The sequence below is a fragment of the Eubalaena glacialis genome, chromosome 2, assembly GCF_028564815.1.
Source record: "Eubalaena glacialis isolate mEubGla1 chromosome 2, mEubGla1.1.hap2.+ XY, whole genome shotgun sequence".
Lineage (NCBI taxonomy): Eukaryota > Metazoa > Chordata > Mammalia > Artiodactyla > Balaenidae > Eubalaena > Eubalaena glacialis.
The window spans coordinates 39,739,201-39,793,515 of record NC_083717.1 but is presented as its reverse complement, the minus strand read 5'-3'; the positions used below and the strand labels follow the sequence as shown (position 1 = coordinate 39,793,515).

General features: G+C 45.6%; 2 protein-coding genes across 2 annotated transcripts; one reads left to right on the top strand and one right to left on the bottom strand.

Moving 5' to 3' along the window:
* Window positions 1-26,116: 26,116 nt before the first annotated feature.
* On the bottom strand, window positions 26,117-47,200 carry DET1 (DET1 partner of COP1 E3 ubiquitin ligase). Its single transcript, XM_061181777.1, has 5 exons — window positions 47,066-47,200; window positions 39,521-40,613; window positions 36,555-36,742; window positions 29,770-29,961; window positions 26,117-26,737 (listed from the first exon to the last, which is right to left on the bottom strand). The coding sequence occupies exons 2-5, from the start codon at window positions 40,601-40,603 to the stop codon at window positions 26,548-26,550; spliced, it is 1,653 nt and encodes a 550-aa protein (XP_061037760.1). The 5' UTR covers window positions 40,604-40,613; window positions 47,066-47,200; the 3' UTR covers window positions 26,117-26,547.
* LOC133084964 (cilia- and flagella-associated protein 251-like) lies at window positions 46,953-48,684 on the top strand. Its single transcript, XM_061181778.1, has 2 exons — window positions 46,953-47,268; window positions 48,310-48,684. The coding sequence occupies exons 1-2, from the start codon at window positions 46,970-46,972 to the stop codon at window positions 48,509-48,511; spliced, it is 501 nt and encodes a 166-aa protein (XP_061037761.1). The 5' UTR covers window positions 46,953-46,969; the 3' UTR covers window positions 48,512-48,684.
* The last annotated feature ends 5,631 nt before the right edge of the window (window positions 48,685-54,315 follow it).

The window sequence follows — 54,315 nt, the reverse complement described above, 5'->3', positions numbered from 1 at the left end:
CGGGTGGTGCTGACACAGCGGGCTCAGCCGGGCTCCCAGGCAGCACTGACTGCTCAGTCGGGACTCTGGGGTCCCTGGATGCCAGAAGCCAAAGGTGGGGCCTCTGGGGACCCAGCAGGAGAGACCCCCTCTTCCTTGGACAGAGAGGACCAAGGATGAGAGCTTACCAGGAGATGAAAAGGTGCACATCTGTCGGAGGGGAGTCTGCAGGAAGGGCCTGCCGACCACTGAGGGGCTCCACGCCTGCACAGCCAGCCAAGCATTGCGATTTGCTTGAACCCCGTGTAGTAAATGCACGAATGCCCTCTTACGTAGGAAAGCCGCTGCGTTACACAGGTTAGAGAAGGGGAAAGGACCAAGACCTGAATGTGAATTTAGAAGGAAAATATCTTCCTACTGCCTTCTCTTCCATCCTTAGCAGGACCTATGAAGGTTAACTTGTGACCAATGACTAAAGGAACCCAACTGGAGGCTTCTTGTTTTGAAACCACTGACGGAAGGAGTTAGTTAGTTACACTTTAAAACTATATATAAACAGGATGCATAAAAAACATGGGGCTCATGAGAACCGCTCTGTGGTGTGATATGGTTTGGCCTTTATTCGGGTGGACAGAGGGCCTGGAGCAATTAGTTTAACAGAGCAAGAAACAGGCGGTTCAAAAGAGAAGCTTAAAGAAAGTCCTTTACAGAGGTGTGGGCAGGGTCAGGGGATAAACACGCTGGAGTGCTCAAAGGCTAGCAGGAGCAGGGGAAGGAACAGTCCCCAGAACCTGGCCGGAGCTATAGTCACAGGAATGCGGCCTCTGCCAAAGCCACGGCCTGGCAGAGGGAGAGGAAAGAAACACCCTGACGGCTCCAGCCTCTGACCACCTGACGTCCCCCGTGGCTGAACCCAACAAGAACCAGAAGGCAGGGGATCAGGGTGGTGCCGTCCTTGGAGGGCCAGCCTCCCAGGCAGCAGAACAGATCTGGAGGGGCACGTGGAGAAGAGGAAGCTCAGGCGGTCTCCATCATTCCAGAAGTGAAATCCTCTGTACGCTGTGGTTTTAGAAAGTGTTATTTTATTCCCAAGAGGGCATTGAAAAGGAAGGTACTGCCTGAGAGTGCCTACAAGTAGACAGGACACAGGGGACCCTAAAGGATCAATGGTCTCAGGGCCAGAAATGGAAGCCTGGTACCACCGCCGGGAGCCAGGTGGGGGGAGCACCGTCAACAGGGCGCCCGGGGGAACGCACACAGCTTTGCTGCTGGGAGCCTCAGTGCCCTGCTGGGTCCAGGCTCTAAGAGGCCAGTGAACTTGTGCTCTCTTAGACTCTATCACCTCTTAATCGTGGGGTCTTGGCCTCAGACACCGGCCCCTCCTCAGGGGAGGACCTTCACTGACCACTTAAGGCAGTTATTGTTCACCCAAAATGCCAGGCTGCCCTTTCCCCTGCTGCCGCAAGCCCTTCTCCGAAGCCAGCCTCTCGGTCCTGAAACACAGGTGACCGTGTGCTTGCACTTCCCCCTGGCAGAGAAGATGCAGAGCCTGGCACTGGGTCCTGAGTATTTGCACAAGCAGAGTGTTGGCATCAACTTGTGTGACAGCACACTTCCTTGTTTCCTGGCAGCAGGGCCTTGGGTTATTGCTATGAGTGCATCAAAGCGCAAAGCTGGTGGCCCAGGACTAGCTGCATAAGGAAAGCCTCTCCTCCCCTCTCCCCTCTCTTCTCTCGTCTGCAGGCAAAAAGGCAAACATAATTTTTTCCTTTCAGCATAGATGCAATGTTTTCCCTTCTTTTGGCCAAGGTCATCACCCGACACCAAGCTGCTGTACCTTCACCACCAAAATAAACCTGTTTAACGGTAGAGTACCTGGATGCTGGCAGAATATAACTCGGCAGTTTAGGAGAAACCATTTTGCAATCGCCTCTACCTGCAACCTGACTCTCATATGTCCATTTTTTTTAATGCATATTAAATTAAAAGGCATTTAATGCATATATGGCTTCCCCCGGACTCCTTTATTCTTCCTCTCCAGTCATTTTTTCCTACCCTGGATAGATACCTTGCTTTTTAAATCTGGGTATTATCAGCCCACAGTGATGGAGTGGTCACTGCCAAAGCAGAAAACGTCTATTCAACCAAAGTGAACAAACATGGGCTATTGCACAAACACAGGTTGAGCACAGGGAGAACAGATATGGCACTGTCATTCCTGTCCTGGAGCCCACAGACCAAGAAAGCGGGACAGACACATGGCTGAATTAGTCAGAAGGAAGTTCCATACGAGGCACGAATGTTATTGGTGTTTGAGTGAGAGGATGATCCCCTCAGTTCATCCCAGCGGGATCACCAGGTATCTTTAGGATTGGAAACTGGCAAAGCAGCATGGCCCCAGGTTACCGGATATGGCTTAGTTGGCGTGGTGGGTCATGATAGGAAGACAAATGGGGGTAAAATCTTACCAAAGGATTGGGAGAAAAGGAAGGAGGCAAAAAACCTGTGGCCACACAAGATGTGATGGAGAAAGGGAGGTGGGCGTGTAGAAGGCTGCAGTCAAGCTCATTTGCAGGCGATGAAGGTAGGTGTGTAGGCATCTAAAATAGAGTAGAAAGAGTCACTGAGGTTTAAGTCAAGAAACTATGAGATGTGGACAAAGAAAGCTGTCAATCTTGATGCTGAAGCCCCAAAGAGGGCATCAGGGCAGGGGACAGAAAAGTCAGGGAGAATCAAATCAAAGTCCCCAGACAACACAGAGCGGCCAGAGGACAGGAAGGAGTATATGGGTTTAGGAAGAGGGGAGTAACAGCATGAACTTCAAAAGAGAAGGACTGTTGGGAGGAGGTGGCAGAACAATGTCCCAGAAGGGAGATGAGGCACTGGCCACATGCTGGACCCCCATCCCTGGGCACTGGGGTGAGATGTGCAGAGTTGGGGAGGAATGGGGAGGCGTGTGGTGATGAGAGACTGTCTCTTCTCAGTGGACTCAAGCTCTGGGGACCACAGAAGAAGGAGCGGGGTGATGAGAGTCCTGGAGAAGAATGCAGGCTGTGGGCTGGGTTGGGGGTATCCGGCGTGGTGACTTTGCAGATGCTGAGAGGGTGTGGAGAGAGATGAGGCTGGGGAGGGCCTGGAGGGGGTGAGGACAGGGACCTGCCATGGTTGTGGTCTGGACTGGAACCTGTGTCCAGTGTCTTCTCTGCTTCTAAGCTGCTGTCATAAAGAATACAGACGGCCGGAAGCCATGAAAAGATGACCCGTCTTACAAGTAATCAAGGAAATGGGAATTAAAATGCATGACCATCACTCCCCAAATGATGCTAATCCAAGCCACAGTGGGGATGAGCTCTCCCAGGAACAAAGCAGAGAATGAGGAAAATAAGACGACCCAGTGTTAAATGCTGCAAGGAGGGCAAGGCTGCAAAGAGGCAGGGATGCAGCGATCAGAGAGACAGCAGGTGTGGCGTCTCAGAAGCCAAAGGGCCGAGCACTTCAGAAGAAGGGAACAGTCAGGGTGCACGGTGCGGCTGAGAGGTCAGCTGGCAGCTCAAGCAAGGTGAGGACTGGGCAATGGCCATGGATTTGGCAACATGGAGATCCCCATTCACCGAAGGGAAGGAGAGTAGAAGAGAGTCAGGATGCCGAGTCTTCTGTAGAGGCTGTGTCATGGCAACAGGGGTGGATGAGGAGATGGGCTGTCTCCCTTGAGACATGGCAGCTGTGAGTCGGGGTGTGGAGGAGCCCTGGACCTGAGGGAGCGGGGAGGGAAGAGGCCTCGAGCTGGGGAGAAGCAGACCTCAGCAAGGCAGCAGGAGGCCAGGCCTCAGGGGGAGACAGCCAGAGTGGGGCTCCAGTGACAGGCGGGAACAGCAGCGTCCAACTCCAGCAACGTGGCACTGACAACGGAAACAGAACGTCCTTGCAATTGGTACACAGGGAACCTTTCTTTCTTTTTTTCCCAATATTCCATAAATTGTTCTGAAATAAAAGTGCTCTCAAATGTAAATAGCTAGAGCCTCTTCAGAGGGAGATCTGGCAATATCGTTCACCACTTACGATGTACAGACCTTCACAGTTCCCTTCTAGGAAGTTCCCACATGGAGCAGCGCTGTCCCTGCTCATGGACGTGCCCTGGAGCTGCGTGGTCAGCACAGCAGCCACCAGCCCCGCGGGACTCTCCAGCACTGGCGATGTGGCGAGCAGGACCATGACTGAGGAATTGGCAGTTCGGTTTTATCCAGTTCAAATTCATTGAAATGTAAGTACAGCATGTGGCTGGTGGCTACTGTATCGGACAGTGCAGCGGAGACAGGCTCTCACGTGGGTGGGAGTAGGCAGAGGTATATACCCACTGAGGCACTGCGAGTAACGGAAGAAGATTGGAACCTAAATGTCCATCAACCGGTTGCTAGCTAAGGAAATTACAGCCCATCCGGATAACGGAATGTTAGCCCTGAAACAAGCCAAGATGTATTGCTAAGTGAAAAACAAGGGGGTTGGGAGGCGGGACAGGCAAGACAGTGCAGAGTACAGTTGCAAACTGCTGTAGAAAAGGACAGGATATGTGTACATAAATGTGGATGCACTGACTATCTGGAAAGACATACCCCAAATGGGAGCATTCCCTCCAGGGAGAGAAACTCAGTGACTGGGTAACAGGCAGAAAGAAGATTTTTTACCTTTTCCACCTTCAGAAGAGGGTGCCATGTACAGCTGACCCTTGAACAACGCCGGGGTTAGGGGCGCCCACCCTGCGTGCAGTGCAAATCCACGTATAACTTCACAGTGACCCTCCGTATCCATGGTTCCGCATCCACAGATTCAACCTTGGGTGTCGTAGTACTGAACGGATTTAGTGAAAAAAATCCACATAGAAGTGGACCCTTGCAAATCAAGCCTGTGTTGTTCAAGGGTCAGTTGTCCATGTTGTTGCTTATTCGGGTTAATTAATGAATCAATTAAAATAAAATAAAAATAGAAATAAACTGGTTTATAAGAAATGCGTAGAAGCTGCAGAGTCAGGCACTATGTAAATTATCTCAAGCGGGCAGATCACATTTTTTCAATAGACATTTTGACACACACAGATCTGTAACATCCCCCCACCCTGCAGCTGGCCTAGTATTTGGGGGAGGACTTCTGACTTGGCTCTGAAATTTGTTCTGGTAATCAATCTGGCTTCTCCCCTCTGCCCACCCAGGTTCAAATTAAATTGTACACATGCTCTGCGATTCAGCCTAACAAGTCTGGCCAGAAAAGTTGGCCTCAGTGTCATTGTTGCTTGGCTGGAAGGAAGGGGCAGACAGAGCACAGCGCCCCGTTTCCATAGTGCCCTGTGGCAGCTTAACCACCTTGGATTTGCGTAATCCCCTTGAACGGAAAGGAAATGTCAACTGAGGGGCAGTGTGGTGTCACAGGGGACCCTGGCTGGCAGGACACCTGTTGTCTCAACCCAGCTTGAGTACAGACGCAGCAGGCTGTCAGCCACACCCCCTTCCCCAAATGGACCTCAGTTTCCCCCTCAGGACCAAGAGGCGGTTGAGTGGGCTATAGCTCCGGCACCTAGGAACCCACAGCTCCTTTGTGGCTGGGAGGACAGCCCGGGTTCGGATGCACTAGCCCACACTGGGGGAGACCCTCAGGGCTGCGACACAGGCCTGACTGGATGCCGCGGAAATGCCCTTCGCTCTTCTCCCCGTGTGCTCTCCCCAGGGCTCCATTCCCCCTGCCTGCTTGCAGTGGGGAGGGCCGGGGCTTCGGAGACACCCAGCCCAGGTTGGGACCCCGGCTCGGCATCAGTCTGACGCTCAGCTACTCCACCTCCACGGGACTGTTAGGAGCATTCGCCCAGACAGCTGTGTACCCGCTTGTACACAGCTGGTGCTCATGAAGGATGCCTCTGCGCTCTCCCCACACTGCTCCCTTGGGCTCCAGTCTGTGGGGTTCTGGCTGAGAACAGTGGTGGATGCAGATGCAAGCCCATCTTGCTGCCGTTATTATTATTACTATTCCCAAAGCTTTCTTTCCTGTGATTTTAATCAGAGAAGGTTCTGGTGGAGCCAACCACCCATCCTCCTACTCCCTTAAACCCACTCAATTGTAGATTAAGCCAGATTGTTACAAATTTGCAGCCAAAAATTAAATTAAATTTAAAAGCCAAATGATTCTAGAATCTATCCTTCAAGAGCCTTTCTTCCATCCCTCCTTCCTCGAAAATCTATCCATACTCAGATAAAATATGTCTAGAACCTGGTAGCTGCCCTCAGCAGCTTTGAGGCTGGTGGGGGAGACAAATTCAGAAAAAATCCATTGTAATCCTGCAGGTGCTACCACAGAACAGGGGTGTGTGTGATGAGAAGAGGTATCAAGGAACACTTCCTGGAGGAGGTGACACCTGAACTCAAAATAAGAGTAAGCATTAGGAGGCAAATGCGGGGGATGAGGGGTGAGGGGGGTAGTTTCCAGCAGAGAGGATGCATGCATGGACAAAGGGCAGGGGGCAGAAATGACAGTCTGCAGTAAACTACCAGCAGTTTAGAACATAATGTGAGGGAGGAAGGGAGGCTATAGCAGGCTGAATAACAGCCCCCAGAGATAACAGATCCTAACCCTGGAATCTGTATGTGTCACTTTATTTGGAAACGGGGTCTTTGCAGATGTGATCAAGTTAAGGATATAAAAATGGGGAGATTATCCTGGATTACCTGGGTGGACCCTAAATGAGATCACATGTACCCTTAAGAAATGGAGGCAGCAGGAGATGTAACTGCACAGAGGAGAAGGCCATGTGACCATGTAGGCAGAGACGAGTGATGCAGCCACAAGCCAAGGACCTACCGGAGCCACCAGAAGCTGGTAGAGGCAAGGAACAGGTTCTCCCCTGGAGATGAGATGAGAGATGGGAGTCTGACCGAGAACAGACAGTCAGGACTGCTGCGCAGGGCCCATTCAAGAGAGGTTTACGAGGCAAAATTGCTCTCTGGGTTGAAGGGGGCCAAGAAGCACCAGAGCTGCCACAGGGCATGTCTAACAAAAGGGACTGGTAGGGCTGCGGCAGCTCCCACTTCACACGGACACCCTGGGCCGGTGGCCCTGCCTCTGAGGGACCGACAGGGCTCCCTTCCTGGGCCTTGCACCCGGGCCTCTGAAGGGAGGGATGAGCCTCAGCCATCGCTAGGACCCCTCTCTAGCCCCTCAGCTGTGCAAGCGGAGCGCAAGCTGCCTCTGGGAGAGGACAGTCGGGATCCTGACGACACATCCCTGGGAGCCGGCATAGCACAGGTTTTTGTCCTGTTGGGACCGGGATAATTGGGGCATTAATGGAAATGCATTTCTTACCTATTTTCTGTCTGATTGAAAAGTACTTTGCAGTCATTTAGGGCCCTCACACCCCTATACTCAGAGCACATGTCGCTCAGACAAGGCAGCAAACTGGGTCACCACACAGGCTCCAGAGCCTCTCGGATGCAATAAGCAAAGAGTGCAGGCCCACCCCCCTCCTGTGCCCCACCAAGGACATCGCCAGCTCTGTGCAGCCCCTCAGTGATGGCCAAATTCAGCAAACAGGCTGAATTTGGACTATCAGGGTACAACTTTATTTTTCTCCCATCTCTGCCTCGCATCAACTATGTCAGAGCTCCTTTTCTGTACCCCTGAACCCCCATCTCAGGAAGGGTCCATGGCCTTCTTTTAGTTGTAAGAATAAGTTCCATTTTGATAGTTCAACTCTCTTCCAGGGATCTAAAAGTCCAGTCAAATCTATTAGAAAACTCTGATTTCGGACCTTTCACAGCTTCTCCCCTCGCCCCTCTGTAGACCCCATCTTCACTCCTCCAGGAACGGGATGAGGGAGGATGGAATGAGGGGGGAAGTGCAAAGTCGTCCTGCTCTCTGTGGGGCTCTCTTGGCCAACACCGGCCATCACACCTTCGTCTTGACAGGCTGGCTCTCGTGTGGGCCCATGGTGGGTTCTCTGGAACCAGTCCCCAGCCCGCCACCCACGCAGAGACCTCTGCCCTGGGCCTTCTGTGGTGGACATGGAGATGGCTGCCCAGACACCCCCCCAAAGGAAGGGCCTGTTGCCCAGCTGCTGTCAGCCCCAGGGACAGTCACAGAGAGCTGTCACCCTTCCAGCAGCAGGTCCACCGATGGCTGATGGAGGCCCGGGCATAGGGCCTGGCCAGCTCTGACAGGCACCTTCGGGTCGGTTTAGGCCTGCAGCACAGCTCGGCTTCCCTCTGCCCACCCTGCCTCCTCCCCTCCCTTCCACAGGGCCGCTCCTGGGCCACTCCCTAATAAACATCCCCACACAAGTGTCTCAAGTCTGCTCCCCGGAGAACCCACACGTGACCCCTTTAGCAAGAAGCACATGCACTCGGGCTGACCCCTCCCCACCCATCTCAGCTCCTGGCCCTGTGGCCCACCCCACCCAGGGTGCTGCTACGGGGAGCCCTGAGCCCCATTAGGTGAGTGGGGTACCGGCAATGCTGGCTCAAGCCCAGCTCCCCCCACAGTCCCCACTGAGCCACAGGGACCTTGGGGACGCCCCACTTATCCCTGCCCCACCAAACGCCAGTAGCATGGCCTACCCAGCTGCTGCCCCATCTCCCTTTGCCCCGCTCTGCCAGCCTCCCCGCTCCAGGCTTCTCCCGGCTGGAAGCAGGCACCACCCTCCGTCTTCATGTATATGCCCTCCCCACTACCTGTGAGATACCATCAATGTTTTGCTCCCAAGAACTCTCTTGAACCCTGCCTTAGCGGTGGCATGGAGCAGGTTCTGGTTTTCTGCAGCTCAGTGTGCTCCCGGCCAGGGCATGAGACACCACCCTCCCCTTCTGGTAGGTGCCCCAAACTCTGCAAGCTCTTCCCCCATCACTTGACTTCAAAGCAGGGGAGAGCAGTCCTGGCTGTATAAAGCAGTCCTGCGAATTAGTTGTGCTTGCACTAGATTTGGAAGGAAGAAGAGAGGCAGAGACCATGGCCTCCCCGCTGCTTTGGCTGGAGAGATGTTGGGTTTTTCGTCAGTGTGGAGAGGCAGTTGCGGCAGTGGCCGCGGCGGCGTCCCCAGCTCTGGGTCAAAGAGAGGCAGTGGTCTGGGGTCGCCCACACCCTCAATCACTCCTGAAGCCCTGCCTTCCTGATGGGGCAGAGGCAGCAGCTCTCTAGAGGGTCTGCAGGGGTGTTCTGGGCCCTTCCAACAGTGTTGTAAACACTGAATTTCCAGTAACAAATCCTCTTCTACCTAAAACAGCCAAAGTGGTTTCTGTTTCCTGCAACTGTGAACCTGACTGGCACCGGACACCTTTTCAAGTTCCGAATCTCTTCCCTCGCCTGGATGGGGTGGCGATTGTTGGATTCGTCTTGCCATCTTATAAGTCCTGCATGGATATGACTAGCCCTTCTCTTTATCAGCCCTTCTCATCCTCGACTGAGCACGTGAAATCCTTGGGGACCCTTGTTAAAATACAGGTTCTGATTCGGTGGGTCTTGGGTGAGGCCTGAGAGTCTGCATTTCTGACAAGTTCCAGGTAATGCCTTTGCAGTATCCCCACCCCAGACATGCTCAAGAGCACAGCTTTAGTTTGTGAGGGTACTGAGCATCTGTGCTCCTCAGCTGGGCCGTTAGCGGAAGTTCCAAGGCAGCAGGAAGAAGCCCCTTTACCATCCTGCATAAGCGGGGCCTGGGCCAGGTGCGTGGGAGGTGCAAAGAGGAGTCAGACACCCTCAGGGCCTCCAGGATCAGTGAGCCATCTCCTACTGGGCACAGAGCCCGGTAGGCCATGGGGACACAGCCTCCCGCCTTCTCCATGCCTGGTGACTAAAGGATTTGTCCCGCTCCCCAGGCACAAGCCAGCGGTGCTTCCTGGTTGGACAGGGGTTTCCATTCCTCAATGGACGAGCACTTTAGGAGCACGGTGGGGCTAGGCGCTCACCCCAGCAGTGGACTAAGGAAGGAAGGCGCAGGGGGCTGCAGCTGCCGAGCTGGGCCTCTGCCCCAGTGACAGGGTGAGGGCATCATGGGTGGGCGAGGAGCAGCGGAACCACTGCTGGAAGGCCAGGCTGGGCGTCACGCTCTGTAAACAGCCCTCCTGAGCCATGCGAGGGTCAGGATGGGCACAGTGGGGGCAGGGTCGGGCTTGGAATGCTGAGGGAAAGGACTGACAAGGGGCTGAGGCCAGACTGGGAAGGCCCTGCAAGGGAATTTGGGGTGCCCCTAAGGATCCTGAGCAGGGCTCTAATCAGAGGCATGACAGCATCGGGAGGAGATGGAGGTGGTGGCCCAAGGAGCAGAGACACAGGATAAAAGGGTTCCAAGTTCACATGTCCTCCCACCAGCCCCAGATTATAGAAGCCCAGCTCCGTGGGCCTTATTAACTATCTTTTATAAACAGACCCATTCACTCGGCTGGCTTTCATGTTTCTTCAGAAGCAGAACACTAAATGGAACACCAGAAAACAACGTGTTGTCCATTTAGATCACACCAAAAGCATGTGTTTTTGAGGGGCAAATGGAAAACAGCCAGTATAGCACTCAGTAAATATGTGTTGAATGTGTCACATGCATGAATGAATGTATACGCCTAGAACAAGCTGCCTTGGGCGGGGGCGGGGGGGTTCCAGGGGAGTCCAGGGCTGCCCTGATCACAGGCAGTGCGGCACTGGGCAGCCTGCTCCTTGGGACCATCCCTCTGCTCCGGCACACCCGGTCCGGATTCGCTGAAGTGCTGACTGATCACTAGAAGTTTACAGATCTCTTTACTGACATGACATCTTGACTCAGTATGGCCAAAATAAAACTCTTGATTCTCATCCCCTCCCCAGAAACCCTTTCCCTCTCCCAGTCTAACGTAAGGTAGCTAATGAAACCACTTACCCAGTTCCGGCCAAAAAACTTTGGATGCGTCCTGGATGCCTTTGCCTTACCTCTATGGGGAACTCATTAGCTGGTCCAGCTGGCCCTACCTCCAAAATATGTCCCCGTCTGACCACTTCTCACCATGTCTACTGCTACACATGTCTACTGTCTTGTCTGGCCTGTTGCCTTGGCCTCCTAAGTGACCTCCCTGTTTCCTACCACCCCTTCCCCTGAGCACAACCCATTTTCCACGCAGCAGCCAGAGGGATCTTTTCAAAACATAAACCAGATGATGTCACTTGTTTATCAGTTTCCTAGTTTATGTTCTGTCTTGTCTGCTAGAATGGAACTCCATGAAGGCAGGGACTTGTGGATTTGCAGTGCCCAGGGCCTAAGAAAGTGCTCAGTAAACACCTGTAAATCTCACCGAATGAAGGAGCCTGAGCCAGTGGCTGGAGTGAGGGCCTCACCTCCAACATCAGTCACCCAGGCTGCCCTGACTGCCCCATACTGCAGGGAAGCCGATACCCAGCTGCAAACTCAGCCATATTCCAGATAACGCCATGAGAATGTTGGCCAGCATTAGAAAATGTGATTTTTTAAAATGGTTTTCTAGAACATTTCTGGAGAAATGGTCCAAAACGATAAGGAGAAGACTCTGGATTACCAACAAGATGAACAACTAAAATGATACATAGGAGTGGATTCTGGAGTGTTACCTAGAATTCAAAACATTAGCCAGTGTCTGATTCTGAAAGGACACCATACTGATGTCCCCAAAATGTGACAAAAGAATTTAGAAATGAAAACAGTGGGGATGTTTTTCTTCTTCTTTTTTTAAATAGGTACTTAATAAATATTTATTGAATGAATCAACTGCCTATGTAATATGAAAAAGAAAATATTCCCAAAATATCATTCTAAGTTTTAAAGTATGAGACAGATTAGAATGGTTCCAGAAGCCATATTCTGGAAAGGGGTCCCTAAGGAATCGCGGCATTCCATACACTCCTCCAGTGGCTTACCCATATAGTCCTCTGGCCCCAAGCTACTCAAATATATATTTCATTGTCCTGTTACTTTCAATGTATTTTTGAGAGCTGCTTCAAATCCTTTGTGAAATGAGGCAAGAAACAGACAGAAGGGCAGACAAAACCAATGAAACCAGCAGCCCCAAATCAAAGCAGATACAGAGGACGTGGACAAGAGGGGGACTGAGTAGGACAGGAGAGAGACCATTCACCACAGTTACAGACAGACACTGGGCCCATCATCTTAGCTTTACATCTCACTTTCTAGAAGGGAGGAGGTTCTCTGATCCTTTGGAAAAGCTCCCTGGCCATCAAGAGGTGGAAGATTCCACGGCCTTAGCGATGGCCCTGTCACCTCCTGCTGCCATGGGGACAGAGATTAGCAAGCACTAAGCTCCCCGGGCTTGGAGGTGCTGGAAGGGGCAGCCAGAAGGGCCCACTGTGCATCTCCACCCGGTGGTCACTGAGGTTGCTGGGCACACCTAATCCAGCTGTCACCACGCTCTTGCCCTCCTCTGCAAACAACAGCTGGTCGGGGCTGGGCTCCACGGCTGCCCATCTGCCACCCGCCCTCCCTGGCCAGAGATGCTCAGGTGTCCTCAAGATGGCCCTTATCCCTCACAGCACCACCCCTCCCATCCCCGTGGCTTGGTTCTGTGGCTCGGATAGGGATTTTCCACCCTTCCCACGAGGCCGGCTGCCAGCAGTGAGTCCCAGATATGCCATCTGCCCTCAACTATCCCACGCCCTTCCCCAGGGCCCCTTACCACATGCGGGGGGTGCAGGGGGCTGAGCTGCAAACTCTGAAGTCCATTTGAATTCTGGCTCCAGCTTTGTGACCTTTGGCAAGTTACTTAGTCTCTCTGTGCCTGAATCCTTATCTATAAGATGGGGACAAAGCATTTCAGAGAGCTGAGCTGAGTCAATTAGTCAACATACATAAAGAATTTTACACAGTGCCTGACTCAGGTGCCCGAGAAATGCTAGCTCTTTTTATTTTTTTTTTATTTTTTGTATTTATTTACTTATTTATTTATTTGGTTGTGCTGGGTCTTAGTTGCGGCAGACGGGCTCCTTAGTTGCGGCATGCATGTGGGATCTAGTTCCCTGACCAGGGATCGAACCCAGGCCCCTTGCATTGGGAGCTCGGAGTCTTAACCACTGCGCCACCAGGGAAGTCCCAACTAGCTCTTTTTAGACCCCTGCATTCCCTCGGACCCTCCAGAAGGCACCCCGACAGCAGACCTCCCCTTTAACTCAAACAGAGCCTTCAACTCCATCTGTCTGCACTCGATAAGGAAAGCTAAAGAAGCACCTTTATAACCCTCTTCGGAAAGGGTCCTGAAATCTATGAGGACCTTCAGAATCTAGTGGAAAGGCCTGCACGCTAATTTTGGCTCTGTCAGTGACTCCCTTATTCTTGTTCTCTAGTTGGTTTCCTAGTCCATAACCTGGGAATCATGCTGCCTAATCCTCATTACTCCAGCAGCAGAATCCCACTAATTGTATGCTGTTTCCAGATGTGAACTGGATTTAGAAAACACAGTTTTATACTAAAATATCAGTATTTGGGGGCCACTGCCCTAGGAAAGGGTCTCCCCATGTACCCCTCCTGTCCAGCGGAGTAGGAAGTCTGCCACGGGTGGGCCGACTGGCAGAGCCTCAGCTGTGAGGCCCCTGTACGGGGAGCTGGTCTTTGCTCCCTATTAGAACTCAGAAAATATAGAATCCCACAAACCCAGAAAGAGGTTCCAATGCTGGGGGAAGCAAACAAATGACAGTGGCACTCAATGGTCTGAAAAGCAGAACTGCGGGGGAGAGCCCACTAAAGGCAACGTAAGGGTGAATGGAGGCCTCGAACCTGAAACTGTCGGGCGTTTCTGAATTGCACGGCCTCTGACTCGGTGATGCCTCACCGCAGTGATGCTGCAGCGCACGACTGCCTTCCGTCCTGGGATCCTTGCAGCACCAGGTGGCCCGAGCCCAGTCTCTCTGTTCTCTTTTCTAGAGAAGGTGTGCAGAGGACATGCTCTTCCCCAGCCTTCCTCCACACCCACCCCTGAGCAGGCGTCCTGTTGTGTTGTGCCTCGCACAAAAGAAAACACATACCTGGTAGGTGTCTGCAGGCTGAGACAGCTGGCCTTTGCCTGCGCAGTGGGGGAACTGGGAGGGGGTGGCTTCCTATTTTCACTTCCTCCATAAGCAGCAGCTGGAAGGGAAGCCAGAACCGAGGGTTGCCATCCCCCACGGCCTCTCTAGAAACGGAAAAGCTAGTCCTTTCTCACCACGGGTAGAATGACTTGAAAATGCCAGATTAACCCTTCAAACACTCACTTGCGCCCACCCAAGCCTGGGGAGAGGGTGTGTGCTTCCTGGGAGAAGGGCTGCCTAGCCTGGCACTTGACGAGCGCTTTCTGCCATGGGTACTGGGCACCAACTACACAGCAAAGGGGGCCCACATGTGCAGTCTCTAATTTCATCCTCACAACAACCCTCGAAAGTCAGTATTATCATGCCTTTTTATATGTGAGAAAACGGGCTCAGAGGGGCGACGCTCTAGCGTCAGAGGCTGAGAAGGTGTGGAATGAGAATTCTAGAGACCAAAGTCCCAGCCACTCACTGGACTCCCTCCCACAGGGAGTGGTCAATGCCTCTGGCTGGGGTCCGCTTCTCTTCCATTTCCCCTCCTCTCCCCTTTTCTCACCAGGCTAACCCCTCTCATCCTTCAGAATTCAGCTCAGGCCACAGCTCTGCCAGAAGCCTTCCTGGACCCCACCAGCCTAGGTCAGGTGCCCAGGTGTCTGCTCCCCTGGCTCCTATGCACCCATCTCTCACCTGTTCTCAGTGAATCCTCACCTGCTCTCAGAGCTTCTTTCTCTGCCTCCCCATCTGGTCTGTCGACTCAGGTCTGCAAAGACCATGGCTTACTGTCCTTTCAGCCCAGTGCCTAGCTCAGGCTGCGATGCTCGGAAGCTCAAAAAATGTTTGTGAAAAGAATTAATGAGTAAACACAAGAGGACCCCTGCAGAAGCAGCCTCCCTCACACTTCCGAGGATACAGAAGGGTGCAGGGGTCACACAGCAAACAGGCCAATGGATCGGTGAGGTGGGTTATGCAAGCCGGAGGCACACACGCCCAGTCTAAGACGGCCCCAACCGTGGGACTGCGGGCCTCCTGACGGCAACGTGAAAATGCAGGATATTTTATACACCTTCAAATCTGTAAAAACACCACATACACCAAAAAGGCATGTCACTGAGCAGCATCTCATCTCAAAGCGTCCAGTTTGCAGCCTCTGCAGAAGCATTTGGGAAGAACTGGGGCCCAGAGTCTGGTTCCTGAGCAGCCGTCTCTCACACCCCTTGAGGAGTGGCAAGTTCAGATTCGGGGCTGGGGCTGCTGCTGACATCTCCGTCCCCGTGCCCCTTTCCAAAGCCCCTGGAAACCTAGAGCAGTTGGAGCCACCAGGAACGAGGCTTTCCTTTTCCCCTTGCCTGGGACAGGGTGCCCCCAGGGCCTCCAACACCCCCCAAGTCCTTCCTGAAAGGTAGGCTCCGCCTACTGTGGGGCAAATCTCTCTCTTCCCCCAAAGTCTCCCAGCTGCACTTCACAATCCCAGCAGACTTTTTTGGACCATGTTGCTCTGTCTGTATTATAGCTGGTGACATTCTTTCTGCTCTAATCATGAACTTGAAGGAGCGGGGTGGAGTAGGCAGGTCAGGAGTTTTAGCACCATATCTGGCTTTGCAGGAGTAACAGGTTCAGATCACTCACTTCCCCTGGAGAGCCAGCCCTAGATGCAGGGACCACCCCCCGTCACCCCCACCCCAGGCTGTGACAGCAGGTGGGCCGGCCACCCACCTTGTCTGGAGAGAAGCAATCAGATGTGAGTGCTGCATGTTGCTAGGGAGCAACTGGTAACAGCTGGCTGAGAAATAAGTCGTGTCCCTCGGAAAGCATGTTCTTGGCCTCTAATTAAATGCTGCTGCAGCGTCTCTTCCTTCAGGGAGCTATAGAAATGTGCCGAATCAATGCAGGCAGGAGCAGGCAGGGAGCAGCAGGTTCACAAGCCTGTTAAGGCCCCTCCTGTCTGTGCAGAGGAAAGGCTCAGGGGACAGGAGTGAAATTGCTAAACCTCCAGGAGGTTGGTAAAGTAAAGAAAATCCTGGCCTCAGACTACTCAGCTCAACTAAGCCCACAGAGTGGCTACCTAATACCACTTCTGCTGTTACAGGAGAATTCATTGGTTAAACACTTTTTCAAAAGCTCATTAAATCCTACTTCTGGGTATATATCCAAAAGGATTGAAAGCAAGATCTCAAAGAGATATTTGCGCACTTATTCATAGAAGCATGATTCACAATAGCCAAGAGGTGGGAGCAACCCAAGTGTCCAGCAATGATGGATGAATGGAAAAACAAAATGTATAATACTATATACATATAATGGAATATTATCCAGCCTTTATAAAGGAAGGAAATTCTGACACATGCTACAGCATGGATGAACCTTGAGGACATTGTGCTAAGTGAAATAAGCCAGACACAAGAAGACAAATACTGTATAATTCTACTTATATGAGGTAACTAAAGTAATCAAATTCATAGAGACAGAAGGTAGAATGGTGGTTACCAGGAGCTGGGGTGAGGGGGAAATGGGGAATTATTGTTTAATGGGTATAGAAGTTTCAGTTTTGCAAGCTGAAAAAGTTGCAGAGTTTCAGTTTTGCAAAATGAAAATGTGTAGTGGGCTTCCCTGGTGGCGCAGTGGTTAAGAATCTGCCTGCCAATGCAGGGGACACGGGTTTGAGCCCTGGTCCGCAGAGATCCCACATGCCGCGGAGCAACTAAGCCCGTGCGCCACAACTACTGAGCCTGCACTCTAGAGCCTGCGAGCCACAACAACTGAGCCCGTGTGCTGCAACTACTGAAGCCCACACGCCTAGAGCCCATGCTCCGCAACAAGAGAAGCCACCGCAATGAGAAGCCCGCACACCACAATGAAGAGTAGCTCCCGCTCGCCACAACTAGAGAAATCCCATGCACAGCAACAAAGACCCAGTGCAGCCAAAAATAAATAATAAATAAATAAATTTTAAAAAATGTTGTAGAGATAGGCTGTACAACGATGTGAATGTACTTAACACTACTCGACTGTACACTCAGAAATAGGATGGTAAATTTCATGTCACATGTTTTTTTACCAGTTACAAATTAGGAAAAAACTCATTAAAAAATTTTAAGTAATACATGTTTACAGTAAAATAATCACAAAGATAAAGGGGATAAGCTAAAAATTAAATATCACCTTCCCTCACCCCCAGGCCCACTCTTCACAGAGAACCATCATTAACAGCATCTTCTGTGGGCCTTCAAAAATGTTTTATGTCTCTAAGAGCATGTATGTATTTGTCTTTATTGATTTCAATTTCATTTCAGATTTTAGTTGTTTTTCTTTTTTTATAAAAAATAGCATCACACTAAACACACTTGTTCTATTAATATGTCTCAGAGAGCTTTCCAAATCAATATGTATGGATCTGTTTCATTATTTTTGACAGGTGTATCGGACCCCATTTTAGGGACATTTCATAATTTATTTAGTCTATCTCTACTGATGCACATTTAGTAGTTTCCACTTTTTCATAATAAAAAAGTTGCAATGAAAAGCCTTATGCATATAACTTGGTCACATATGCACACGTTTTGGCTTAATAACACAGAATTTAACTGGGCTAAAAGATATGCACATTTACTAAGACACTACTCTTTGTCTTTCAAGAAATCTGAATCAACTTTCTCTCCCACTAACAGTGGGTGAGAGCACCCTACCTTCTTGACAATACTGGGTTATCAAACATCTTTAACCTTTGCTAATCTGATGGGTGAAAAATAAATATTATAAGCATTTTTCATACAGTTGTTGACTATGTGTATTTATTTTTTCTGTGAACACCCTGATAATAATATTCTGTGCCCATCTTTTCTTTGGGATTGTTCATCTTTTTATTATATATTTTTTAAATGTTTTAAGCTAAGGAAATCAATCCTTTGATAAATGGGTTGTCATCTGCCATTTGATTTTGTTTTGATATTTTTTGCCAAGTTTTCATTTGTATGTATTCAATTTTATGGAGGGTTTTTTTTCCCCCTTCTTAAAAGGGGCTTACTCACTGCAAAATTATAAACAGAAATCTAGAAGACAATGGCACCTCAGCAATTATAGGTCCATTTTGTGTCCCTTATCTTTCTCCGACCTTGGCACTTGCTGCCTGCCCCTCCCTGAGTCTTCTCTTCAGGAGACTCATAGAAATGTTCCTTCTCCAACTTTCTCCATTCAGTCTTTTTTATGAAACTCGCCAACTTTCTAACAAAATGTTTTCCAGTCTTCCAAAAGTCATCTCCCTACTTGATGACCAGGAAAATCCCCTCTCCCTCTAGGATTTTGAGGGGATGTGTTCCGGTTATGAATCCCTGTGTCTTCTGCTTAACCTCATCAGATAAGGTTTTTTTTTTTCAATGTCTCCGCAGTTTGTAATGTGAAAACGTATGCATGTTTTCATTTTCTCAATAAAAATGATACAGACTTGTTTTCTCAAAAGGAATCTCCATCAAGATTCTAGCATGCCCACTACTTCAATCTTAACCCTAACTTACACTGAGTTGAGAACCACTTTTCAGATAAACTTTATTTTTAAAAAAATATAAATAGAATGACATTTAAAGTTTAAAAACATTGACTTGGAAAAACAATCCAGAAGCAATTTATTTTGAGCAACACATTCCTCCATAAGGACATATTTCAAACCTCATAACGCCCAACAAAAGCTGCTGGGGGAAGCCTGGAAATTACCTTTTACTTCTTTGTTCCTCTGTTCAGAATATATCCATTCTTCCGTCCTTTTTTTTTTTCTTTTCTTTCAGTAGAAATATAGACCCCTCTCTATTCTTTCAACAATTTACTAAGGATAAGAGACAGCCTCTTCTTCTAATCTTGGAAAGTTAAGTACTAAGCTTGGAAGAGAAAGGGTAGTTGAAGACCAGGCAATCTCCAGTCTCAGGAAGCCGAATGGGACCAGCCCAGAAGCCCGCTTCTGCTATTAGAGTTCCCGTGTACTACTTACTGCCAGGCAGCAGTTTCAAACAGCTCTCCTGGGGCACTGTAACGCTGCCTGCAGGGGACAGAACTTCATCATCAGGGAGTTAACGAAACAAGGAGAAACAGTGGACTCCCACAAAAAAGCAGTCCACCACTCAGCTTTTCCTTCCTAACTCCACACACTCAAAGACTGGTTACCTGGTCGCTTTACTGATGGTGGGATGGGTGAGCCAGGGAGAGGGCAAGACACCTTTTTCTTTCAAAGAGAAGGAGATCGGTATCCGGAGACATTACCAGACTAGAAACTCAAAGGTTGGGACTATGACTTACACAACGTTATATTCCTAGTTCCTGGCATTTAGTAGGTCCTCCATAAGTGTTTAATAAAGGAATGAAATAAGCCAACCAGGGTTTTTCATGACGCTGCAGTCACCTGTAGGCTTGACTGGGGTTGGAGGATCTGCTTCTAAAAAGTCACACACACATTTTGAGTGAGGAAGAAGCCTCATTTCCTTGCCAAGTGGGCCTCTCCAGGAGGTTACCTGCGTGTCCTCATGATATGGCAGCTGGTTCCCCCAGAGCGAGTGATTCAAGAGGGGCGAGGTAGATGCAAAAGCCAGGCCTTGAAATGTCTTTTATAACAGAGCCTTGAAAGTGACACACCACCACTTCTGCTGTGTTTACTGCTCACACAGACCAACCCAAATACAATGTTGGGAGGGGACTACACACGAGCATGAATCTAGGAGGTGAGATCACTGTGGGCCATCTTGGAGGCTGGTTACCACAATGTATCACTAACAAAAAGAACCCAGATAATTCAACCACGGCAATGCTTTTTATTACTTGCAATTACTATTTTGTACAGTATTAACCATGCCTTTTATTTTCTGATGTTTTGACACCTTGGGGCCTTGCTGACCCTGTAGGGAATGCCCCTCCCAGGGTTAGCTAATTCCTAGGGTTAGCAAACAACCTGCCTGGGAGTGTGCCTTTCATTACACACCAATCCAAAGTCGGTACCTAACCAGCTCCTTTATGGCACTATCCAGCTGCCCTAATTACCCAGGGCCTGATATGAGACAACTAGTGACAGCCCTTTGTCCCAGAGCCCACCAAAATTATTCAAATTAGCCAATCCCAAGCCTATTCACTCTGACTTGCCTGTTCCTTCTTATAAAAACCACCCTAGAGGCTCTGGCACACATTTTCCCCTCGCTCTCTCTGACTCCTGATTGACCCGGGTGCTTCCCTATGCCATGCTTCCTATTTCTAGTGACCTCTGAGTATAACAAACTTCCCTCATGACAGTCATCTCCATGTCTGTGTGTCTTACCATACTGATTAAAACAAATCTCGAAACTCTTAAAATGTACACCTATTCAAAGAGCATTTTAGGCCTTTTTTAGATTGGAGGCATCCGAGCCATGATGAAGAATAGCTAGCTTCATCAGCGTTTCCTATTTGACTTCAACTCTAATTTCATTTTCTTCCTATATTGAATCACATATCCCTAGAAGCTAATCAGCTTCTGCTCAAAGTCAGCATGAAGTTTCTGACAAATTGGTTCACACCTTAATGATTAGCCCTGTGATCTGCATGAAATGGTCGCACTAGACCTCTCACTACATTAAGAAATTCTTCCATTTATTCCAAAGGATGGAACGGTTTCCCCTTCATTCATTTACCTTGCTTGGTGTTTGATAGGCAAACCTTTCACACCAATCTCAGCATGTCAGTAAAATTTCAATTACTAGTGTGTATCTTTCTTTCTTTAGTTCTAAGCAGCACGTAGTTGCTGCTTTGCAAAAAATATGGCCTCATGTTCATTCCTCCAATGGCAAACCTTTGCTTCACTAATACCGAAATGAACCCCACTGCTCTGCTTCTGTACCTGAGTACAAAATAACCTTTCATTGTAATATCAAATCACAGTGCAGTCTTTTGGAAGACATCTTACACAGCACATACATTTAACATATGTGGCATCAATAACGCATATCACTTGACAGAAATGATGACAATATGAAGAGCTTGCTCAACGCGCACATGCACAGGTGGTGACAGCAGTGACGTCACAACTGCTGCCTGGCTGACACTCACAAGATGCCAATTAGATACACTCCGATTTTGAAAAATGCATCCCAGAACTGATGCAGTGAGGTAAATACCTTCCCGTGTAAGGTGCTTAGCAGAGCTTCTGGTCCATGGTAAGCCCTTACTAAATGCGAACGATCAAAAACAACAAACTCACGGCAAATGAAGCTCCCTTTGTCCAACGTGTCTGGCTGCAAAGAGGGTTAGGGATGTTCTGATCTTCTCAGACCTGGGTAAGTGGGGACAGAGGTGATGCCACCAGTCTCCTGTGGGTGATCAGGGCTGGACCTGGAGAAGGGCAAGCTCATGTTGCTTGGTCACCAAGGAAAGGAGGAGTGTTTAGTTAATGCTCATTTAGTGCTCGCATCAACCCTGCAAATGAGAAATTATCCCCATTTTAGAGGAGGATAAACTGAGACTTTGGTCAAGTTCTTATTATCAACCCCAGGGCTACAAAGCCAGTAGCACAGACCTCATTTGCAAGCCCGAGCTGTTCTCATAATTCTATCAGAGCATGCTCTGTAAAGAATCTGAGTCCGGGACTTCCCTGGCGGTCTAGTGGTTAAGACTTCGCCTTCCAACACAGGGGGTGCAGGTTCAATCCCTGGTCTGGGAACTAAGATTCCCACATGCCCCACGGCCAAAAACCCAAAACATAAAACAGAGGCAATATTGTAACAAATTCAATAAAGACTTTAAAAATGGTCCACATCAAAAAAATCTTAAAAAAAAAATAAGAATCTGAGTCCTACTATGCATCTCTCTGCTTCCTACATTGTTTCTGCCTCTGATAATCAAATGCTGTATGATGGAGAGAGCCTTCAGAATGTTTTCTTTTTAAACAACAGAGGGTTATGGCTATAAAGGGTATACACTGAGCAGATTAATGTTGTAAACAAAATTACCCCCAGAACATCAAAACCACTTAATACGCTCCATTGCTTTGGAAGCACGCACTGCAGAGAACCATTATGCTGATTACCAATAATTATAATCTACTCATTAAGGAAAGTCCCTAAGGGCGTCTACAAAGGAACACTTCATGGCTGACATGGAGTTACTCTGTGTACTTGAAAATAATGAAGCTACCGTTCTTTTAAAAATTATCTAATTTAGGCTTTTCACAGATTTATGTGCTTCTCTGTAAGGACTCTAATTGAAAGAGGTTCTGCTAAATTTAAATGGAAGCTTTCTCTCAAAGGTCCAGAGCAGCTTCAAACTGATTGCTGACATGCCAGCTCCCTGCCGAGTAGGGCTGAGAGGACAGAGGTATTTAATCTGAAAGGTATATCCCCTGAAGTCTCTGCTTTTCTTAAACATTTTGGTTTCAAAGAACTTGTTTCTCCAAAGATTCTCGAGATGTATTGGATGGACATTTGTGGAGAGAAGACACTAGGATTTACTTAAAGCAGCTTTAAATCCTTTAGAAACAAAGTTAATGTAAACACATAGGGGTTGAGAACTAATTATGGGTCAAGTACTCAATGGGCTGAGTGCTTTACCTCCCATTTTAACTATAATCCTTTTAGGTACAAGAAACAGCCAGGCCAGCTCAGGGATGTCTGCACAGGAGAGCCAGAAATCTTACAGAAATACAAGACTAGGAATCATAATTGGGCCTCATGGACACTGGAACTGAATCTAAGAAGGTCCCCAGACAGCAGGAATTTCATGACTCTTTCCACAGGCGACCTGCCTTTCTCTTTGCATCTATTAATTTGCTTTCAACTGCAAGAAACAGAAAATCCAATTCAAAGTGGCCTAAATAGTAAGGAAATTTACTGCCTCACCGAACTGGAAATCCAGATGTAGGGTGGGTTTCAGGGTTGGGTCTGAATCAGCCAACTGTGTCATCTATGATTCAGGTTCTTTCCTCTTCATTTTCCCATCCAGAAGGCCAGCTTCATCCTAAGGCTGATTCTTACTGAATATGATCACAGGGTGTTGCATGGTGGGAATATGAGCTACATGTTTCGTCACTAACATATTCTAAGGAGAAATGTTTCCCCAGAAGCCCCAGAAACCTTTATCTCATGGTATCATTGACCTGAACTAAGTCACATGACATTCCTAAACTAACCCCTTATGCTGACTGGTCTTAGTCTAGTTCTAGTCACTAGCAAGGGGTATGGGACTACCATGATTGGTTTAGACTGCTCAGGGCACACCCCTAGAGTGAAGTCAGATATGTGGGGGATGGAAAAAAGAGAAACTGAGAATAATTCCTAAGTTTTTGCCTCAAGTAAATGGGTAGACACTGAAGTCATTTGGGAAATCTTGGAGGAAAAACAGGCTGGAGGTGGAGGTGAGAATCAAGAGCATTGCTCTGAATATGGTAGTTCTGAAACGCCTGTTACATCTCCAAACGAAGAGGCCACGTAAGCCATGGGATATACGAATTTGGCGCTCAAGGAAGGGGTCAGGGCCAGAATTATCATTTCGAGAATCATCAGCTTACACCTAGAACTTAAAACCATGGAATGGATGAAATCAACTAAAGAAAGAATATATAGAGAAAAAGAGGTGAGGATCCAAAGCCAAGGGCTGGGCACTCCAACATCTAAAGATAGAGCAGAGAAGCAGCCAGCAAGCAGGACCAAGAAGCAACAAGTAGTAAGACAGGAAGAAAACCAAAATTACGTACTATCCTAGAAACCAAGTGTTTCTTGATATACAGAGAAATCAATTATGCCTAATGTCAGGAGGCTTCCTAAGAGAGGGACAAGAGGTGAGCACTGTATTAGCAACATGGAATCACTGGTGACTCAGACAAGTGCAGCTTCAGTGGAGTGATGGGGACAGAAATCTATCAGAGTGGGTTGAGGAAAAAAGTGGGGAAGTGAAAACATGTACAACTCTTTTGAGAAGTTTTTCTGTGAAGGTCCCAGCGAAATGAGCAGTAACTAAAGGGGGAAATGGGGCCAAAGCAGGAGTTTTTAAAGAAGAAAGATCCTCGAACATATCTTTATGTTAATGGGAATGACCTAACAAGAGAAAGATGGAGGAGACAGAAAATAACTGCAAGAGCAAAGACCTTGAGAAGTCAAAAGGAGACAGGATTCAGTGAACAGGGGGAGGGGTTGGCCTTTTATAGTAGCAGGGCTATTTCATTCAGGAGGAAAGGCAGAGAATGGGCATAGAGGCAAGTCACATGGTTGACATGGTAAAGGTAAGATAAGGAATCCCCACCTGATCGTTTCTATTTCTGCCATGAAGTAGGTGGCAAGGTGATCAGTGAGAAATCAAAGGAGGGGCTTTAAAGAGAAATGAAGACGTGAAACGAAGAAATGAAAACAGCAATTTCAGGGAGTGGGAAATTAGACAAGAAAAGTATATGAGGATTGCTCAGCAGTTAGAGGTGATGAAAAGATCTAAGATATGACCAAGGGAATGCATGACTAAGGTGGAGGGAAGTGTAAATTAGGCCTCAGAAAGGCTAGGAAATTGGCCCACTGGTCACACAGCTAATGAGCAGAAGAGCCAGGATTCACAGTGAAGCCCGAGTAACTCCACACCCTGTGTTCTTTCTGCTCTGCCAAGTCTTCAGGTACAATCACGCAACCTGGTACAAAGAAAAAGCTACAGGTAAAGGGCTTCTACCAAGAAAGGTTCATTCAGCTCCACAAACATGTGACAGCTTTGGGACCCTGATTTCCTCATGACCTACACAGAATCTGGGAGAATGCTTCAGTATTTCATCCATCCAGATGGCCAGTGATAGTGTTCAAGCTCTCCCTTTGGATTACCACTGACTTGTCTGGCCTACCTCTACTCCCTCCAAGCAACTTTCCGGACCACTGAAAATTATCTTTGTGAAATTCATACTACGCCTTCCACTGCGTAACACCCTAGCACCGTGCACAAGGCTTCTCTTCGTGACTCAGTCCTGTTCCCCTGGGCCCCCCACACATCTTGTGCTGTAGCCATTAGATTATTCACCATTTCACAACCGTGACAGCCCTACTGATGCTTCCATGCCATTGCACATGCTGGATCTCTCCTTGAAATGTCCTCTGCCCTGGTTCACATGACAGATTCCCATTTACCCAGTTTCAGTGTCCCTTCCCCAGTATAGCCTTCCTTCTCTGCCTCTCCTTCAGCCCCCTCCACTGTTCCCAGATATACACTATTGGGGCTTTTACCATTTTGCATTATAATTCTATTTGCCTATTTCTCTCCTCACCCTCAACATCTTGGCACAGCATCTACCTGACACACAGTAGGTGCTCAAATCTTATGTTGAACGATGAATGAGAATTAATTTAGCTGTTCGAAGTTGAAGATGATGAAATAAGCTGAACTGTTTTTGGTGGGGCTCAGCATCTCATATCACATTTATTATGTTCCCAAGGGAAGTCGGTACCTAGACGGTAGAGGGATATAGGATCCAGCTGTCTGCATCCACGGCTCCTTCCCCAGCCTGCTCTGAAACCCAACATTTCAAAGCTACCTTCAAAGTCAGAGGCTACTAAACAAGCTTACTACATAAGTGGTGGGCACAGTATGAAGATGAAACATAAACATCCTGACAAGCCCTGTGGAGGAGGCTAGCTGAGAAAGTGACAGAAGGATGCTGGCTGGTGGCTGGCAGGTGTTTGCAGGAGGGCAGTGATGGCTCAGTCATCCAGGAACAACCCGTCTGATCTCTTTAGGGACACCTGGAGCTTGCCAGCTCCCACTAGCCAAATTACAGTAAGTGCTGCACAGTGTTTGTTTCTGCTGTGGCAGTGAGAACCGCTCATTCTTCCACCTGCACAACGCAGATGGTGCAGATGGGAGCGTGCTTCCACACGAGGATGTGCAATTATGCTCAGTTCCTCCAGCTGTAACAATTACCAGGCGAACACCCGAGGGAAGGAAACAATCCCGGCAGATAGCTGTCTTCCACGCTGGCACACACCACTCAGTCCTCCCAAGAGCAGCTGCTGGATCTATGGCCTCTAGTCCCTTTCACAGTCCTCCCTGGAACCCATGTATTTGAAAAACATTTGGTGAGATCAGAACATAAGGCAGTCATTAAACAGGATATATTTAAGTAAGAAAATACCAAGGCTTTATTTTTTTTTCTTATAAAGACAGCCCTGCTGTTGGCTAAGTGGAAAGATGTACACACTTCTCATGAGTAAACAAGATTTACCTGCTTCAGGCTGCATACCATAATGCCAAAGAAGTGACACGAAGGAGGCAGAGGTGTAATGCTCTCATCTTCATAGCAATAAAATGCAAAATAAAACAAAACTTAAATGGACTTAATTAATGCTGGGCATTCCCACAGGGAAAAGGCAAGAGGACTTTAAGTCGATCGGTAGTTGTACTGTGTACGACAAAAAAATTCCGTCAGGCTGAGCCACCTGGCTCTCCCCATCTGAGGTATACAGTCTGGAACCGACAAGGCTGAGAGTCAGGAGCTTCTGCTTTACAGTCCACTGAGATATGAAGGGGGCAGAGTCTTGGAAGACCAGATGACCCGCTCTGGTGAGGCACCTACGTGCAGCAGTGTCGCATATGGAAGTTGACAACATACTCAGCGTTAGTCCTCTGCACAGAGATAGCAAAAGGCTCGAAAGGGTGGAAGGTGAAGGCAACAAGGCGTCGCACCGTGTGGTTGATGGGGCGGCCCAGTAAGCCTGCCTGAATCTCAAACTTGAGCAGACCAGAGTCCCGGGCATAGAACCTAAACAGAACAAGAGAGAAGGAGAGGATGGGACAGATACTGACCACTGTCTTGAAACCTGAACAGCAGGAAAATGTGCCAACTTGTTATTTAACCTCACTGATGACATCGCCTCTAACAGCAGCCCCAGGTTATTGGAACTGCAAAATCACCTTTGTCTGATCAGCTCATTTTACGGGCAGGGTGATTATGAACTTCCCTATGCTGTCCTGAGTCACTGGGTCATTTCTCTTTCCCAAGATGACCCTTAGTTACAGCCTTAACTACAGCCTCCCCTTTTCCAGTAGCTACCTGCCCAAGATTGCCTAGGCCAGGACTGGAAATGAAATGTGAGCCACGTACGTAATTTTAAATTTTCAGGTAGCCACATTAAACAAAGTAAAAGGTGAAAGGTGAAATTAATTTTAATAATATTTTATTTAACCCAATATTGGTATCTAAAATATTATCATTTTAACCTATAATCAATATAAAAGATACTAAAAAGATTTTTTTTTTTGTACTAAGCCTTTGAAATCTGATGTGTGTTGGCACTTGAGCACATCTCAACTTGGACTAGTCACATGTTAGTGATGTCAGTGCTCAACAGCTACATGAGGCTAGTAGCTACTATAGAACAGTGCAGATCTAGGCCTATATTTGAGTTTTTCACTTTTAAGAATAAATTCCTTTAGAAGGTTCTTCTTTTTCACACACAAATACAAAATACTAAGTAGTTTTTACTTTTTCATCTAACACAGTAAGACTAAAGATGCTTCCATCCATCCCAATACTTAAATGCCTTTTTCCCACATGCAAAATAAGTGCCCTGTGAACTTGGGAACTAGAGATGATCAGCAGGGCTGGGGCTGAATTGGGGGAAGTTCTAGAAAATAAAGAGCTCTGAAATAAAGAGCTCTATAATTTCCCTTTTGGGAAGCAAATATATACTAGACGTAAAGATATTCATACCCCTTGACTCAACAATCCCATTTCTAAGAACTTATATCCTCAGAATTTAATTTAAATGCAGTAAATAGTGACATGAATAAAGATGCCTACTACGGCATTAGCTCTAATGTAAAAATGCAGAGAGAATAATGCTCAGTAATAGGGGAATAGTTAAATCAATCATGGTACACCTACTTGATGGAATAATATGCCACCATTAGGACTGTAACCGTGAGGACTATGTAACAACATGGAAAAATGTTTATTAAATAAAAGCAGGCTATAAGTATTATGCTTGACTACATAACTGTGTAGTCAACTACACAACTGTGTAAACGTAAACATGCATACTGGCAAAGACTAGAATGGAATATACAGTAAGTGTTAGAGTAATGGCATTACCTCTTCAAATGACTTTTATATCCTTACATTTCTCATTTTAAATTAAAAATAAAGAACTACAAGAAAAATCTTTTAAGTCAGGGTCAATGGCATTTCCAGATTTGTTTAATCTTTTCAAATCAGAAAGGCAGGGAAGTAAAAAAGGAGAGAAATGTATCTCGTGCTTCGTGACAATATCAAATGAGGCCAATTATCTGCTTTTATGTGTGAAAAACACATTCACCTTACCCACATAGTCCCCAGCACACAAAGGGCTTATAATTTAAAGTGAGCTGTTTGAGCTCCTAAATCTAACTACCAGTTTACAAGAAATATGGGGGAATGAGAAAGACAGTAAATACGCCAGGGATGCAATGAGCAAAATCTAGAATGTGGTGATTACTACCGGATGAACAATCTGGTTTCTTCAACAATTTCACTGCAAAGAAAGTAAGAGGGAAGCAGAGCTCATAGAATAAAAAAGACTTAAGAGGATAGCAACCAAATACAACATACACACCTTGTCTAGATCCTGATTGGAACAAATTGTAAAAAGACTATGCACAAGACAATAGCGAAATGTGAAAACTCACCAGATATCGGTGATCTTAATATATTTTTGTTAATTTTCATAAGATGGAATAATGGTATTAAGGTTGATGTTTTTAAGTCCTTACCTTTTAGAAATTCATACTGAAACATTTACAAGTGAAATGCTATGAAACCTGGGAGGTGATGGTCCAGGGTGGCAGTTGGGAGGGGAGGAGTGGTGGTGGAAAGAGATGAAACAACACTGACCATGAGGTGATAACTGTTGAAGCAGGGTGATGGGTACAGGGAGGTTCATTATACTCCTCTACTTTAATATGTTTAAAAATTTCCATAATAAAAAAAATTTTTTAACTGGCTTTTGGAACCTGACTGCAGTTTCTCAAAGGAAGTATTACAAATGGTGATTAAGTGTTCAGAGTATGTTACACAAGCCTATTTAATACACAATGAAGCTGGATTATGCAATACTATCTACCACTATTTCTATGTGAAAAAGACCTTCCACAATCCAGCTCAGGGCTCCAGGAACACACCTCCCTTGAAATAACTCCACTAGTGGCAGTGGCGCCAGTTCCTCTCCCTAGTACCTATTACAGCACACAGAACCACCCAAGCTCCCGGCACAGACAAGCGGGTCTGTGAATTGGACACCCGTGAGGAAGGCATTGCTTACAGGAGGTTAGTTTCAAGGTTCTAGCAATAATACAGTAATCTGCATTCCAAAATTCTTCCAAGTGAGGAAGCATGCGTTTCTCCAAAACCTGCCTGTTCCCCAAACCGTCTCTGCTATCGTTTCTATTAGGTAACATGAGAGGATAAAATAATTTGAGCTGGATAAAATTTAAGTCTCAATTATAAACACTATTAAGAAATGGTATTAGATTATTAAATTGAAAAGTATGGTTTCCTTCCCTGGATACCCTGAAGAGGGAACAACACTTATCTGAATTGGATGTTTTGATGAGAAGCAAAGAGCAGAACTAATTAATTTATGAGATTAGTGCCTGAATGATCAAAGTACCCACCACATTATAGAAATAGCCTACCCTCTGAATTCAACCCATGAGTACAAGTGGACAGAGTCACAGTGAAATGATGTTTAAGAAGAAGAGAAAGAGAAAGCAGGCCACCTCCTCAGGCAGTGTGCAGCTGAAGCAGGGATGGTGTACCTGATAGGGTGATCTCCACAAGTCTTGGGCCGCTCCATGACTGACACCCACTTGTCATCGTAGCTGAAGAGAGACAAATCAAGGTAAGGGCTACCACTGTAAGACTGGGCGCTGATGGGGAGCTGACCCAGCAGCCGGCGTACTGCCTCCGTGTGCCCTCCATACTTGGCGTTTACAATAGTGTCTTTAAACCTAAAATAAAGCACCAGTGAGGAAGGCTGTGTTAGCGGCACACAAACTGCACTGGGTTTTAAATTGACAAACATATATCTAAAAACAACTCATTCTGAAAACAAAATCTAGATATTGAATTCTGGCACATCACAAATCTGCCTAGCTACAAATATTCTCAAAAAGCAAAAAACAGAATGAGAAATTGGGAACATTAATTTACTTTAGAAAAGTTAGCAAATATTCTACAAAAGTTAAAAACAGTATGACTAATCTATGACAACTATTTCTACTCAAACTTATTTCCCCCAAATAGCAGCCTTAGAGTGCATTAAAAAGGAGTTACACAGAGCAGAGAATCCTGAACAGACACAGCCTCTGACTCTTCTTGGGATCAGTTATAAGCCAACTTACATCAAACCTTTCGACAAATTACTCATTCTTCGTTTAAATAAAGTTTGAGAGCTAGCTACCTATACTTCTGCCGAAACACCAGTATCTAGAAGAACAGTAACATGGATACAGAATCACCTATCTGACTTATCATTAATAATAACAATAGAGCAGTTATTTCTCACAATTATAATGAATACTAAATTTAATACCCTTTGACCAAGTATTTCTATTCTTCTGGAAATTTGCCCTAAGGAAGAAAAATCCCTGTGCATGTTCAATATAGCACTGTTTATGACAATGAAAAATTGAGAGAAAAATTTAAAACCTAATAGAAAACCATAATTTTCAAAGATTATATGGTAAAAGAGGAAATGTTTATCATAATGGTAAGTAAAAGAAGTAGGCTACAATCTGTATATATAGTATGATCAAAAACACACACACACAAATTTATGCCTTAAAAAAACAACTGGTGGAAATACATCAAAATGGTAATAGTTGTGTTTGCGTAATGACATTTTAGATTATTTTTTAACCTTCTTTTTCACTTTCCTATAGTTCCTTAGAAAATATGTCAACTGTTTATCAGCTTGATTTTTTTTAAATTTTCTATATTGAAGCATATCATACAGTTTAACAATCAAGGGAAAAATAATTTTTTTAGTCCAGGGGAGAAAATACGATATAACATCTCATCCCTGAAACTAATGGAATAAAAAACTTGAATGTTCAGGACTTCCCTGGTGGTGCAGTGGTTAAGAATCCGCCTGCCAATTCAGGGGACACAGGTTTGAGCCCTGATCCGGGAAGATCCCGCATGCCGCAGAGCAACTAAGCCCACGCGCCACAACTACTGAGCCTGCACTCTAGAGCCCACGAGCCACAACTACTGAACCCACATGCCACAACTACTGAAGCCCGCGTGCCTAGAGCCCGTGCTCCGCAACAAGAGAAGCCACTGCAATGAGAAGCCCATGCACTGCAACGAAGAGTAGCCCCTGTTCGCCGCAACTAGAGAAAGCCCACGTGCAGCAACGAAGACCCAACGCAGCAATAGATAAATAAATAAACAAACAAACAAACTTGAATGTTCGTAACTTTGATGAGACCAGAAAGATTGATTAGATGGGTTTTGATTTTTGTTTTCACTGCTAATCTGCAGTGCTGGATGGAACTTCTCAGTTCCCCCAGAAGAAAGCCTAGTGTCAACACTGCTCTTCCATTATTTCTCTTGACAGTAATTTTCACAGCCTCAGTGTAAATCATAAAATTAAACCCTGGGCCACAAAGAACTTATTTCTTTCCCTTTCATTTGAGCTGATATCAAAGATCCTGGGCTCTTTGGTTTTCAGCCCTTTGTCAGTGAAGATCTAGTACTCCAACCCTGCCTGACTGACTGGCTTCAAAAGGTGGCTTCGAATGATGGGGCTGGCCCACAGCTTCATGATGACCACAAATCAAAGCCTCCGTGACAATCCACGGGCTGAAGCAGCTCCTATTCCCCGGCAGCACCCATCACCTCTACTCTCCAGGCTCCCCAACGACTAAAAGATGAAGCAGTCATCCCTCTGATGTCTTCACCTGATTAACTCCTAGCTCACTGTCACTCTGTCCAACTACGCCTCTCTTAATTCACGATTTCAAAATTCTCAGAGATGATCCTTCCAACACCACGGCTTCCTAGTTCCTGGACTTCCTTTCTGCCTCAGCCACTCGTTCCAATGGTCATATCCTCAATCTCACTATTACCAATGACTGCACCCCCCTGTAATAGGGTACAGCACCACAGACTCCAACTATCTTCTCTCCTACTTTTCCAGCTAACTCTCTCTACTCATCCTAGCTTCAACAGCCTTCAGCCCCAATGGGACCTAAATTCCATTGATTCTACCAACTTTTTGCCATCCTATGCCTTCATCATGACCTCTTTTCCTTCCTTAGCCAGCTTAAATTTCACAATCATTAAAATCACAAAATTTATATCCATGAACTCACGTGGGCCCTTAATGTTGCAGGACACTCATGCTGCATTCCCACAGTCCAGCGAGTCTCCTACTCTCTTAGACGACTATTTCATCCCCCTCCTCCATGTTCATCCTCACGTAATGGCACTGCCTTCTTTGTAACTGACAAATAGAAGAAATGAGAAGAAAACTTTTTAAAGCTCCCATCAGCACATCTGTACCTATTTAACCGTATGTGCTGCCCTAGAAGGCTAATCTATCCACCTGGGCACTCGGTTCTATCCTCTGACCTCATATACTTAACCAATTCTGCCCCCACCCCAACTTTTCCTAACCCATCAGTTTCCTCCTATGTACAGATCAGTCCCATTTGCAAACAAACATGCCATTTTCCCCTCCCATTTAAAAAATAATATCAATAAAAGCAGAAAGTTAACACCACTTGCCCCTCCAGCTAACGCACCATTTTTCAGCTCTCCTTTACAGTAAAACTCCTCAAAACACTTTTTCCTACGGTCTCTTCTCCTCCCATTCTTTCTTAAACCCATCCCAAAGAGGCTTTCATGCCCACCATCTCACTGAAACGACTCTCATCAAGGTCTCCAGTGATCTCCATGTTGATGACTCTAATCGCTGATTATCAGTCCTTACTGTACTTGACCTGTCAGGAGGATGTGACACTCCTTCCTTGGAGAAACTACTAGACCTATCCACTTACAGAACTTCTGATCTTCTCCCCTAAACCTGCTCCACCCAAAAGCTTCACCATCAGAGTTTAATGGTAACACTCTCTTAGCAGGTTGACTGAGCCAAAAATGTTAGAATCATCTTTGACTTTGCTCTTTCACAGCCCATATCCCACCCTCCGCTAATCTTTTGGGCTCTATCTTCAAAATACACTGAGAATACAATTACTTACCACCCCCAACGTTATCACCCTGATCCAAGCCACCATTATTCAACAAACAAATTATTACTGATAGCCTAGAATGGGCAAGGCACTCTTCTAGGTGCTTAGGATACTACAAATGAACACAAAAGAACTTAAATCCTACCGTCAGGAAACAAAAGGTAGCAATTTTATTTATTGGATCATTGCAATGGTCTACTATCCCCCTATGATCTATTCTTAAAACAGCACCCAGAGTGATCCTGTTAAAACACATGTGAGACCACATCACTCCTCTGCTCAAACACTACAAAATCTCATCTACAGTTAAAGTCAAAGCCTTAGAATGGCCTTATGTGTCTGGTCCTGTCTCAGACAACATCTCTAACTACTCTGCCTCTTGCTTACTCCAGCCCGGCCACCCTGACCTCCCTGGTGTTCCTCAAACGCATGAGATCCACCTCTGGACCTTTAGATTTAATATTCCCTTTGCTTGATATATTCTTCCCCCTGACATCCACATGGCTTGCTCCCTGACCTCCTTCAAAAGCTTTACTCAAATATCACCTTCTCGGTGAGGCTATGCTAACAACCCCACTAGAACAGAACTGACAATCTCTTCCTAATACCCTCAAACCCAACACATATTCTAATAATTTTAACGTTTTATTGGATACATCCCTCTTGGAAACCTCCCTGCTCCTGCTTCCACCTAGTCCAACTGGTGGCCTGTCATCCTGGAACTTCCCTTTACCATCATCCTCAGAATTCTCTGTGCTTCTCTCCACTGTTAGACTCTATTCCCTGTACCATTCTTTCGTGGCTTACTGGGAAAAATACACATTACAGAGGCTTCCATAGAAAAGGAACATGCAAGGTAATTTTTTGAGACCTTACGTGTCTGAAAATGTCTTTGTTACACCCTATTATTTGGATGTAGAATTGTAGTTTGGAAATCATTTTTTTCACAGAATTCTGAGGATATATAATTGTACTGGCTTCAAGCTTTCAGTATTAAGACTGATACCATTAATGACTTAATTTTTTATATATAAAATGTATGTGTTCTTTCTGAAAGTTTTTACAATTTTCTCTTTATCCCCAGTGTTCTAAAATTTCATGATGATATGCCTCAGTATGGCTTTTTTATTTATTGACTGTACTGGGTACTTGATGGAGCCGTGATGTGCTAATAAGTTTAATAATTATTTCTCTGAAGGGAAAAAAGCCATGATTTGCAGCGCCTGCCGATTTCTGTGGTGTAAATCCTCCTGCTGTGGTCAATTTCAAGGTACCAAAGTGACATCACTGAATGCAGAGTTGTCAAGAGATGAGCAGTAGCACATCACTATATAATATTTTTACCAGATAAAATAGATACAAATAACCTCAAGAGTACGACAGTAAAATAATTATGAATTAATAATTAGAAAATAATTAATTTTTAATAATGGCTGTGTTTAACAGCTTGCAGAAACTCCTGAAAGTTTAACAGTTGGCTTTCACAAGCCAGAATGAGCCAGCTCCAGCACACCACTGGATGGTCCTTGCCAATCTGGGGGGAGAGAGAGAGAGAGAGTGAGTGTCTGTCTGTCTCTGTGGGGGTGTGTGTGTGTGTGTGTATTTGCACGTCTTGCAGGATCTCAGTTCTCCAACTAGGGATTGAACCTGGGCCACGGCAGTGAAAGCCCGGAATCCTAACCACTAGGCCACCAGGGAACGCCCATGGAAATGTATATTTTTCAGTACTAGAAAACTGTTTAGGGTCTTCCCTGGTGGTGCAGTGGTTAAGAATCTGCCTGCCAATGCAGGGGACATGGGTTCAATCCCTGGTCCGGGAAGATCCCACATGCCGCGAACCAACTAAGCCCGTGCGCCACAGCTACTGAGCCTGCACTCTAGAGCCTGCAAGCCACAATTACCGAGCCCGCCGGACTGGAGCCTGTGCTCTGCAATGAGAAGCCACCACAATGAGAAGCCCTCGCACCACAATGAAGAGTAGCCCCCGCTCGCCGCAACTAGAGAAAGCCCACGCACAGCAGAGAAGACCCAACACAGCCAAAAATAAAAATATATAGATTTTTTTAAAAAAAGGAAAAAGAAAACTGTTTACATTATTTCTTCCCCTTCATTTTTCTACTGCTCCTTCTGAAATTAGCCAGATATTGGACCTCCTGGGAAAATCCTCTAAATTTTTTTTAATCACTTCTCTCCAATTTTCCTACTCTTATCTTCTTATTCTACTTTCTTGGAGAGTTCCTAAACTGTATCTAACAAAGTTTAAATTTCTAAAGCATCTCACTTAGCATTACTGTTCTAGGAATGTTCCTGTTTTTATAGTTTAAATTATTTCCGTGAATACCATGTTGTTTCTTTATTTTTTATACTGTTTGTTTTATTTGGTCTCTATCTTTTAAGATAAAGGCTTTGTTTAAGTGACTCATGATCCCTGATGTCCATTTTCTTCTTAAACATTTATTCTAACCTATAATAGAATCTATTTTGTTCTTGTAGCTTTATACCTATTCTTTTTTTTTTAAGATTTATTTATTATTTATTTATTTATTTTATTTATTTTTGGGTGCGTCGGGTCTTAGCTGCAGCATGTGGGATCTTTGTTGAAGCATGCGGGATCTTTAGTTGCAGCGTGCAGGCTTCTCTCTAGTTGCGGCATGCGGGTTTTCTCTTCTCTAGTTGTGCAGCGCAGGCTCCAGGGCACATAGGCTCTGTACTTGTGACACATGGGTTCCAGAGCACGTGGGCTCTGTAGTTTTGCGGCACGCGGGCTCTAGTTGAGGCGCGTGAGCTCAGTAGTTGTGGCACATGGGCTTAGCTGCCCTGTGGCATGTGGGATCTTAGTTCCCCGACCAGGGATCGACCCTGCATCCCCTGCATTGCACGGCGGATTCTTTACCACTGGACCACCGGGGAAGTCCCTCTTCTTCCTTTATTGTCATTTTAGTGGGGTTTTGGGATGGAACAGAGATAAATGCATGTGTTCAACACACGTTTAACCAAAAGTTATAAAAATTATGTCCTTAGTCATTCATTCAAAAAATATTTAAGTGCTTGACAGTGCACCACTGAAGATATAACAATGAACTAAACAAAGACAGAGTTTCTATCTTTCTGCAGCTAACATACAGTCTAGGAGGAATCATGGACAACACACAAGTAATTCCTCAGATGCTAAGAAAGAGAAAAGAGAAGTTTAGGATGACACAATGAGTTACGACAGGCAGACTGACCCAAGGCCGGGTGGGCAGAAAGAATATGAGGTTTCCTGAAGTAAATGACTGTTGGCTTCACACCAACAAATTTTCTGAAGAAAAATTAAGCTTGTTAAGCCTAGTGGAACAGCTTACCGGCGCTGGATCTGCCTTGCAAAATTGTTGCTGGAAGCTGAGCAGGGAAACTGGACTTCACTATGCAGGGTAGCGTTACGGAAGAGATCACAGAAGTTCTCAAACAGCTCCAAAAGCTCATCTGATGTATTCTCAAACACAGCGATCACCTCTGTTGTCACCATATTGTACACCACAAAGAAAGATGCCTGCAGGAGAACAGACAGATGTAAGGAATAGCTGAGTATAATGCCTTGCCTAGCAAATATCATTTTGGTTGAAAAATCAAGCTGCCCAAGTAAAACAGGCAAACAGCTCCACTCCGGCACTATGGCGGAAACATGGTGCCAAGAGGTCCTGGAAAAGCAGGAAGCCTCAGTGGACTTGATCAATCAAGGGCCTCAGTGTTGCCTGATTTCCCACTGTACCTGTGCTGCTGGAATTACTGTTGTTCAGCATATATGTATAAAAAGGCTTTCAATCTTTCATTTCAAGCTGTGTGCAAATTTAATATTTTGCCTTCCAAGTGTTTATTCCCTACTTACTCCCCACCCCACTTTTTTAAAATGCCAGATTTAATTTTCCTTCCTGCTGAGAAAGTGATTTGTAGCCAGGAGCTGCCTGTTGGCAAATTATTTTCTCTTGTATACGTACAGTTGAAAGTTCAATTTAGGGGCATTTCTTTTTCTCTCTTAATATTTCTAACATGCAGAAAGACATCTTAAGTACACTGTGTCTACCTAGGCAAGTTGTAACCAAGCAGGGGACTGCTGCTGAACAAATGAAAAATCAGAGAAGCATTTTCCATGTCTTTCTTCATAAATGTTCTTTCAGCCAAGAGCATTTGTAACATACATTTGAGATTTGTAACAATTAATTTCAGAGGGGGAACCTGAAAACCATTCAAATGCCATAGGTGGCAGAGTTACTGCTTTCTCTGAATGAGCCCCTGGGTGACTGGCCCTCTTCTTTAAACCTCCAGTGCTCTGCTCAGCCTAACAAGGAAGCGCCGGGTACCTCTAGTTTTTATCACAGTGAATGTGGCAGTGTGAGTCAATCTGCAAGCTTCCAACAGGACTCTAGAAGTTTTCAGAACACTAGGATTAGTATTCCGCCTCTTATGATTGAATTTAAATCTCCATTACCAATTTCTGGAGACATCTGGCCCACCTGTTTTAATAGTAATTAGTCCTTCCCAAAGCTTATATTACATGACTTTTGCGGTCACCTGGAAATTAAATTTGGCTGTAAATTAAAGAGGCTGGAGAGTAACCTGAGAATAATACCCATAATATTAGCAAGGCTTTGTGTTTAGGTGCACTTTTTACTCATTAACCTTATTGGAACCTATCAAATTAAACTGGGAAAGGAGGGGGGAGGACAACTAGGGCAGAGAGATCGGGTTTAAAGTTACAAATTCTGTAAGCAAAGCATAGAGCCCTTGTAATGTTTCTGGCTACAACCTACTGTAGCTACCGGATATAAGTAGGTCATGTTTTAGCAAAGGAAAAAAGGATAATCTCAAATGCAGCAGTCACACAACATATTCCCTCCAAAATAAAAAGGTAATTATAGCTGAAACCTAAATACAAGATTGATTCATGTCCTTTCTATAAACCTGGACGCTTTGATCATATTAGGGCTTCACCAGGATCCATCATAATTAGTGAATATAGAATTACACAAACATTTACTAGCCTTACCACCAGGCCAGACTGGGAAATACAGGACAGGAGGGTACAGAAGTCAAGGGCTTCACGGACAACCTCCCACGACTCATAACATGAACTAGATGCGGTCACCCATGATGGCTCAATGGGTGACTTCATCATTAATAGAGAAGAGAAAGAATTCAGAAAAACAATGATCTCTAACCATTTTACTCACCCCCCCCCCTTATTTTTTAGAATACACAAGGTATGATTCAGAAGAAAAATATCAGAAAACATTTTACCATGGATGGCTGGTAAGGTCTTAGGACACAATTCCTTATACAGTCTCTGTTACGGGCAGAATCAGCTGTAGGTCAATGAGAGAAACCAGACTCAGCTGACTTCGTGGTTTACTGGTTTGTTCTGTTCTAAATTTCCAGACTAGTATCTAAGGAGACACCCTGGAAATAGGAGAATGGGGGGGACAAACATACAGAAAGGTAGGTCTCTCACTTGGTCAACACTAAAGTAGGGAGCTTCTCAAAGGGAAATGCCCAAATTACCCTGAATTTCAGCATGGTATTTCAACCCAAAAGTCTTACAGGTTTCCATGCTCTTAACACCACGTTATTCCTATTTGTGAAATGCCTCTCTCCCCTACCAACATCTTTCACCCAAACTGAAAAACCCTCAGAACCTGCAGTCTTGATGATTCACTTGGTAGATCAAAAATTTTGGCTTCCTTTTGATCTTTTCACTGATCCACAACCTATGTTCCAGCACATGGGCAAGGTCAGAGTACAGTCATAAAGCTTAATTCCGTCAAATGAACTTACCTATTACATTCTAAAGAAGATTTGGTGAGGAAGTATACTGACATCATTTAAGTAGGAAAGAAAGACTAGATTTTTAGAAGATTTTCTTTTTTGTATGGTGGGTTCATTCGCATTGCCAGAACTAAGCAGACCAATAAGCAAAATCTTATACAAAATCAAGGCAGTATCCATAGGGAGTCAAACCTTGACCTTGTAGCATCTGGGCTTCCATCTCAAGGGTACTGAAAATGCTCTGCAGAAGAATTAGGGTAATAATCACAGAGTTGACTACCTACATGTCAATGGCTTATGACATAGCTTCCATTTGTCCAAATGAGAAAAATCATTTTGAGAAATGATTAGAAAAATCGAGCTGTTTTAAGTTTGAGCCCTAAGATAACAAAAATTCAAGATTACATAAAATGTGTTATTTCTGAGAGGCTGGCTATAGGCAAAGAGAGAAACCTTCCCATTGTGCCAAGGAGACTGGAGGGGTAAAGGGCAGGAGAGCACCTTATACCTGTGATGGATCTGTGACCCGCAGGGTTACGACATCCTCACTAGTATACTTGATAAACAGATGGTTTTCATCCAGAAGCTGCATTTTCCACATGCGCAGCTGCCGTAGTTGGTCAAAATACTGGAAGAAGCGCCTCTTCGCCATTGCACTACCATCCTGCTCTGCCCGGCGCCAAAGGTACACGAGCAGCCGGTGTTTCAGGGAGTTGATGAAGGGATCCCTGAAAGGATTGGCCATGCCTGTCTGACTGTCCCGCTGCACCTCAGGAAAAACAGCTGACACAGTGAGCAGGTCATCCTCATAGCAGAAGCGGCCAATGGTCCTCACATCAATGAAAGTGCCTTCAGGAGTCACCTGGAAGACATGGATGGTCTGCTGCTGCACTGACAAGATGGCCAGGATGTTCTTATACAAGTACAACCCTTGGTTGTGTGACAGGACCACTTTGTCACACTTGAAGGTACGTGTATCACATAAGCGGCCAGTATGAAGGTCAATGATATGGAGGGAGTAGTCCTCCAGGGGGGACCGGGGGTTGGGGGTCACGGACTCACTGTTCCGATATACCTCATAAAAAGGAGGGTGAGGCTCGTCTGGGAGATAGGCAGCTGAGCCCACGATGACACAGCGGCAGTCATCAGTGAAGAGGCTGCACTCCCGGTTCAGGTGCTCGCCATTGGCCGCCACATTGGTAATGTGCAGCAGGACGAAAAAGCGTTCGAACAGCCGGCCACGGATGTTGACTGACCGCTGGTCATTGCCATTGGACAGGATCTCCCCCTCATAGCCCTGCAGTAGGTCCTCGGCTGCCTGGCAGCCCTGGTACTCATAGATTTCGAGAGATGTCTGGTCTGAAGAGAAAGCAATGAAGTAGCGTCCATCAGGTGAGAATTTACGCAAGAAACAAGGCGGCTTTTCAACATTGACGACCGTGAAGTTGGGGAAGACATTCTGGTGGAACACTCGGACCTGGTGCCAGTGGGTGCCTGCCTTGCCTGAACTGATCCGCCGGCGTTCCAGGCGGTGAATGACATTTTGGTTTTGGATTCTTCGAGGTTTGATGGTGGAAACATGATGATCCATTATCACATCTCTGCATGGATAAGTAAAGAAGTCAAGAAAATAAAACAAAATTTATCAAAACATAAACACACTTGACCTTTGAACAACGCAAGGGTTAGGCACAACAATCTCCTGCAGCTGAAAATCCAAGTATAACTTATAGTCAGCTCAGTATACATGGTTCCTTCCTATCCATGGTTCCTCCACATCCACAGATTCAACCAACCGGGGATGTCTAGTACTGCAGTATTCACTGATGAAAAAAATCCATGTGTAAGTGGACCTGCACAATTCAAATCTATGTTGTTCAAGGGCCAACTGTGTATATACAAGTCAAATAGATTCCCTTCCATATATCCTGGACCTAGGAGCTCCCAAGATGACAGTGATCAGCATTTCTCCTTCCCAAGTTATAGTTAGAAAGTGGTTAGGACATTTTTGAGTCTAGAAACAGGTTTGAGGGAAGGACCTATTCCCTAGGAATACCTTCAAAGCATGCTTAGCTGTTGGGAATGTTCAACAGAACAAACCTTAGAACTACATCAAATTTGTTCAGTGTAAACACCACATTCAACGTACATTCATTTAAAAAATATATTTATTGGGCTGTTAAGATGTCCATACTACCCAAAGCAACCTATAAACTCAATGCAAAATCCCAAAATCCCTATCAAAATGCCAAAATCATTTCTGGCAAAAATAATTCATCCTAAAAATTGCATGTAATCTCAAGGGACTATGAAGAGCCAAAACAATTTTGTAAAAGAACAAAGTTAGAAGACTCAGACTCCCTGATTTCAAAAACTGTTACAAAGCCACAGTAATCAAAAAAGTGTGGTACTGGCATAAGACAGAAAAATATACCCAATGAACAGAATTAAGACCTGAGAAATAAACCCTCACATATATAACCCGAGATTAGAAGTTCAGAGAACCCCAAACATGATAAACCCAAAGAAATCCATGCCCAGGGACTTCCCTGGTGGCGCAGTGGTTAAGAATTCACCTGCCAATGCGGGGGACATGGGTTCGATCCCTGGTCCGGGAAGATCCCACATGCTGCGGAGCAACTAAGCCCGTGCGCCACAGCTACTGAGCCTGCGCTCTAGAGCCCGCGAGCTACAACTACTGGTGCACCTAGAGCCCGTACTCCGCAACAAGAGAAGCCACCACGATGAGAAGCTCACGCACCGCAATGATGAGTAGCCCCCGCTCGCCGCAACTAGTGAAAGCCCATGCACAGCAGTGAAGACCCAACACAGCCAAAAATAAATAATAAATAATTTATTTAAAAAAAAAAAAAAGAAAGAAATCCATGCCCAGGCATACCATAGTCAAATTGTGAAAAACTAAAACACAAAGTAAAAATCTTGAAAGCAACCACGTAGATGACACATTACCTATAAGGGAACAACAATTCATTTATCTGTGGATGTCTCATGAGAAACTATGGAGACCAAACAGAAGCAAAGCAACATTTTTAAAGTGCTGAAACAGCTGTCTGTTTCATCATTCAAACCTCAGCCAAAATAGCAACTCTTCAGAGTTTTTGCCTGACTACCTTACCTAAAGTCATGACTTTTTCCATCCACATCAACCTACTGTTTTACTTTATTTTCTTCAGCCCTTATCACCTTCTGAAACCATTTGTTTACCTTTTTAGTATCTTTTTCCCCCATACAGGATAGCAGGGGCCTTGACTAATTCCTTGCTGAATCTCCAGCACCTAGGACAGTGCCTGAGGCACAGTAAATGCTAACAAACATGTTAAATGAATGAATGGAACAACGTTTGACAAAGGTCTTAAAGGAGAAAGAACTCACTAGGCAAAAAAAAGGAGGAACATTTCAGAAAGAAGGTAGCTTAAAAAATATACTTAAAAAGAGTGTAGCATGGCACATTTGGGAAACACAATACCAAGTGGTTAGAACACAGGAAACACAGAGTGATAAGAGAAGCCTAGAAAAGTAGATTGGAGCCAGATTGGAAAATTCTTTGTATGCCATGTCATGCAAATTATTACAGGTTTTAAACAGAGGAGTGACTCTATCCAATCTATATTTTAGAAATAAAAACATATAGACAATGGGGAATTTGTTTATATTCTGTCTCCTAAAAGACATCTGAAATGCCTTATATAAGTATATATACTACCTAGTCAAGTTAAAAATGTGCATACCTTATGATTGAGCAAATCAAGTTTCTCAAGCTGCTAGTCACAACTCACTGATGGAGGCCTGAAATCAATTTAGTGGATATACTAATTGACATTTCAAAAAATGGAATAAAACAGAAAATACCAAACTGTATCACATATTTTCAATACATACGTGAGTTACATGCACTGGGTGAGGATATAAAATATATTTCCTACTGATCTAGACTAGAGCAAAAGACTGCAAACAACTAGCCTCAGACCAATCTAGCCTGCCTGCCTATTTTTATAAATAAAGTTTTATTGGAACACAGTCATACACACTCATTTACATCTTGCCTATGGCTGCTTTTGCCCTACAAAGGCCCAGTTCATTTATTAAAACCAAAGACCACACAGCCCACAAGCCTGAAATATTTACTACCTGGTCTTTTGCAGAAAAAGTCTGTCAACCCCTGATCTTGAGCACTGGTTCCCAACTGGGGCAATTTTGTAATATATGAAGATATTTTTGGTTGTCATAACTTGGGAGGGAGGAAGGGGTGCTTTGGGTGTCCATCAAACATAAGACAGGGATGATGCCAAACATCTTACAGTAAACAGGACAGTCCCTCACAACCAGCCCAAAATGTCAATAGTGCTAAGGTGGAGAAATCCTGATGTAGAGAAATGTCTGCACATACATAACAGGAGACATATACAAGGATGTCTGTAGCAGGACTGTTAGCAACAGCAAAAACTGACAACACTCCAAATGTCCATCAACAGTAGACTAGATAAATTCATCCAAGCATATTCATGCAGCGGAATCTTTTTTTTTTTTTTAATGTTTTTGTTTGTTTGTTTTTTGGCCACGCCACGTGGCTTGCAGGATCTTAGTTCCCGGACCAGCGATAGAACCAAGGGATCAAACCTGGGCCCCAGCAGTGAAAGCGCTGAGTCCTAACCACTGGACTGCCAGGCAATTCCCCAAGCAGTGTAACCTTATGAAGTAATGAATTAATGTACTACAGTTATATGTAACAACACAGATGAATCTCACAGTGTTGAATGAAGAAAGCAAGCTACAGAATACATACAATGTGATTTCCTTTATATAAGCTTCAAACAATTTCTACTTTAAAAATACAAATATATATGGTATACAATTACAAAAAGCAAAGGAATCATAAACATAAAATTCAAAATAGTGGTTACCTCTGAGGAAGTAAGAAATGGGATGGGAGTTAGGGACACATTGGCACTTTTTTTTTTTTTTTAAAGATCAAATTTTTATAGAGAGAATGTTTTGCTTATTTCTTTTTTTAAATTTTATTTATTTATTTATTTATGGCTGTGTTGGGTCTTCGTTTCTGTGCGAGGGCTTTCTCCAGTTGTGGCAAGTGGGGGCCACTCTTCATCGCAGTGCGCGGGCCTCTCACTATCGCGGCCTCTCTTGTTGCGGAGCACAGGCTCCAGACGCGCAGGCTCAGTAATTGTGGCTCACGGGCCCAGCTGCTCCGCGGCATGTGGGATCTTCCGGGACCAGGGCTCGAACCCGTGTCCCCTGCATTGGCAGGCGGATTCTTAACCACTGCGCCACCAGGGAAGCCCCAGCACTTTTAAGTATATATTTTTTTCCTTCGATCAGCATTCATTGTACTGTTATTCTTTTAAAATTACATATGTTTTTTAAGTAATATTTGTGCTTACTCAGAATTTTTTTAATTAGAAAATAATCATTGTGAAGGGAAAACAAAGGTAGGTCAATAAAATGAAGCCTGAAGTACACAAAAATGCATACCGTCAGGACCTGCATAACTGCCAAGCTTCTAATTTGGCTCTGACTTTCCCAGTAGACAAGGCAGAGGAAAATACAGTCAGTTACAGAACTTGCACTGCCAAGAAGATAAAAATTTAATAGCTGCTTGGAAGAAGCACAGCAATACCCATCACTGGATTTTAAAAGAAATCTCTCTCATGAGTTTTCTCAAAGGACCTTGGCATGATACAGTGAGCAATATCCTCCACTTCTGAACAATAAACACAATGCTGAGTTTCACACGGCTACTCCTTTTAACAGTGACATAGTTGATGTGCCCATTTTGATACAGTCCAAAAAACATACCAGTAAGGTTTAAGCATTTTAAAATACCAAGTACTGTACAAAACTGCCTCCCTCAATCCCTGCCCAGGACACCTCTGCCACTAGCACCCTGCAAACCTAAGATGCGGGCTGGAATCAGAGAGGGAGACCAGAAGGGGATGAGAGAGGCAGGTAAGGCCCATGAATGGAAGAAGGAGTAGGCATCACACACCATCTAGCAGACTAACCACATATAACTGAGTCAGATAAAGTAAACTAGCTGTTTGACTTAGAGCCATTGATCATTTTAAGCAAAGCAGATGCTTAATTCTAAAAAAAATTTGTATATATTTTGAACAGTCCCATCTTAAATTCTCCAATTTGTCTTTTTAAGGGAAAAGCCACCAGTACTGTGGTGGAGGGAGCAGAGGGGTGGGGTGGGTGGAGGTGAAGGCCTGCTGGCTTCAGCTCCAAATTGGACAGAAAATCCACACTTAATTTCCTAACCCTTCTCTCAGTGTGCTCTCTCTCTCTCTCCATATTTTACATCACACAATTATGGTTTTTAGAGAGATGATGGAATTCTTAGTCTCTTTCAACTTGTTATTCCAATTATATAATACATGCTCATAAACTCAAACCATATAGAAAAAGTACATCATGAAAGTCCCTTCTAGTCAGAGTGGGAGTTATGAAAAACGTTAGAGTAACTTATATTTTTCCCAGAAGCCCTCGACCCGTTTCCCTAGTCCAGTAAATGGCATGGCCATTTACCTGCTAAAAGGAACCAGAAACCTGAGAGTCTCCCTTGATACCTCTTTCCCTCAGCCCCCATACCTGATCAGTCACCAAACTCTGGAGATTTTACCCCCTAAACAGTCCTCTAATGCTCCACCTTCTTTCTATCATGACCTGCCAGCACCCTTACCCAAAATTTTATAACTTCATGTCTCCGTTATTGCAACCGCTTCCTAAGTGGTCTCCCTAAATCCACTCCTATCCACTTCCAATCCACTTACCAGAGCAATCTTTTCAAAATGCTTTTTTGACCACGTCCTTTCCCCTACAGATTAAAACAAATATCTTTCCATTGCTCTTAATGATACGGGATCAAAATCCTTACCGTGCCAACCAGATGCCTCAAAGGCTCAGTGCTGCCTCTCCAGCCTCATCTTTTCCCATTTTACTCTAATCATTTCTTCAACAAGTGGCCTACCTCCTGCCTCTAAACCTTGGCACATGCTCTTCATCTCAATCGAAAAAAAGCTCTTCTCCTCACTCTGCCGAGTTAACTCCTATTTCAGGTTATCAGCCTAATCATCACTTCCTGAGAGAAGTCTTCCTTAACCTTTCCCACCAGATAAAACACCAATACACCAGCCATATGTCTCCTTCTTAGCACTTACCACGCTTGCAACTTCATCTCTGCATTTTACTTATGTCTGTGGCACTAGATGGTGAACTCCTGACCGGTACACAAACATTATATCCTGTATGCCCATCACAGCATTTGACCCATCAAAAGCCTCCTTTCCTGAACGTTCTTTAGCAACTCAAATATCCACAGGGGCTGTTCGCTCTGCCTAGCATGTATTTCCTCTGGCCCTTGCTATACTTCTCAAGCCGCAGCTCGAGTGTCCTCTCCTTCAGGAAGTCTGCTCTGACCACCCTTGCCGAAAGAGATCTTTGTTGCTTTACCATTACTTTTTCTGTTCATCTTTTCCATAGTCATTGCCACAATTTGAATCTGTACTTTCAGCGCCATGGTTAGGTGTTTCATGTTCGACTCCCCCGTAAACTATCCTCTCCAGGCAGGACGTAACCATGGCTACTTCAGTCACCTTAGTTTTCAGAGAGCCTAGCACTAGGGCTGCCCCATTGCACGCATTCGTACGTTGTCTATGGAACGAAAGAAGAAAGCCTGACTGAACTGGGCCACTAACTCGTGCGGTACTAAGCAAGACCTTCCTCCCTGCTAGGTCTGTTTCCCCGGGCAGGCAGGTGCACGTAACCCTCAATTCCTTCTGACGGTTTCCTAAACGGGAAGGGGATACCTAGGGGCGGGCACACACGCCCAAGGGGGCGCCCCCGGAAAGAAAAGCCCGGGGCGGGGCCTCAATGGGAAGAGAATTCTGAGGGAAGGCGGGGGCCGCAGGGCCTCGGCGTCATGCGGGAAAGGGGCAGCCCCATGGCGGTAACTCGAAGAGGGCTCGGCGAGGGCCTGACGGGTTTGGAGGCTGGAACAAGGAAGGGAAGTCCTCACCTGTCCGGTCCGGGCTCAAAGGGCCGGGGCGAGGGGCTCCCCGGCCTGCTCGGCGCGCGCCTCCCCCAGCCCCGCCCCCGCCATGCTGTGGGACCTGGTGCCCGCAGCTGCCGGCTCCCGCTTCCGCTAGCTACCGGAAGTGCGGTGCAGCGAGAAGGAAAGTGGAGAGAGCGCGGCACCCGGCCGGCCTGCCCTGAGAGACGGTACAGCGCACCCTGCTGCCCGGAGGGGGATCGAAGCCCTAGAGGCCCAGGGGCTGCTAAGGAAAAATTGAACCAGGCGCCGTAACCTCGGCACCTGAGTGATCTCCTATGGCAGTGTCTCTGCCCCCGCTGGACACACTTGCAAAAACATGAATAAAAATTAATTTTTCACCTCTTGATTAAATGCACCATTTCATCAGCTGAGAAACTATCCGTTTTCTGTTATCTCCTCCTAGACAGTGAGCTCTTTAAAGACCGAGGCTGTACTGATCTCTGAACGCTGTGCCTAATACATTTACTAGCACACAGTGGACTACAGTAAAAGCTTTTTGCCTTAAATTAATCCTATAACCTTTACTTGACTTTTACTTACATTATGTCATTGTCTCTTACAACCTGGTTCCTCCCCCAAAGCCTCTGCTTTGTCCTATTTCTGGACATCCTGCCCCCAAATTTCCCTGCGTCAGCCTCCTTCAGATAATTCAGGTCTCAGAGCAAATGTCACTTCCTCAGAACTCTTGTCTGACCGCTCTCATTTCACCACCATCGTGCTATTTCTTCCTAGCACTCATCACTATCTGATATTACCCCATTTGTTTTGTTTTGTTTTGTTTTCTTTCTTTTTTCTGTTTCCCTTGCCTCCACTAGAATGTAAATTCCGTGAGAGCATGGGTTTCGTCCTCTTTTCTTTTCTACCCTCACCTAGACCAGGATTTGGCATCTTGCTGGTGCTCAAGGAAGGTTCAGTCCGTGAATGAATGGCTCTGCCCATAGGGCTCACAGCATCTCTATGGGGAAGGAATGTTTATTGGCTTTTTTTTTTAAGTGAAATTTTATTAACTGAACTGTCTTGGTTGACGTTGTTATAACAAAATATCATAGACTGTTTATTGGCTTTTAGAGATGAGGATACTGAGGCTCAAGGAGGATCCATGACTTGGAGATGAGGGTGGTTAAAAGGAAACACCGTGGGTTCTTGGTCCAGTCTTGACATTTCCAAGCTGAATGTACTGACTTCAGAGTCTCTATTTCTTCTTCTAGGAAACGAAGATATGGTATGCAGAGTATATCTCAAGTAGAGAAAAAAGAAGTAGAAGAAGAAGAAGAAGGAGAAGGAGAAGAAGAGGGAGAAGAAGAAAGGGAAGGAGAAGGAGAGGAGAAGAATGAGGAGGAGGAGAAGAAGGAGAAGGAGAAGGAAGAGGAGGAGGAGAAGGAGATGACAACGAAGAAGAAGAAACTCTAAATTTCAGCTTGTCCCCAGCTTCGGGGCTGGGGTGGCCCATGGAGCCAGCTCTGAGTGGGCTGCCGGCCTTCCCCTTCCCCATTCAGCTTGTCAGATGATGCCCCTAGTAAGGGGTCAGCCCAGCACCCTCTCACCGCCCCCCCACAGCCCTCCCTGGCCACTCCTGCCCACCATGGGGGAGGCAGGACTTTCTCGAGCTCCTCTGATTTCTTCAAGGAAAACCTTTCCTGTCGAGTGGAGTGGTTTAGAACAAAAGCATTCTGGGACATTGAATTCATCATACTTTCCTCAACTTTTGTATGGGTTTGAAATTTTTCATAACATCAACAACAGCAAAAGCTGAAGCTACCCTGCAGCCTGCCTGGCACTCAAGTAACACTTACCGATTAGCTTACTCTCATGCTTGACCTACACGAAGAGAGAGGAATGGAAGGAACTCCCTCTCCTGGAATGTAGACCTGTACTGCCCTGTCCCTGGCATGCCACTGCATGGGGATGACAGGTGAATGGGGGCCATGCCTTCCCTTCTCTGCTGACCATTGGCCTGTAAGTTTTCCCCAAGAGCTTATTACTTAAAAAAAAAAAAAAAAAAGGAGGGAGTTTTGCAGTAAAACTGGTTTAGTTTTGCAGTGAGACTGGTTCAGTTCAGCCTCCAATACTTCTTACCTACAAGTTACTTATCTGTACCCCAGTTTCCCCACCTGTAAAATGGGGATAACAATCGTAGTACCTGTATCATAGGGTCAGTGGAGAATAAAATTAGTTATTGCATGTAAAGCTCTTAGTACTGCCTGACACATAATTAGCACCCATAAATGTTAACTCATTAATTTGGCTCTTACCATGCTGGACTACCTTGTCTTGGAATGTTATGGGTTTGTCTCATCAGTGAGGCTGTAAGCAAGCCCCTTGAGAATTAAGATTATGTTTCATACCCTCATGCTCCCACCTCAGACTGACAGATATAACTTCCCTGTGTATATCAGCTCCATCCTGGGATCCTGCCACTGGCTTATGTGGCCTCGGCAAGTCACTTTTCTCTGCCTGCTTTCCCATCTTTGAAATGGGTGTACGAGGGAGTTAAGGAGTGGGGAAACCACTGTGTTTGTGAAAGACCTGATTTTTACATGAATTTTTAAATCAAGTAAATAATATATGAGTACATTTACACAAACTTTTAATTACACAAATCATACAGGAACACTCTACTCTTGTAAAGCTACAAATAATATAGAAATAGAGTAAAAAGTGAAACTCCTTCACATCTTCAATCCCACCTCTCCCACTGTAGTAAGTGTATATCTATCCTTCCAGGCCTTTCTATGCATTATTGTTGTAAATGGATGAACATACAGAGATCTATATATAGGATTTTGCTTCACTTTTTTCTTTCCACATGAATGGACATTGCCTTAATATTGTTTTGTAACTTGCTCTTTCAGTAAACACATTTGTCATTATGTTTTGGAGTTTGTTCTATGTCAGCACATAGATGTCTAATTCATGCACACTATCCCACAGTATGAATGTCCCATGATTTAACTATACTCCTATTTATGGGCATTTAGGTTTCTGGCAGTTTTTACCTTTATAAGCTGCCTCAGTGAATAATCTATACATAACTTTGGACACAAGTATGACATATGGCATATATTTAACAGTAAAATTACTAGGTCAGAATTTAGGCATTTAAAAAGTTTTGATAGAGAATGCTAATTACAAAAAGGTTGTACCAATTTGCACTCTTATTTCTCCACATCCTTGCCCACACTGTATATCATCAATCTTTCTTGTTTTTGCCAGTTGCATTAGCAAAAGATGATATTTTGTTGTTTTAACTTGAATTTTCCTGATTACTAATGAGGTTGACTAATTTTTTCAGATATTTATTAGCCATTTACAGTTTTACTATGAGTTGCCTTTGCATATCCTTTGCCCATTTTTCTACAGGGATATTTTTTCTTATTGACATGTAGGAGCTATTTATATATTCCGGCTATTGATCTTTTGTTAAGACTGTAAACATTTTCTTCCTGTCTGAAACTTGTCTTTAATTTTTAACTTTATTTATAGTGATGTCTTGAAAATGCTCCGACCTTCCATTACTGTTCTTGCTATTTGTCGATTTAATGCAGAGTCTAACTTGGGGAGGGCATCACACTGTGCTTCCTGGAAAATCTGCTAGTGGCAATGGAGGCCTAAGGTTGTCTTTTCTCCCTGCCTTTTCTAGGAAGTGGATGTAGTTTCATTTTTCCAACTGTTATTGCTGTCAGAGTATGATGGGGTTAAAGAGGCATCCAGAGGCAAGACCATGACAGTTTGTGGGTCTTTGCAAGGACTTTGCCTTCAATTTGGAGTGAAATCAAGAGCCGCAGGAAGGCTTTGAGCAGAGGAGTAACATAAGCAGTCTCATGTTTCAGAAGGTTCACTCTGGCTTCCACGGGGAAAGGGGGCTATTAAGAGACAGTCAGGAGGCTACTGCGATAGTCTGGGCAAGAGATGTTGGTAGCCTGGACTGGTGTTATAGAGGTGGATGTGGTGAGAAGTGGTCAGATTTGGAATATATTCAATATATGAAGATGGAGTAAAGAGGACTTGCCAATGGATTGGATAAGTGGTGTGAGAGAAAGAAAGAGAAGAGGCAAAAATATCCCAAGGTATTTGGCCTAAGTAACTGAATGCTTTTGTTCAGAAAGTAATAGAATATTTGGATTGGGCTACATTTGAAGTCAGCTCCATGAGGACAGGGATCATTTCTATTTTGCAGCTACTATTTTGCAGGTCTGTGCCTCAGGGGGGCCATCTTCAAGGATACCGGATGCCACTTTCTATTTCCACAGCTGTTCAGCCTGCCTCTCCCAGATGTTCCAGCTTCTAATTCCCCACTGCTCCCTCCCATTTTCCTCTCACACTGGGAAGAACACTAAGTCCTGAGACCCCACTGCATCCCCAGGCCCCTGCCTTTTTCTTCCCTCTTGGGAGTCTCCATACACACAGGGTCCCCAAGGGAGTGGGATGATGGAGTGATAGGGAGGGGGCCTGAAGGGCTTGAGAGCATCTCTCCCCTCACTCCAGTCCTTCTGTCGCCCTTCTGCCAAGGCTTTTAGCAACTCTGCTCGCTTTCTGCATTAGCCATGAGAGGAGGAGATGGGAACAAAAGCAGGACAAGAGGCTCTTGTTCTTTCTCCCCTTCTTGAAGAGGCTGGTGAGCTCCTTCTACCTCTATATTCAGTGGCAGACATTTCTTACCCTGAGTATCACATCACCACCACCACCCCATCATCATCATCATCATCATCACCATCATCATCATCATCGATCTTTAATAAAATAATTGAAATTGGGGACTTCCCTGATGGCTCAGTGGTTAAGAATCCACCTGCCAATGCAGGGGACATGGGTTCGATCCCTGGTCCTGGAAGATCCCACATGCCGCGGAGCAACTAAGCCCGTGCGCCACAACTACTGAGCCTGCGCTCTAGAGCCCGCAAGCCACAACAACTGAGCCCGCGTGCCACAACTACTGAAGCCCGCACACCTAGAGCCCGTGCTCCGCAACAAGAGAAGCCACTGCAATGAGAAGCCCGCGCACCGCAGCGAACGAAGAGTAGCCCCACCCGCTGCAACTAGAGAAAGCCTGCGCTCAGCAACAAAGACCCAACGCAGCCAAATAAATAAATAAAAAATAATTGAAATTGTCGATGGGACTTCCCTGGTGGTCAAGTGGTTAAGACTGTGCTTCCACTGCAGGGGGCGCGGTTCGATCCCTGGTCGGGGAACTGTGATCCCACAGGCCGTGTGGCGTGGCCAAAAAAAAAAAATTGAAATTGTCATTTAGTACATATTTACTGTACGCCAGACCCTATACCAGTCATTTCACTTAGGTGATCTCATTTACTCCCCTGGTTAACCCTGTGTGTTAGGTATTATCCCCACTTTACGGGTGCAGAAACCGAGACTAAGTTTCACTCGACCCTCCTGTGGAAACGCCACCCAATTCTTGCTGTACGAGGCTCACTTCTTCATGTGTCCTTTATTGATATTTGCAAGAAGTACTCAGTTTCTGCTTACGGCTCCTCAGCCTTCAGATTTCAAATCCAAGTTCTTACCAACTGTTTGAAGACGTACCTTCCCCCCGCGCTCTCGGCTGAATGCTCCCTGACCCACGAATAGGTTTGGGCTTTTTTTTTTTTTTTAATCTTCAGTGAGGCTGCAGCCTTCGATCTTTCTCAGGCATCTTCCCACTGCCTCTTGCACTTATGACTTAGTGCTCAGGAAACTGGATGAGTTTTGTTCTGCTCGGTTGGGGGTTGGGGGGAAGAATAACTTCCAGATTTGGGTCAAGAGGAACATAGCAGCTGCTGTTTGGAGCTTTCACTATTTTACCCATTTCTTACCAAAAATCAATCTCTCTCTCTCTCGTTCACATGGCAGAGAAGAAAAGTATGGGCTTGAGAATAGATTTATCTGGGTTTAAACAGGCTGTCCCTTGCTGTGTCTGGGCTGGGACTCTGGGGAGCAAGAATGGGGCTAAAATCTAGTTCTTACTGGCTCAGCCAAGCTCTGAGACCCTCAGACCTCGGCACAGGGCTGCATCAGCAGCTGGGAAAGGAGTGTCTTTTTCCCTCTGGTCCGCCCAGAGGACTTGCCTTTTTTGCAGTCAATCTGCTCAGAGACGGAGCCTTGTCCTAATTCACAAAAAAGTGCCTTATGGTAGCAGCAACCATGGTTCAAATCTCATTTTTACCCTATGCCTGCAGTGTGACTTTAGACAAGCGACTTCACCAATCTGTTCTTGTTCAGCTGATCTTTCTAGAACACTGGCTCTGTGCCAGGTGCTGTTCTGGGTGTGGCAGGACCAAGGTGAATAAGTCATGCTTCTTGCTTCAGAGAAGTCTGCAGTTTAGTCGGAAAGACACTCACAAACAGCAAATTTCGATATGATGTAGTGAGCACTCAGTTGGAGGTCTGTGCAGGGTAGGTGGATGGACACCTAACCCAGGACTCCAAGGGTAGATGCTACAGAAGATACCGAAGGAGAGGTGGGGATGGCATTCCAGGCGGTAGGGACCACAGGGGCAAAGGTATGAGATGCAAAATACCATAGTGTCTGCAGGCACCAAAGCACAGTTGGACGTTACTGAAGCAGAAAGGGTAAGGTAGGCAGGGATCGGGATCAGAGAGAGGGCTAAAGGCCCTGAGGCTCGCTTTTCTAATCTCTAAAACCGGGGTAACAGTATTACCTCCAACAGGTAATACTAGATCCAGTTAGGTATTCAATGAACAATCGCTTCCGTGGCCAAGCAGATTTGAAACTTCCCAAAGGCGGTTACTTTGTCTTAAAATCATGGCTAGGGCTACACCTCACCTGGGCACTGTGCTGAGAATAAAGTCTGATTTAAATAAGAAGTTTTTGATTGTCTAGCGCCTAGCACATATTAGAGACCTAATGAATATTTGTTGAATGAGTGAATGAATGAATGAGTTAAGCCAAAGCTAAAGTCTAGTTCTCTCCTCCTTCTAGATGTACCTGAGATAGGGGGTTGGAGGAAGGTCTCTGGAGAGGCAAGAGAAATGGGAAACACATCAGCCCCTTCCCTTTCCTGTGGAAGCAGCTGCTTCGACCACAGAGCAGAGCCCTCAAACCCGGGGCCCTTCGGGTGCCTCAGGGCCACCCGGTTCCACCTTCTCAGGGGCAGGACAGGGGAGGATGGCTGAGGTGTGAGTTTGGGGGTGGGGATGTGCAGGCAGAGCTACTGGAAAACAATTGCTCAAGTTACTTGCTGGAAATGAAAGAAAGAGGC

Excerpts from the sequence above, each read along its gene's own strand:
- DET1 (XM_061181777.1), bottom strand. The coding sequence starts at position 40,603 with ATGGATCATCATGTTTCCACCATCAAACCTCGAAGAATCCAAAACCAA. Across the intron at positions 36,743-39,520 it reads GGGTCACAGATCCATCACAG|GCATCTTTCTTTGTGGTGTA; the intron begins GTATAAGGTGCT and ends GTTCTCCTGCAG. Across the intron at positions 26,738-29,769 it reads TGTGGAGATCACCCTATCAG|GTTCTATGCCCGGGACTCTG; the intron begins GTACACCATCCC and ends TGTTCTGTTTAG.
- LOC133084964 (XM_061181778.1), top strand. The coding sequence starts at position 46,970 with ATGCGGGAAAGGGGCAGCCCCATGGCGGTAACTCGAAGAGGGCTCGGC. Across the intron at positions 47,269-48,309 it reads CCGGCCTGCCCTGAGAGACG|GAAACGAAGATATGGTATGC; the intron begins GTACAGCGCACC and ends TTCTTCTTCTAG.